The sequence below is a fragment of the Bufo gargarizans genome, chromosome 9 (genome assembly GCF_014858855.1).
Source record: "Bufo gargarizans isolate SCDJY-AF-19 chromosome 9, ASM1485885v1, whole genome shotgun sequence".
Classification (NCBI taxonomy): Eukaryota; Metazoa; Chordata; class Amphibia; order Anura; family Bufonidae; genus Bufo; species Bufo gargarizans.
Window position 1 is genome coordinate 185337229 of NC_058088.1, and position 71724 is coordinate 185408952.

A 71724-nucleotide genomic window follows, 5' to 3' on the forward strand; every position below is an offset into this window, starting at 1 on the left:
CAGGATGAGGGTCCTCTGCATCATAGATATCTGGCAGGATGTTGGTCCTCTGCATCATAGATATCTAGCAGGATGGCGGTCCTCTGCATCATAGATATCTAGCAGGATGGCGGTCCTCTGCATCATGGATATCTAGCAGGATGGCGGTCCTCTGCGTCATAGATATCTAGCAGGATGGCGGTCCTCTGCATCATAGATATCTGGCAGGATGGCGGTCCTCTGCATCATGGATATCTAGCAGGATGGTGGTCCTCTGCATCATAGATATCTAGCAGGATGGTGGTCCTCTGCATTATGGATATCAGGCAGGATGGTGGTCCTCTGAATCATGGATATCTGGCAGGATGGTGGTCCTCTGCATAATGGATGTCTGGCAGGATGGTGGTCCTCTGCATAATGGATGTCTGGCAGGGTGGTGGTCCTCTGCATCATGGATGTCTGGCAGGATGGTGGTCCTCTGCATCATGGATATCTGGCTGGATGGTGGTCCTCTGCATCATAGATATCTAGCAGGATGGCGGTCCTCTGCATCATGGATATCTAGCAGGATGGTGGTCGACTGCATCATAGATATCTAGCAGGATGGTGGTCCTCTGCGTCATGGATATCTAGCAGGATGGTGGTCGACTGCATCATAGATATCTAGCAGGATGGCGGTCCTCTGCATCATGGACATCTAGCAGGATGGTGGTCCTCGTCATCATAGATATCTAGCAGGATGGCGGTCCTCTGCATCATGGATGCAAAAATGTGAATTTACGCACTTTGACTTTCTGAGCACCTGTCATGTTTCCTGAGGTTCTACAATGCCCAGACAGTAGAAAAACACCACAAATGACCCCATTTCAGAAAGTAGACACCCTAAGGTATTCGCTGATGGGCATAGTGAGTTCATGGAAGTTTTTATTTTTTGTCACAAGTTAGCGGAAAATGATTTATTTATTTTTTTCTTACAAATTCTCATATTCCACTAACTTGTGACAAAAATAAAATTTTACATGAACTCACCATACCCCTCACGCATTACCTTGGGATGTCTTCTTTCCAAAATGGGGTCACTTGTGGGGTATTTATACTGCCCTGGCATTTTAGGGGCCCTAAAGCGTGAGAAGTAGTTTGGAATCCAAATGGGTAAAAATGACCTGTGAAATCCTAAAAGTACTCATTGGAATTTGGGCCCCTTTGCCCACCTAGGCTGCAAAAAAGTGTCACACATGTGGTATCGCCGTACTCAGGAGAAGTAGGGCAATGTGTTTTGGGGTGTATTTTTACATATACCCATGCTGGGTGAGAGAAAAGACAACTTTTCCCTTTTTTTTTTATACAAAGTTGTCATTTTACAGAGATATTTTTCTCACCCAGCATGGGTATATGTAAAATGACACCCCAAAACACACTGCCCTACTTCTTCTGAGTACGGCGATACCACATGTGTGACACTTTTTTGCAGCCTAGGTGCGTAAAGGGGCCCAAATTCCAATGAGTATCTTTAGGATTTCACTGGGCATTTTTCACATTAAATTCGGAAACTTGAACTGGTTTCCACCAGAAAGACTGGGCATAAAAGCTTCCAGGGTTAGCGGCTATAAATTGTGTGGCATACCGGTTTGTTTCTGCCACGACTAAGTCAAAGAGCTCCGCAGTCAAGAACAGCTAAAAAAAAAACAGGGCCGAACCGATCTGAGCTGTCTCAACCCGAACTCCAGACTGGGCAGTGAAAGGGGGAACTACTGGTGCGGCTGAAGTTGGGGACTGCCAATCAGGGTTTGCCAGCACCTCAGGGATTCTAGGGGCTCTACGGGCCTGTCTGTGCGGTGGCTGCGACGGGGTCACTACTGCACGTGCCACCGTACCAGCTTCAACTGCCCTTCTGGTGCTCGCTACTTCACCATGTTGTATGGCAGTGCTGGTACTAGGTCCAGGATGGGCTGCGCTGCTGGTGTATGCCTCACCACGTAATTCGACAGCGCCAGCCCCACTCTGCTGCCCTCGAAGCGGATCCGCGCAACCTGCGGTCTAGCGACACGGGGCCGAACTTTGGGTCAGAGAGCCACTGCTTTCTACAGGTTCATATTCTGACCCGCTAGATTCATCAGATGAGGGTTCCCATTCCTCATCCGACTGGGTCAGAAGCCTGTAGGCCTCTTCAGAAGAATACCCCCTGTTAGACATTTGGACTACTAAATTTAGGGGGTACTAAGAACTATCACGTGCACGTGCATTAGTTCCCCCGTCGCAGCCACCGCACAGACAGGCCCGTAGAGCCCCTAGAATCCCTGAGGTGCTGGCAGACCCTGACTGTTCTTCACTGCGGAGCTCTTTGACTTAGTCGTGGCAGAAACAAACCGGTATGCCACTCAATATATTCCCTGAGACTACCAAAGAAAAAAAGCAAGCCTGTCTGACAAATGGGAGGCTAGCGAAGTACTGGAAGCCGATGCGATTGATAAAAAATATCAAAACTGATTTTTTTATCGCCGCAGCGCTTGTAAAGTGATCCAAAAAAAAATAATTTTTTTGTCACTGCGGCGGGGCGGGCGTGGGTGAACGCACGTGTGGGCGACCGATCAGGCCTGATCGGGCAAACACTGCGTTTTGGGTGGAGGGCGAACTAAAGTGACACTAGTACAATTATAGATCTGACTGTGATCAGTTTTGATCACTTACAGATACTATAAAAGTACAAAAGCTAATCAGCGAATAAGTGACTGCGGTGCGGTGGGCTGGGCGCTAAACGATCGCTAAACTACCTAACCAAGGGTCCTAAACTATCCTAAAACCTAACAGTCAATACATACCAGTGAAAAAAAAATGTGACAGTTTACACTGATCACTTTTTTCCCTTTCACTAGTGATTGACAGGTGCAAGAAGGGGTGATCAAGGGGTTAATTGGGGTGATCTGGGGCTAAATGTGTAGTGTTTGGTGTGTACTCACTGTGAAGCCTGCTCCTCTGCTGGGACCAACCGACGAAAAGGACCAGCAGAGGAGCAGGGAAGCCATTTAACACATTACATTTATAAATATAAGGTGTTAAATGGCTTGTGATTCGACCAACGGTGATCATTGGCTGGCAGGCTGGTGACAAACTTCTGCTGCGACTTTTCCCGGCCCAGCTATGCGCGTAATCTCGCGTCTCCCGAGATGATGCGTATATGAGTCTACGAGGAATAAATCGACCGTCCGGGAGGCGGTTAATGACTTGGATTTTGACTGGCTCTTAATTGCCACCTGCTCTCTACGGACGACATCCGTCGCCGAGATGACTTTGCCGAACCCACCCTCTCCGAGTATGTGATGGTAGCAAAACTTATCCGCACTTAAAGAGGCGCAAACTCTCTGGCGGCCGGAGCAGGACTGGCTGAGAGCTAGCACAGGTTCCTCACTTACCCGGTCTGCATTCTCCGGCGTCAAGTTGCTCGCTTGATCTTTTCCTCTTTGGCGGTGATGGACTGGACGGCGTTTTTCCATCTGGTGCTTCTTTTTCGGTCCCGATCCTGGGTCTCTTATGTGGAACTCGTTCTGAATCTTTCTCCTCCTCATTTTCGGCCGCAGCCTCCTCTTTCTTCCTCCCTCTACGTCTTTTCCTGGAGCTCATTGTCAACGAGTCCAAAAGACGTTAAAAAATAAAGTAAATTTACATCCAAACTCGCAAATAACACAGAAGTGTCGCGCCAGTTTGAAGTGTCTGGAAAGACTGAGCTTCAGGAGTCTCGGAACTGTAAAAAGGAACTCTATGATGTCATTGGTGATTGTGATGTCATAGTCTCCAGGAGGTTGCCAAGTCCTGGTTTGTGATGTCATCTGATTTGCATATTCAGTGGATGAAGGAGGGCACTTGATTGTGATGTCATGGGATTTGCATATTCAGCGGACAGAGGTCAGCAGTGGATTGTGATGTCATGAACTCCATCTTGAAGGGAAATGTACAAAGTCTGTGCGGATGAGGCAAACCAAGGCCCATCACTAACATATCTGATCCTATTACACTGGTTTCCAATGGGGGCAACATATAGTAACCACATGCCGGCTCACAAGACCCCGACCCCCTGAACTGAACAAAGATCACCAGTAGGTTCTATGACCATCTAGGTTCAGTTCAGTAGAGCGGTGCGACCATAATGCGGATGTCTGAATCCAGTCTCACGTTACCCCTGCAGTCATATCACTACAGAGATCAGGCATTGTATGTAATCACGTATATGGGGAAGTTACATGACACTGTACCAGGCGGCCAGGATGTGGTCACCATGAGGTCTGCGGAAGATGTGAAGGTTTATGCAGAAATCCATGGCCGAAATATAAAAACCAGCAATTTCTACTAAATGTGTACGGTCATAAAGCTGGCTTTTGGGACTTGCTCTTACTTGCCACCTTCACGGACATTGCCAGGATATCTGCCTGTCTAGGATTCCCTGAGCACATCACATGGCGGCGCTGAATGGTTGCTTTGGGCAACTGCTCCACTTTACCTTATGTTCCTATACATACAAATGATTTGTGTGTCATGCATTTTCTTCCATGTAAAGGGTGGTCTGTAAGAGGTGCCAACCCCGAGGGGTCTCATCCTGCAAAACTGATGGCTGATTATAGGAGTTCACTGGCTCCACGGTACGCAGACATGGAAATGATCCAATCATGGACCTTATGGACATCCCAGAGGTACAGAACTCAGGGTGATTGGTTAGAACCCATGCACTTGGCAGACTTCACCTGTCTTAAAGAGAAAGTGCACTTTTAATAGGGCGATAGTCATCAATCACAAGACCAGGAGGTCTGCATCTATAATATATGGTTAGGGGCTTGCAGCATAGCTCTCAGGCACATGCTCAGTACAGCACGCAGACCCCTAGTAGGAGTAAGGGAGGGTCCCCCTACCAATACATACCAGAAGACAGAAAACAACACATATACCCATTAAAAGGGGTTGTCCAGATTTAGAAAATAAAACATTGCTGCTTTCTTCCAGAAACATCAACCTACCTGTCCACAGGTTGTGCCTGGTGCTGCAGCTCAGTCCTATTCACGTCAATGGAGCTGAGTTGCAATACCAGACCCAACCTAAGTCCAGGGGTGGCAGTGTTTCGACAAGAAAGTAGCTCCCCCCCCCTCCCGCAAATTCTGGACTACCTCTCTGATCTATCTCCTCTGCATGTGTCACCTTGTTTAATACATGTGAAGGTATTCAGGAACACAACTTTGTGTGGTGCCTCGCACCTCTTCTTCCTGGACCATACCCTTTAAAGGGGTTGTCTGGGCTACACCAGGATAGGTCCCCAGTATCAGACCGATGGCTGCCCGAAACAGATGATAAGGTGGCAGACCCCGTGTACTCTGATCCATACACGGTGTAGTGGCCGTGCTGGGGTGCAGTATGCCGGCGCGTGCTACCCGAGGATAGCGCATCAATACTTGTAGCCCAGACAAACCCCTTAGCCCTTCTTTCGTTTGCCTGCCCGCCATAATCAGTAAATCCCAGAGGCGAGGTACTAAACATGACTACACAGCTTTATTGTGAAATTCTGCTTGCTGAGAAAGGGTGGATTCAGTAAATCTTTATGAAAACGTATCAACATTAAAAGAGGAATAAAATTAGACATCTTTAAAACGCACAAAAACAAAAAAAAAAATAATAAGCGATGGCTAGGCCCAAACATCGGGGAGAGGCGATATGGCACAGAGACGCTGCGAGCTCCGCACTTCTGCAAAACCACTTCCTTTTTCTGTTTCTTAACCCAATCCTGACATCGGAAGCACAGGGGCTTGGCCGGCTGAACGGTGCCCTCTGTGAGGCAGTGAGGAGCTTCCCAGAGCTCTTGAGGTGTTGTGGAACTACAGATCCCAGCAGGGCTTGCAGTAGCACAAAAGCTGAAGAGCAAGTTGCCCGTCTCTGCTTTCGATGAGTCGGCCCGGCTCGCTCACGTACAAACATCTGAAACATATATATATTTGTATATATATAGAAAGGGAAGATCAGTTTTTTTTTTGTGAAGCAGAATAAAAATCCCCCAAAATTCTGCTACCGCGGACCCCGAAAACCAGCGGAGGGGGTCAAGGAAAAACATGGCACTGGCACGTCGCCCCAGAACTTGCAAAAGATGTCCCCAACTCCTTAAAAAAAAAAAAAAAGTCCTAAAAAGTATGGCACCTGAGCTCGACAACGTGGTCCCCGTAGGTGGAACCTGCAGAGCATGGCACCGACCACGTCTCATGGTGCGGGAAGGGGCGGCAGATGTTGGCGTCGCCTCCCCTCGCTGACCTCTTGGAGGGTCCTTTGCAGTAAGGCAAGTGTGGCTGACATAGAAGGAGTGGTACACCGCTTCATCACCGGCCCCCTCGTCAGCCCAAGGTACAGACCAGGGCTGGATGGGCAGAGAGCGGAGAGAGGGCGTGAGGAAGGGGGGCGATGGGGGGGAGGTGGTCTTTCTTTTGCAGTTTGGCCGCACTTTACAGGAGATTGCACGTGGTCTTCTTGCGACCTCTCTTGGCTTGTAAGGCAGCTCTTGTCGCCATCTCAAACACTTCTCGCACACCGTCCTTTGTTTTAGCAGAGCATTCCAGGTAGCCAAAGGCACTGATCCTATTCGCCATATCCCTGCCTTCTTCTGGCTTCACCGGCTCCTGTACAGAGAAACAAGGTCAGCAACGTGCATAGTTCTACAGGATCCACCCTTCTCCCATGTCCCAGCACCGACCATTCCCCAACAGCCCCCCTGAGGCTAGCATCGGAGCTAAAGCCCGCCCAGCAGTGCCGGTGACATCACCGGGCTTCCTGGCAGCCCCGTGGAGAGCCCGGTATGTCACTGTATTGCCCAAAAATGCCTTTGCCCTCCGATGCTCAAGTCAGGGGGGCTGCCGGGGTGAAAATGGAGGTATGTTCAGCTCTGAACCCGGACAACCCCTTTAAAGAGAACCTGTCACGCTGCCTGAACCATGGGCAGCATGAAATCCCGACAGCCTCCCTGGTTACAAGCAGCCATGTTGTACTGCGGCGTTTCGGGGAAAAGAGCTGGGAACAGGGAGACGAGTCAGGGGGGTGGCTCCCCACCCAGTATGGCGGACAGGTCTCACCCTAACATACGAAAAGACAGACCTGTCAATCTAACTGAGCTAGGCCCTGAAGTGGCCGCGTTAGTGATAGGGAGTCGGTGGTTCAGACAGCTTGAAGCTCCTGACTGCTTCCGTTTAAAGGGGAACTCAGCAGACCTTCAAATTCCCTACAGAATAAACTCTGCAACAGACCTCACCATCAGAAGTGACCATGCTGGACCCTTCTGCTGCAGGGCTCCTTATGTCCTACATGACAACCGAATACTCTGGACTCCAGTGCTACGTCTCTTAAAGGGCACCGTTTCCACTACTGACCACATCGACGTCAATCTTGGCCCCAGATCTCCCATAGCAAACTGGAAATGATGCAGATATTTCCACTGGCATCCAACCATGTAGTCAGTACTTTGTCTGCATAGGAGGGGACCCCAAACCGCTCACAGCAGGCATGCTCAACCTGCGGCCCTCCAGCTGTTGTAGTTTTACCAAAGCTGGAGGGCCGCAGGTTGAGCATCCCTAGCTTACAGCAGGGTGAGTAATGTGCTGGTCGTATGCACAGACACTGCATTAGTGCCCTAGTGTAGCCCCCTTAAAGGGGTTGTCTAGGCTAGGAGAAGGCAACCCCTATGACCCTAATATGTGTGGTCCATTTACAAAAAAATCCACTCACCCGTCTGCAGTCCCACGCTGGTGCGCCAAGGAAGTGGTTCAGTGACCGCTGCAGTCAATCACAGGCCTCAGCAGTCACTGCTACGTTACAGAGGTTCAAGCAGATGTGACCCCTGAACCAAGCCACTTCCTGTACCTGTGGGGACCAGATGCAGTGGCAATGGGGTTGGGGGGGGGGGGGGGATTTTGTATGGGCCACACGTTAGAACAATAGGGGTTATTGGCTCCTAGGCTGGACAACCCCTTTAACTAAGCACCCGACCTCCATAGGCTGCACTAGGTGAGAGGCAGACACTTCTGAGATCTCTGTGCTGTTCCTCTGTCATTCCTCCTGGAAATGTATAACTAAATTGACAACTGGGTGTATGTCCATATACGGTCTGACAAGGTATAGGGTAATCACCCAGTTGGAATAACAGAGGAATAACAGAGGAACGGCACAAGGCAGAAAAATAAATAAAGATGCTCCAGAAATGTCCTTACATGGGGGATGCAAGTAGTCACTAAAACAGACGTGTTAAGAGAGGGGACGAGTCCTCTTTAAAGGGCTTCTCCAGGTTTCCAGTGTCTAGAAGAGACTGAAAAGCCCTCCCCTGCAGATGCCCCCGGTGACTACCTCCCATTTATTTATCAGAGCACAGACATCCCCTTTAGTGTACTGAAAGGCTTTCCTTTAGACCCGACTACTCCCACTACGACCCCTCCGTGCCGCCGGCGCCGCTCCCACCTGCTTCATCTTGGCCAGCTCACGCCGGGTGTGCTCGTCATTCCTCAGATCCTTCTTGTTTCCTACCAATATTATGGGCACGTTGGGGCAGAAATGCTTCACCTCCGGAGTCCACTTCTCAGGGATGTTCTCTGGAAACAAAGTATCGTTATTTCTTTAGTACAGAAACTCAAGGTCCCAAATGACCTCTGTCTATAGGTGCGAATGGGGCACAACCAGACGTCGTACAAGATTCAGCATACGGGACACTGGCTGACCTGTTACATGTGCGCTCGGCAGCTGAAGGCATCCGTGTTGGTCCTGTGTTCATATGTGCCCGCAGTGCTGAGAAAGATTATGTTTTAATATATGCAAATGAGCCTCTAGGAGCAACGGGGGCGTTACCATTACACCTAGAGGCTCTGCTCTCTCTGCAACTGCCATGCCCTCTGCAGTTTAGAAGTCAGGGCCAGGCAGTGAAAATGTGATCACCATCAGCCATGTCAATAAAACTGTAGTCGCAGAGAGAGCGGAGCCTCTAGGTGTAACGGCAACGCCCCCATTGCTCCTAGAGGCTAATTTGCATTTAAAAAAATGCGGGCACATAGGAACATGGGACCAACACAGATGTCTTCAGCTGCCAAGTGCACATGTAACAGGTCAGCCAGTGTCACAGACCACAGCAGTAAAGCAGCACTCCGGCCCCTTCAATCTCAGAATCGGAAGAGGTCCGTCCCCACCGATGGCCTATCCTATTTATTTCCTATGATGGGACCACCCCTTTAATGTATGGCAAATTTACAGTCTGCAAAATACAGATACTGTGCGTGTTGCATCTGCACTTTTTGCGGATCCATTGATTTCAAAGGGTCCGTATTTTGCAGCCCGGCATAGGACATGTTCTATCTTTTTGCGGAAAAGACATATGGATGCGGAAAGCACAGAGGTGATCCGTATGCTTTCCGCCTCCGTACGTCCGTTCCGCAAAAAAAAAAAAAAACACAGAACATCTGCAAAAAATGCAGACCACGGATCCATTGAAATCAATTGGTCCGCAAAAAAAAAAATTTAAAATGGAGGCGGCACACGGACCGCAGAATGGATATGGTCGTGTGCATGAGGCCTTACTCACCCAAACTGTCAGGGCTGTCAATGGAGAAACACATGAGGATGACATCAGTATCCGGATAGGACAGGGGTCTGAGACGATCGTAGTCCTCCTGGCCGGCGGTATCCCACAGAGCCAGCTCCACCTGCAAAAAACCATCATATGACCACAGTTCTTAAAGACATATTGATAGCATATTGGTGGGGTCTCTACTCCCCACCATGCTGAATCTTCTAAAAGGTGCTATGTCCTGCAGGAGCGGATCCAGGTACTGAACTCGCAGAGTATAGGTGGGTCACCTATAAGCGGGCGGAGGTTCCTTTGCATCGCACCCCAGACCCCTCCTGTGATGAAGCCCCCTCTCTTATTCTCACCTGTTTGGAGTCGACCTCGATGTCAGCCACATAATTCTCAAAGACGGTGGGCACGTAGACCTCAGGGAACTGGTCCTTGCTGAATACGATGAGCAGACAGGTCTTACCGCAGGCGCCATCACCCACAATGACAAGCTTTTTACGTATGGCAGCCATATCTGAGGAGAGAAGGGTAGGGCATGTAACAAACAGCATAGACATCCTCCATGTGTCCATACTAATGCTGATCCAAATATACTCCAGAGCTGCACTCGCTATTCTGCTGCTGAAGTCACTGTGTACAACAGTACAGACCAAAAGTTTGGACGCACCTTCTCATTCAAAGAGTTTTCTTTATTTTCATGACTATGAAAATTGTAGATTCACACTGAAGGCATCAAAACTATGAATTAACACATGTGGAATTATATACATAACAAAAAAGTGTGAAACAACTGAAAATATGTCATATTCTAGGTTCTTCAAAGTAGCCACCTTTTGCTTTGATTGCTGCTTTGCACACTCTTGGCATTCTCTTGATGAGCTTCAAGAGGTAGTCACCTGAAATGGTCTTCACTTCACAGGTGTGCCCTGTCAGGTTTAATAAGTGGGATTTCTTGCCTTATAAATGGGGTTGGGACCATCAGTTGCGTTGTGGAGAAGTCAGGTGGATACACAGCTGATAGTCCTACTGAATAGACTGTTAGAATTTGTATTATGGCAAGAAAAAAGCAGCTAAGTAAAGATAAACGAGTGGCCATCATTACTTTAAGAAATGAAGGTCAGTCAGTCCGAAAAATTGGGAAAACTTTGAAAGTGTCCCCAAGTGCAGTCACAAAAACCATCAAGCGCTACAAAGAAACTGGCTCACATGCGGACCGCCCCAGGAAAGGAAGACCAAGAGTCACCTCTGCTGCGGAGGATAAGTTCATCCGAGTCACCAGCCTCAGAAATCGCAGGTTAACAGCAGCTCAGATTAGAGACCAGGTCAATGCCACACAGAGTTCTAGCAGCAGACACATCTCTAGAACAACTGTTAAGAGGAGACTGTGTGAATCAGGCCTTCATGGTAGAAGATCTGCTAGGAAACCACTGCTAAGGACAGGCAACAAGCAGAAGAGACTTGTTTGGGCTAAAGAACACAAGGAATGGACATTAGACCAGTGGAAATCTGTGCTTTGGTCTGATGAGTCCAAATTTGAGATCTTTGGTTCCAACCACCGTGTCTTTGTGCGACGCAGAAAAGGTGAACGGATGGACTCTACATGCCTGGTTCCCACCGTGAAGCATGGAGGAGGAGGTGTGATGGTGTGGGGGGGCTTTGCTGGTGACACTGTTGGGGATTTATTCCAAATTGAAGGCATACTGAACCAGCATGGCTACCACAGCATCTTGCAGCGGCATGCTATTCCATCCGGTTTGCGTTTAGTTGGACCATCATTTATTTTTCAACAGGACAATGACCCCAAACACACCTCCAGGCTGTGTAAGGGCTATTTGACCATGAAGGAGAGTGATGGGGTGCTGCGCCAGATGACCTGGCCTCCACAGTCACCGGACCTGAACCCAATCGAGATGGTTTGGGGTGAGCTGGACCGCAGAGTGAAGGCAAAAGGGCCAACAAGTGCTAAGCATCTCTGGGAACTCCTTCAAGACTGTTGGAAGACCATTTCAGGTGACTACCTCTTGAAGCTCATCAAGAGAATGCCAAGAGTGTGCAAAGCAGTAATCAAAGCAAAAGGTGGCTACTTTGAAGAACCTAGAATATGACATATTTTCAGTTGTTTCACACTTTTTTGTTATGTATATAATTCCACGTGTGTTAATTCATAGTTTTGATGCCTTCAGTGTGAATCTACAATATTCATAGTCATGAAAATAAAGAAAACTCTTTGAATGAGAAGGTGTGTCCAAACTTTTGGTCTGTACTGTATATACATTACTTATCCTGTACTGATCCTGAGTTACATCCTGTATTATACTCCAGAGCTGCACTCACTATTCTGCTGGCGGAGTCACTGTGTACATACATTACTTATCCTGTACTGATCCTGAGTTACATCCTGTATTATACTCCAGAGCTGCACTCACTATTCTGCTGGCGGAGTCACTGTGTACATACATTACTTATCCTGTACTGATCCTGAGTTACATCCTGTATTATACTCCAGAGCTGCACTCACTATTCTGCTGGCGGAGTCACTGTGTACATACATTACTTATCCTGTACTGATCCTGAGTTACATCCTGTATTATACTCCAGAGCTGCACTCACTATTCTGCTGGCGGAGTCACTGTGTACATACATTACTTATCCTGTACTGATCCTGAGTTACATCCTGTATTATACTCCAGAGCTGCACTCACTATTCTGCTGGTGCAGTCACTGTGTACATACATTACTTATCCTGTACTGATCCTGAGTTACATCCTGTATTATACTCCAGAGCTGCACTCACTATTCTGCTGGTGCAGTCACTGTGTACATACATTACTTATCCTGTACTGATCCTGAGTTACATCCTGTATTATACTCCAGAGCTGCACTCACTATTCTGCTGGTGCAGTCACTGTGTACATACATTACTTATCCTGTACTAATCCTGAGTTACATCCTGTATTATACTTCAGAGCTGCACTCACTATTCTGCTGGTGGAGTCACTGTGTACATACATTACTTATCCTGTACTGATCCTGAGTTACATCCTTTATTATACTCCAGAGCTGCACTCACTATTCTGCTGGTGCAGTCACTGTGTACATACATTACTTATCCTGTACTAATCCTGAGTTAGATCCTGTATTATACTCCAGAGCTGCACTCACTATTCTGCTGGTGCAGTCACTGTGTACATACATTACTTATCCTGTACTGATCCTGAGTTACATCCTGTATTATACTCCAGAGCTGCACTCACTATTCTGCTGGTGCAGTCACTGTGTACATACATTACTTATCTGTACTGATCCTGAGTTACATCCTATATTATACTCCAGAGCTGCACTCACTATTCTGCTGGTGCAGTCACTGTGTACATACATTACATTACTTATCCTGTACTGATCCTGAGTTACATCCTGTATTATACTCCAGAGCTGCACTCACTATTCTTCTGGTGCAGTCACTGTGTACATACATTACTTATCCTGTACTAATCCTGAGTTAGATCCTGTATTATACTCCAGAGCTGCACTCACTATTCTGCTGGTGCAGTCACTGTGTACATACATTACTTATCCTGAGTTACATCCTGTATTATACTCCAGAGCTGCACTCACTATTCTGCTGGTGCAGTCACTGTGTACATACATTACTTATCCTGTACTGATCCTGAGTTACATCCTGTATTATACTCCAGAGCTGCACTCACTATTCTGCTGATGACACAGCCTCCGTTCAGATGACATCATGCATAGGCATGGCTATACACAATGGAGGACAGCACCAGCACAGCAGACAAGTGTTCAGCCTGAGTTTGGGGATTGACTTGGTTTCTTAACTCCTCCTGCTGGGGTGGAGCTGGGAGTTAAAGGGCAGGTCAATGGTGGACAACCCCTTTAAGCCCAGGGTGATAGCAGCCTTCCAGCTCATAGGTGTCCTGGGCCTGACATCAGAATTGTGTATTTCCTACTCCCCTAGCCCCGCCCACACGTCATGACGTCATTCACACCTCACGACGTCAGCATTCCATTACTTCCTACTAAACAGTGCTCCCTTTCACAATCAGCCCCTGAAGCCGATACATGACTTCCCCCACACCCTCCCGTGACGTAATGCACCTTTCTGCCGACGTCATCTGACACACACACATATACAGGCGGGAAACACCCTAAAACCCGAATCCGCTTCGAAACAAAGAGCCTAATACTCCTCAGCGACTGCTTGGTGCCAAACTAGGGCCCCGGTTCAAACCCCGTCCCCGTTAAGAGCCCACTTACCTTCCGCTCTGTCCCGCTGCTTCCACCCGTCCGATCAGCTGTGACGTGTCAAGCATCCGTTCTCTCTGCCAATCAGAACGAGCACCGCCCAAGACTGACAGCTCGGGGAGCCAATAGAGAACAGGAGCGGAGGAACGCCCGAGTGACAGGAAGAGGATGTGATTGACGCCTAAAACCATCCAATCAGAAGCCTGACAGGCCCGCCAGTGCATGGTGACGTACAAGAAGTGCGCGGGTCACATGACCTAAGCGATGAAGTCGCCATTTTTATTTAGGCCAAAAGGAAAAGCAGGCTGTAGATATCCCTTACACTACCGTCACATCACTGCGGTTCTGGAACTGTAGACCGGCCATATTCACGGCGCATGCGTGAGCCGCTATATACATTGCGTTTTATGTAATATGCTCCCAACCATATGAATGGGTAACCTTTCACCTACTTTCTGGGCGGCATTCACACATCCTCATCACTGCCGTTCATTTGTCCCCATGTATCGATATTAACCTCACAGACGACTTCTAATCATTGCTGCAAAAGAAATCTGTTCTGTACTGTCTGTGGTGCTTCAACATGTCGAAGTGTAGCAACCAGCAGAACAGTGAGTGCAGCTCTGGAGTACAATACAGGATAAGTAATGTATGTACATGGTGACTGCACCAGCAGAACAGTGAGTGCAGCTCTGGAGTACAATACAGGATGTAACTCAGGATCAGTAATGTATGTACACAGTGACTGCACCAGCAGAATAGTGAGTGCAGCTCTGGAGTATAATACAGGATGTAACTGAGGATCAGTACAGGATAAGTAATTTATGTACACAGTGACTGCACCAGCAGAATAGTGAGTGCAGCTCTGGAGTATAATGCAGGGTGTAACTCAGGATCAGTACAGGATAAGTAATGTATGTACACAGTGACTGCACCAGCAGAATAGTGAGTGCAGCTCTGGAGTATAATACAGGATGTAACTGAGGATCAGTACAGGATAAGTAATGTATGTACACAGTGACTGCACCAGCAGAATAGTGAGTGCAGCTCTGGAGTACAATACAGGATAAGACTACTTTCACACTCGTTTGGTGCGGATCCTTCATGGATCTGCACAGACTGATCCGTTCAGATAATACAACCGTCTGCATCCGTTCAGAACGGATCAGTTTGTATTATCTGTAACATAGCCAAGACGGATCAGTCATGACCACCACTGAAAGTCAATGGAGGACGGATCAGTTTTCTATTGTGCCAGAGAAAACAGATCCGTTCCCACTGACTTATATGGTGTGCCAGGACTGATCCGTTTGGCTCCACTTTTTCAGACGGACTGCAAAAACGCTGCAAGAGCGGACTGAAGACTGAACGGAGGCAAACTGATACATTCTGAGTGGATCCTTTTCCATTCAGAACGCATTAGAGCAAAACTGATGCATTTTGGACTCTTGTGAGAGCCCTGAACCGATATCTCAAACGGAAACCAAAACGGTAACATAATGTATGTACACAGTGACTGCACCAGCAGAATAGCGAGTGCAGCTCTGGAGTATAATACAGGATGTAACTCAGGATCAGTACAGGATAAGTAATGTATGTACACAGTGACTGCACCAGCAGAATAGCGAGTGCAGCTCTGGAGTATAATACAGGATGTAACTCAGGATCAGTACAGGATAAGTAATGTATGTACACAGTGACTGCACCAGCAGAATAGTGAGTGCAGCTCTGGAGTATAATACAGAATGTAACTCAGGATCAGTACAGGATAAGTAATGTATGTACACAGTGACTGCACCAGCAGAATAGCGAGTGCAGCTCTGGAGTATAATACAGGATGTAACTCAGGATCAGTACAGGATAAGTAATGTATGTACACAGTGACTGCACCAGCAGAATAGCGAGTGCAGCTCTGGAGTATAATACAGGATGTAACTCCGGATCAGTACAGGATAAGTAATGTATGTACACAGTGACTGCACCAGCAGAATAGCGAGTGCAGCTCTGGAGTATAATACAGGATGTAACTCCGGATCAGTACAGGATAAGTAATGTATGTACACAGTGACTGCACCAGCAGAATAGTGAGTGCAGCTCTGGAGTATGATCTAGGACTGGTAGACGATGTAAGGCATTTATATATGGCGCTGATATATAAAGAAGAGATCGATGTGTCAGAAATTAATTCCTCTCTTTTTTTTATTATTTTTTTCAGATTTCAAACACAGTATAAAGAGACATTTCTACAAGAACAGCAGTACTGTATTTCTCATTACACTAAAGCTCTATCTCACTGCTCTTCAGCCCTCAGGTCACCGGCGTGGTCTGGATGGTGTGGGCAAGGCAAAAAGAAAAGAAAAATTTATGGTATGCTCCCCATGCAGCTGGTCTTACACGTGAGGGCACAGACGTCTCCAGCTTAATTCCCAACAACCAATAACCCTCCTTCCAGCAGATGGCGCCACATGCGGCAGGTGCACTAAACGACTAGCGGTACAAATACATGGAGCAGGAAATGTCATCGGCGGCTGGAGCCTCTCGGAAAGAATGGCTGAGGAGACTGGACAGGTTTGGGAGGGGGAGTTTGGGAGTAAGCACCTCTAAAGGGGTGTTGGAGTGCAGGCGAGAGGACAGGGTGCTGGTTAGTTGGATCTAAGTGTTAAAAATGGTCATGTACAGAAAATGATCACAAACATCACATGATACCAGACAGGTGATAGGATTACATTAAGATGAGTCGTGCACCCCCCCCCCCCCCCCCTTAGTCATGTTCCCTTCACCACACTGAAGGGTTAATAGCAGTAGAAGAGTCAAACTCCCAAAACTTTTTTTTTTTCCTTTTTTAATTCCTTAAAATTCACCCCCCGCCCCCCCAAAATCCTGTGCCCATTTCCGATCTGCTCCAGCTATCCCTTCCCCAACGTGCACTGCAGCTGGAGATCTGGTGGCCCTCAACGGATAGTGTAGCGGACATAGGGGACCTCCACATCCCCTCCGTCGTCGTCATTGCAGCAGAGCTCGAACACTAGAGCTTTCACGTGTCTCCCGATCTTCTTCCTGGAAACCTTTGTGACAATTTCGGTCATCCTGCAAGAGAAGAGATACCACAGAGTCACATACAAGTCAGGAAAGCCCTCACCCAGCAATCGGCCGATTCTCGGGACCCCGCCCCCAGCATTCGGCCGATTCTCGGGACCCCGCCCCCAGCATTCGGCCGATTCTCGGGACCCCGCCCCCAGCATTCGGCCGATTCTCGGGACCCCGCCCCCAGCATTCGGCCGATTCTCGGGACCCCGCCCCCAGCATTCGGCCGATTCTCGGGACCCCGCCCCCAGCATTCGGCCGATTCTCGGGACCCCGCCCCCAGCATTCGGCCGATTCTCGGGATCGACTTGTTGAAGCTACCAGCCACCCCCTCAAGCTGCTTTCAACATGAACTTGAGTTATACGGATGCACCAAGTCTAATAGGGAGGAATTCGAAGACGACCTTGTCGCCTCCGTTTAAGCAGGACCAGGCACATGTCTGTTTTATCAACTACTTGCATCCTCTATGTAACAATTCCGGAGCATTTATTCCTCTAGTCTGTGTTGTGCCATGCCTGCTAGAAGTAATGAATGAATTGCTAGCAGTAAGGTCCAAATAGGTGTTACCTGTTGGGGAAGGGGGGAGTCCCTGCACAGTCTGACAGACTGTGCAGGGACACATCCCCAACTGGTAACTCCCATCTAGACCAAAGTACTAGAAATGCACTCCTAACTTCTAGCAGAAAATGTATTCAAAGACCTGTGCCTCCTCTATATGGCGGCTTATGAAACCTCTTAAACCCCCCCCCCCCCAATCTCTGATTTACGTCAGAAAAGCTTTGCAAAGTAGATCATGGTTTGTCCGGTCCAAGGTCCCCGAGCGGTCAGCTGTACGGGAAGTTGTGTTCCCTTCCCCTGAAGCGCCACCACAGGGGAAATTAAACATTACATGGTGCCCAGTGTCACGCACTGACGCTGCGGCGTCCTCCAGAGAGACGGACGCTGTTCGTAGTTGCTCTAAGCTCTGGCCAACAGAGGAGAGCGTGTTGTATAAACTCCGACTGCTCTAGCTCAGGCCCCCCCCCACCAGCTAAAATCATGAAGAAGAAGAAATGGTGGAGGATACTAACGGGAGTTCGAGACGTTCCTTCAGCTTGGCGGCTTGCATGAAGAAGGAGTAGAGCATGGATACTCCCTGCGACAACATTGTGATCTCCAGTTTATGTTCATCCTGCAAACAATAAAACATACCAGGTTTATACATCACCAGCTAGTTAATCAGTGACAGCTAGTCACCCAAGCAGATGACATGGGCAAACCGATTCATGTCTCCCTCACCGCGGGTAACAAAATCGGGAGGCCAAACAAATGACCGCAGCGCTAGGGGACCTTCTGCGGCACCTCGAAATGTCACTTCTACTCCAGGGAGGCTTACCTTAAAGTAGTCCAAAAACTGTTTCAGCGTCATCTCCTCACCGTTGTCCTGGATGCCCTTGACTTCAAACCGGTCCCAGAGAGTCCATTCATGATCGTAGTACTGGAAAGAGATCACACCAGTGCTTAGTGAAGCTCAACGAGAAAGGAAAACGCAGAGTTAATGACGTTGGGCGGCAACTCACCTTGTGCTTCGGTGCTGCGATGGGCTCGGAGAAGCCAAAGAAGGGCAGGGCCAAGTTCATGAAGCCGTTCTTGAAGGACTCGATCTTCTTGTGTCCTTGAACAATCTTGTAGAGCTCCAAACACACGAGGCCGACCACTGCCGCTGTGGTGGTGGCGATTGCGGGAATGATCTTGCCTGCTATCAGCTTGCTCTGCAAAAGGCAGGAGAGGGCTGCAATCAAGGGCAGAACGTAACCCAACCCCGCAGCTCATGCTTTGCCGTTGCAGCTTCATCTTCAAACTGTCCTACTACTAGTCTACAAGCTATAAGGGCCCCAACAGTGTTACTAGACCAGATGCACCAGAAATCACCTTCATGTCGAATGTGACCACGCAGAGCACCTCTGATGGTGGATGTTTGGCGCACGCACTTGGAAAGCTCTTGGCATATCCTTCAAACGTATCCGGTTTACCTCCAGTCGATGCCATGCGAGTGCGCTCTCACTGATATTAGGAAAGGACACTAGACCCATGACAGAAGTGAAGCGCCTTCACACGAGAGCACCTACCTTGTGACGGTCCGCAGGTGGGATGTCATAATTTTCGGCTCGCAAGTTAGAAGCTGCCACAATGAAGTCCATATGAAAGTTTGTGTCATCATCCTATAAGACAGACATTAATTATGAAGGAGCCGGTACTAAGAGGGCGGAATGTGACAGCACCATAAGGCTTCACGCTCACGATGCATCCGTTTTTGTTGTCTGCAAATTACAGCTCCACAAAACACGAATATAGTCCATGTGCACTCTGCATTTATCCTCCTGCGTGTTCTGCCCCATGTTAGAAATGCCAATGTGCGCTTTTTTTTTGCGGGGCTGTGAAACAGGCATACACTGCACAAAAACGTAGACCGGATGCAGACCAAAAATATGGTCGTCTACATGAGGCCTAATCCTAATTATTTGTGGTGTAGGGGGATCGGCCCTTGCCCTTTACCTTGTCCAGAGATGTCATTTAAAGCAGTTTTCCTCATCTCAGACAATGAGGGCATATGGCTAGGATAAGCCCCCATTGTCTGAGAGGTGCGAGTCCCAGAGGTGAAGGAGGGTTTCGTAAATGCAGTCGGCAAAGTGAAGGAGGGTGCACCGCGTATGCGCAACTGCCCTACATTCATTTCTATGGTGGCTGCTCCCGAAAATAGCCGAGCACTGGCTTGGCTATTTCCGTTGGGCCCATAGAAGTGAATGGAAGCTGTGGTCGTGCATTTGGGGATTCTGAAAAATAGCCAAGCAGCACGCTTAGCTATTTTCGGCAGGCCAATAGGAATGCGTGGTGGTGGCCGGACACGGCACTGCCTGCCACCACTTTGCCGGCTGCGTTACAAGAAGTGGGACCCCCACCGATCAGCAATATGCCCCCAATGTGTGAGATGGGAATACCCCTTTAAAAAGGTAGAAAACAGCTTCAAAAGTTCTGTCTCCCTATGGAGGACCTCGGGAATCCATGCCTTCCAGACAGGCCATCAATTAGGTGGCTTGATTATACATGCAGGAGGGGGCCAGCGATTTGTAAAATCTCAGCGCCATGCTTGGGGTAAACTGTCAGATCGGCGGCATGCTCACTTGGCAGCAAGATCCCTACACCACACAGGTTTTGTGCTGGATTCATCCACAGGGGAAATACTCAGATGCATCTGGACAAACCCGAATGTCTTTTCCGCCTGTGGCTGCGAGAGCGCTCAGCACTTGCTAAGTGAGCGGGGTCCCAGTAGCGGGATAGCCCATCATCAGCTGATTGTTACGAGACCCTTCTAATAAAACAGGATTGTCCAAACTGAACAGCCCCTTTAAAGCCAACGTCTGGGATTACTTTACCTTTTCAAAATCGATGGGATACATTTTGAAACCAGAAGACACTCTGGCGTAGGGAGACTCTGCTTCAGCTCCTCTAGGCGGCTGTCGTCTACGAAACAAATCACCCAGTTAGGTCACCAGTTGCGTTGTTCATCTCTCTAAGGTTTCTCATAATGAAGCCATTAACCTCTTGATGGCATCTCTTTATAGACTGCACCTGCTCCGGTGCTGCACTCCCGGAGCCTGAACGGCTTCCCTGTGCCGAGATCAGGGAAGCCATTTGCTTGTGTTAATAGCAGGGGTCTATGAAGAGTTCTATGCTGTTACAGCTGTAGTTCTTATGGAGGCCTGCAGGTGGCAGGGCCATACACTACAATGCTAATTCACTGCAGTGCAAGGGAGAAGCGATCTGAAAATTGCATATTTAAGCCCCCCAGGGGGCTCAAAAAATATATATAATAATTCTAATAACCCACCTTTCCCCATATATATATATATAAAAAAAAAAATAAAAAAAATTGCAGCAATGCCCCAAAACGCATTAAAGGGGTTCTGCACTCATTTAACTGATGATCTATCCTCTGGATAGATCATCAGCTTCTGATCGGCGGGGGTCCGACACCCAGGACCCCCGCCGATCAGCTGTTTGAGAAGGCAGCAGCGCCGTGGCCTTCTCACTGTTTACCGCCGGCCCACTGCCGTCACGACTAGTATCAACTAGAGTGGGCGCGGCTAAGCTCCATTCAAGGGAACAGAGTTTAGCCGCGCCTACGCTAGTTGATACTAGTCGTGACGTCAGTGGGCCGGCGGTAAACAGTGAGAAGGCCGCGGCGCTGCTGGAGCGCCGCTGCCTTCTCAAACAGCTGATCGGCGGGGGTCCCGGGTGTCGGACCCCCGCCGATCATCAGTTAAATGAAAGTGCAGAACCCCTTTAACTATCACAATATAATCGTATTGAAATGAAAAACTATATAAAATGTGGTTATCGTAATTGTAAAAGCAAAACCCATAAAACTGTCACATTTGTTTCTTTCCTATTCCCCTCCATTTGGAATTATTTTCCAGCTTCCCACCATCCTGCATGCGATATTAAACGGTGCCACTAGAAAAGTACAAGTTGTCCCTCAAAAAAAACAAGCCCTCAAGTGGCTATGAGAACGAACACGGAATATCGGCATGTCCTCAAAGGGTTAATACACCCCCCCCTCCTTGCATAAAAATAAAACCTCATACCCAGGGAGGCGTGTGCATTCTGCATCTCTTGGTCAGATACGTGGATTTTTACTCCGGATTTGGGGGTGAACTCTATCACTTTGATAGATTTGAGGAGGTCCAAGACGGCAGCTCTGTCTGTGGATCCAGCAATACCATAGGATTGTGCAAAGAGGTTAGCAGCTGCGAGGACATAATCCAAGTGCAAGGGCTGTGAAGGTAACACGGAGAGCATAAGTCACCCTTATACACCCCACCGCAGAAACATCCAGACGGAAGACGGAAGCACTTACCACGTTCCCATCGTAGGTCAGGGGGTGAGGACATCTTTTGGGGCCAGACCAGAAGGGTGTACCAGTAGAGGTCAGCTAAAAAACAAAAACAAAACCCAGGTGTCGCTACCGATTTTCCAGCGTCCAGTATTTTGATAAGGAGCGCATGGTCAACGTCTGCTCACCTGTTCCGGAGGGAAGTTGTGCAGCAGCTGTCGGATGTTGTTGGAGTACTGGGTATGCCAGTGATTACAGGCCCAGGTCAAGCATTCTGTCCAGCTCTTGGGCCGGTCGGTTATTAGGCTTTTGTGCACCGCCTCAATCACCTCTAAGGGCTGAGAGCCGGGCAGCTTCAAAGTCCTCTCCATGAATTTTGGGTCCCTGAGGACCAATACGAACAGTCATTAAAAACAAGCAGTAAAATCAAAATGAAAAAATAAAATAAACAAAAAAACCCTAGTGCAGGGTCTGAAGGGGTGGAGCGCGACAACGATGCAATAAGCATTTGGGGTACCATTTCTCACTGTGGAGTTGGGGTATGGTGCCCACCAGACCCCCATCAATGGCCTCTCACCTACCAAACCCTGCTCCGTACTGACAAGGGGCAAAAAGCCTGCAGTTGGTTATCTTTTCCTTTTTGAGACGGCTCACGATTTTGCTAATTTCCTAAGACTACTTTCACACTCTCGTTTGGTGCGGATCCGTCATGGATCTGCACAGACGGATCCGTTCAGACAATACAACCGTCTGCATCCGTTCAGAACGGATCCGTTTGTATTATCTTTAACATAGCCAAGTCGGATCAGTCTTGAACACCATTGAAAGTCAGTGGAGGACGGATCCGTTTTCTATTGTGCCAGATTGTGTCATAGAAAATGGATCCGTCCCCATTGACTTAGTTGTGTTCAAAATAATAGCAGTGTGTTTAATAAAGCTCCAAATCCTTCTAATAGCTTCTATTTCCATCCACACAGATGCATTGGGAACACTACACATTCTGTTCCAAATCAAAACATGAAGAAAAATGTATCAAATTTGTGTTGTTCCTCTAAAAAAAAAAAAAAAAAAAAAAAAAAAAAATTAAGAAAAGTGAATATTAGGGTACTTTCACACTAGCGTTTTTCTTTTCCGGCATACAGTTCCGTCACAGGGGCTCTATACCGGAAAAGAACTGATCAGGCATATCCCCATGCATTCTGAATAGAGAGTAATCCGTTCAGGATGCATCAAGATGTCTTCAGTTCAGTCATTTTGACTGATCAGGCAAAAGAAAACCGTAGCATGCTACGGTTTTATCTCCGGCGAAAAAAAACTGAAGACTTGCCTGAATGCCGGATCCGGCATTTTTTTCCCATAGGAATGTATTAGTGCCGGATCCGGCATTCAAAATACCGGATTGCCGGATCCGTCCTTCCGGTCTGCGCATGCGCAGACCTTTAAAAGTGAGGGAAAAAAAAAAAAAAACGGATCCGTTTTGCCTGATGACACCGTAAAAACGGATCCGGTATTGCAATGCATTGCAATGCATTTTTCTGACTGATCAGGCATTTTTCAGACTGATCAGGATCCTGATCAGTCTGAAAAATGCCTGATCAGTCAGAAAAAATGACATCCGTTTGCATACAGTTTGCCTGATCAGGCAGTCAGTTCAGGCAACGGAACTGCCTGCCGGAATCAAACAACGCAAGTGTGAAAGTACCCTTAGACTGTTCAAAATAATAGCAGTGCTGGTCTTCTTTACAAACAGACATTCATTATATAAACGGAGAAATGTCTGAGGATTTCCTTTCCTCTGAATCCCGTCACTAATACTCAGTTGTATACCCGCCGTCTCTGAGACCTGCTGGACGTCTGTGCCGCTCGGAGTCACCACCTTCTGCCCCTGTGACCAGGTTCTCCAGCCCCGGAGGATCGGACTACTTTCCACAGTTCTTCTCCATTTCTTGGTTTTGCCTCAGAAACGTCATTTTTGATGTCGCCCCAGAAGTTTTCTATTGGATTAAGATCCGGGGATCGGGCCGGCCGCTCCATGACGTCAGTCTTGTTGGTCTGGAACCGAGATGTTGCCCGTTTACTGGTGTGTTGGGGTCGTTGTCTTGTTGGAACACCCATGTCAAGGGCATTTCCTCTTCAGCATAAGGCAGCAGGACCTCTTCCAGTATTCTGATGGATTCAGACTGATCCATGATCCCTGGTCTGCGATAAATAGGCCCAACACCGTAGTCTGAGACACATCCCCATATCATGATGCTGGTCCACCATGCTTTACTGTCTTCACCGTGTACTGGGGCTGAATTCAGTGTTTGGGGGTCGTCTGACAAACTGTCTCCGGCCACTAGACCCAAAAAGAACAATCTCACTTCCATCAGTCCACACAATGTCTCTTCAGGCCGTCAATGTGCTCTTTGGCAGATTGTAAGCTCTTCAGCACATGTCTTGTTTCCAGCAGTGGGACTTTGCGGGGGCTTCCTGCAGATCGCTCGGCCTCACATCGGCGTCTGCTCAGTGTAACAGGACTCACAGGGAACTTTACACCTTCTTTCATCTTCCTGGAGCCGATTGCTGGCCGAGTCCTTGCCATTTTGGCTATTCTTCTATCCATTCGAATGACAGTTTTTCCCTTTCTTCCACGTCTTTCAGGATTTGGTCGCCATTTTAGCTGAGCAGCCGATCATTTTCGGCACTTTATATGTTTTCCCCTCTCCAATCAACTTTTTAAAGGGTTTCTCCCACCAGAAATACAGTTATGTAGCTGACTGACATTAGCGATGCGCTCATGTCAGCACTACATAACTGTATGTTTCTGACATTCTTCCCTGCAGCTGTTTTTGTAAAATAAGCACTTTTATTATATGCTAATGAGCCTCTAGGTGCTATGTGGGCGTAAAATCAGCACCTAGAGGCTCCGTCCACTCACGCTTTATCCCGCCCAGGTCCCCTGTTCTGCCCGCCCCTCTTGATTGATGTCACTGTTCCCTGCATCGCAGACGAAATCCCGCGCCGTTTACTATTGTATTTGGCGCATGCGCAGTAAATGAATGATGCGCTCCTGGTGCCGGATTCCTCACTGCGCCTACTACGTCACAGTGAGAAAGTCAGCATCAGGAGAGTGGCCTTCACTCACTGCGCCTGCGCCGAATACAGAAGTGAACGGCACAGGCGCGGGATTTAGTCTGCGATGCAGGGAACAGTGACATCAATCAAGAGGAGCGGGGCGGGCAGAACAGGGGACCTGGGCGGGATAAAGCGTGAGTGGACGGAGCCTCTAGGTGCTGATTTTACGCCCACATAGCACCTAGAGGCTCATTAGCATATAATAAAAGTGCTTATTTTACAAAAAACTGCTGCAGGGAAGAATGTCAAAAACATACTGTAATGTAGTGCCGACATTAGCGCATCGCTAATGTCAGTCAGCTACATAACGGTATTTCTGGTGGGAGAAACCCTTTAATCAAGGGACGCTGTTCTTCTGAACAATGTCTGGAACGACCCATTCTCCTCAGAATTTCAGAGAGAAATGCACTGTAACCAGCATGTACAGCATGTGCTGCCTTCCTTCCTGAAATAAGGGCAATAATTGCCACCTGTTATTCAAAGAATAAATGACCTCACTCATTGAAGTCCACACTGCTATTATTTTGAACAAGTGATTAATTTACACAGAATCAGCAGCTTGCATGTCATGCCTTTCTATTACTCTACTACAACTGCTAGTAAATTATTTGCCATGTAGACAAAGCATTTCTACCAAAAACAGAGATTGATCAGGTTAGTGATGTCTGACTGCTATTATTTTCAACACAACTGTACATTATGTGTCAGAATGGATCCGTTTGGCTCAGTTTCGCCGGACGGACACCAAAACGCTGCAAGCGGAACGGAGCCAAACTGATGCATTCTGAGCGGATCCTTTTCCATTCAGAATGCATTAGGGCAAAACTGATCCGTTTTGGACCGCTTGTGAGAGCCCTGAACGGATCTCATAAACAGAAAGCCAAAATGCGAGTGTGAAAGTAGCCTAAGTCATGTTGCAGGGTCTTGGCCATTGGTTGGCTACTCCCACTAGGTGGCACTAGAGTTTTTTTCTTAGGCGAGAGCCTATATGAAAAGCAGTAGGCACAACACTACAGGTTAGTCATGCCTTTAGAACAAAAAAAAACCAAAAACCGTCAGGCAGAGAATAAATCTGGCTTCAGCAGGAAAATGGCAGTCACTCACCGCACCCTTACCAAGGAGAGAAGAAAAAAAAAAGAAGAAGATTGCAACTCACGTTAAATACTGATTGACATTTTCTGCTGGTTGCTTGAAGAGTCCCTCAAATTCATCCCGAGCCCACTGAAAACCAAACACAGAAGACATGGTCAATTCCAAGTACTAATCCACCTCCATTCACCTCACACAATCGCACCATGTGGTTGCACAGGCAGCTAATCAGGTAGACTGAGGAGGGGCAGGACGAGTCCTAATAGCTGCAAGTCTCTGAGGCAGTTTTTTGGGACAGACTGGGGTCCACTTCCCAGCAGCCCTGCCGATCAGCTGCAGGCTTCTTTGTGATGTCACGTTTAACCCTTCTCATGTCCCTCTTATGCAGCCCAGTCCCATTCAAGTGAAGGGAACTGACCCGCAATACCAAGTACAACCACCATATACTGCATGGCGCTGTGCTTGGTACTGATGCAGAGGCCGTAGGCTGATCGTCATGGGTGCTGGGAATCGTACCCCAAACAATGATGTATTTTCCCCAAGAGCAGACCAGGGCCATTACATATAAAACAGTTTCCCGCAGCCACGCCTCTATCGAATTACCTGTAAGGTATGTTCAATGGCATTGGGGAAGTTTTTCAGGGTACATATAGGTATGGACTTTTCTGGGGGTCCTGGCTTGAGCTGTAGGACTCTGTGAGGAAAGGTATCACAACTTGGACATTCCCTTTGGTTCCTAAAGTTCCAGATTCCAGAAGTGGCTTACGGTAGTACACACAACGGCGGTCCATGTACATCCCTACAGACACAAAATACAGAGAAGTTAGTCATGCCGTCGGTTTGAGGACTGAACTAAATGGTTTAACGCAACTTCTAGTCGCTCCAGCCCCAGAAATACTAGCCCCTATTCAGAGGTAATTCTTTACTAGGATACAGGCATTGCCAAAATAACCAATTAATTTTGCGCCAGAGCAGGCGGGTCTAACCGTGCACTGCCCCCGCCTCTTGTATGTAAAGTGACATTTAGTCATTAGTGGTCTAAACCAATATTCATGACACAGAGATCATTAAAGGGGTTTTTCTGAGACTTATATACTGATGATCTATACTCTGGATAGGTCATCAGTATCTGATCGGTGGGGGCCCGACACCTAGAACCCCCGCCGATCAGCTGTTCGAGAAGGTAGTGGCGCTCCTGTGAGTGCCGTTCATCGGTCACATGTATTAGGAGCCGCTCAGCCTCATAGAAGTGAATGGGGCTGAGCTACGATACCAAGCGTGGCCACTACACAATGTAGGACACTGTGCTTGGTGAGCACGGACAAGGCAGCAGCGTCGGTGCCTTCTCAAACGGCTGATCGGCAGAGATCCCGGGTGTCGGACCCCCACCGATCAGGTACTGATGACCTACCCAGAGGACAGGTTATAAGTTATACAATCCTGGAAAACGTATCGATCCAGAGAGGCAACAAAACTGCCGTATACTAGTAACTGTGTTGGCCCTGCAACTGTAAGGGTCATTCAAATAAAGGCAGAGATACAAGTCTGTCACAAAGAAAGATCCCTTTAAGTGACATCACCTCTCATGCACTACTGCCTACCATAGAAAGGCATCCTAATCTCAAGGTTGTCTATTCAAAACACATGCGTCCTAATTCAATACTGCAGCCTCTCTGCCTACCAGTTGCATCCACGACTCATCTAGAAAATAGGTGCGCTGCCTCTGTATTCCCTGCTGTCTACTTACTGGCATCCACGTTGTCAAGTGCATTGGTCACACCATCAAGCGCTTCAAAGAAATCGTCATCGTAAACCTTCTCGGTGTCTGTGCCCACACGATTCTGGTGTCCTATGACATTCAAGTTTGGGTTCATCTGTTTCACTGCTGCAGCTGCAGTTTCGGATTTCATTTTCTGCAACATGACAGGAAATAACAAGAAGTCAGCCGACTGGAAACCAAATGAGATTCTATGCACTCCACTAGCCCCCTCCCGTACACACGAATGCTCGCCTCAGCCAAGGGTGCATGTGTCTGCAGTGGGAAAAAGGGGGAGAAGCAGCAGGCAGACTCCTCTGGTGGTAGCCCGTCCCTATGAGGACAAGGGATTCGGCAAATTGAAACCCAACAAGCCCGACACTTCTGCCCCCTCAGACATCTGCCAAAATGGACAGGTTTTTTTTTTTTTTTTAAAGGAGGTTTTGCCCCTTTTGAGAGATATTGGTGGGATATCGTTAGGATATGCCACCAAAGTGTGCAGGATCTACCCCCATCACCAGAACAGGACCCCCAAAGTGAGTGGAGAGCAGCCGTGTATGTGCATCGCCCTAACATTAATTTCTATGACATGGCCACAAATAGCCGAGAGCTGGCTTGGCCATCTCCGGCAGTCCTATAGAAGTGAATGGAGTGGTGCCCCTCTCCATTCAGTTCCATGTGACTTCTGAAAATAGCTGAGCACGCTCCCGTTGAAATTAATTGAGAGCATGCCGCTCATGAATGGTACACGCTCCTTCAATTAGGCGGCACGTTCTGTGCGGTGCGGGTCCCAGAGGTAGGACCTGCATCTGACATTGGTGGCATATCCTAGCGACATAGGAATACCCCCTTTAACGCTCTGAAAAGCATCAGTAATGCAGCACTCACCGTAACATCCCAGGATCTGAAGAGGAACTGTCTGTTCAGATTGGATTTTTCTATGGTGTCCATGTCTGTCACAATGACCTCACCGCCTTGTCCAGCCCCCAGGCCTATCATGGCAAAGTTTTTCAGCAGCTCACAGCCAATGGCGCCAGCACCAACCTGCATAGGAAATACCGACCCCAAAATCACTTCCATTTCGCACCAAAAAATAATACACTAATCAGCCCAGCGGGCCATCTGTGTAGTACATGGACAAACTGTGTCCACCGTAACTGAGGGGAGAAAAAGAAGGCATGGCACCTACCAGAAAGTACTTCTGTTTGCCAATTTTCTCCTGAAAGTCGGATCCAAAAACAGCAATCTGCCCATCATACCGAGATTTTTTCTGTTGGGGGGAGTGAAATCAGAATATGTATTAGTAGACTAAAGGCATAAAAGGCGCTTTTTACACAAGCGGGCCCCGCGCATCGGACTCTCAGCACGTGCCAGGGAGAGCAGCTCTCCTGAACTCCAGAGCACTGCCGGGGTCGCATAGCATTATATTGATTTATGATGCTATGTAACCCTTACAGTTCTGGAATATATTGGATAACACTGACAGCATTATGTCAGTGTTATCTAATACATTCCAGAACTCTAAGGGTTACATACCATCCTAAATCAATAAAACGCTATGCAACCCTTGCAGTGCTGGAAGGGCAGGACGGGTGATGTTGCATACTCACAGCGGCGAGTCTGGAGCGTGACACTCGTCTTGAAGGGGCTTAATAAAAAGAGTTAAAAAAAAAAAAAAAAGGTAATGAGGAGAGCACTTACCGGACTGCAGATCTCCTCGTTCAGTAGCGAATCTTCATTTTCTTCAGGCAAGCATTCTAGGGCATCAAAGTACAACCACTGCATGACTGGCATGAACTTCCCTGACAAAGCCTGCAGAGAGAAAGACCATCAGTACAACCAACCAGAGCATAACGACCCGCAGGCAGCCTGCTGGATGCGTGCAGTACCTTCATGGCTTCCTGTGCCACCAAACCTCCAATGAAGGCATTCACAGGGGCAAGATTTCCGGTGGCCTGGAAAGACAGCTTCTTCAGAAGGCTTTCCTTCAGCTCCTCCTGCTTTGCAGATCCGGATGATTTCTCGTTGATCTCTTTGGTTAGGGTCAGAAACTCTTTAGCATCAGTCTGTCACCAATATAAAGATCATTAAAAAAATAAAATAAAAATGGGGTCATTACAAAACTCCCCAACCTTGAATGTAAAAGACCCTGACCTCACTGCGTGGCTTTGGAAGGCGACCATTCTTCTTCTGGAAGGCGTGCAGACCCTGGAAGCCCAGGTGCAACTGGGATGGATGATCAAACTTGGCGAAGTCTGTAATAAGAAATTCGGGTTCCTGGAGGGACTCCTTTAAGGGTTTCTAGACAAAAGACGACAATAAAAAACACGTAGGATATATTTACTGAAGCAGGAAGAGAATATGTCCGACTACAGGTCTGACACTTACAAAGCTGATTTTTTTCGGCATCTTTACTTGGCTGACAATGCCCCCACGGACGTAGTCTGTGAACTTGGTTGTGTCGCAGATGCTGAAGGTGTATGGTCCTGCAGGGAAAGAACAGGGATGATGCAACTCGCAGACACACAAGCATTTAGGGACACGTTACTGCGATACAGGAGACGTATGAAGGACGATCATACCTAGCACTTTGATTTCCACAGGATTATGGTTGTTGAGCTCCGTCATGCCTTGTAATTCAGTGAAAGTTACATGATCGCCGGTTTCAAAGCCGTGCCGAGCCTCATCCAGGCAGGTGACCACGCCGGGGTTATCCTAAGAAAACATACCCCATCGTATCAAACTTTAATGATCACTAAACACTAGGGGTGCACCGAAATTCCGGCGGCCGAAAATATTGGCCGAAAATGGGCCTAATCCATTTCGGCCGATATTGGTACATATCGGCCGAAAATAGCGGGGAGGGACTGGGAGGAGGAGCTGGGGGCCGATGCGTTCACTGTGCTCCGGCCCCCAGCTCCAGTAGTTATAAAATGTGTACAATTAATAAGGATTCTATTCATGAGGCCCCCTCTGCAGTAGAACATTCAATATAGCCACATCCTACTCACAGGGCTGTTATCCTAATGCTGGCCGGCCGGGCAGACGAGCGGCAGCGTCACGACTGACGTCATGTGCCCGGCCTACTTTCTGAATGAAGGAGGCGGCGCAGGCATGTGACGTCAGTCGTGACGCTGCCGCTCGTCTGCCCGGCCGGCCAGCATTAAGATAACAGCCCTGTGAGTAGGATGTGGCTATATTGAATGTTCTACTGCAGAGGGGGCCTCATGAATAGAATCCTTATTAATTGTACACATTTTATAACTAGTCTGTACTGGAGCGGCAATGAAGGGGGGGGGTCTGTGGATGGCACTGTTATGGGGTGGGGGGGGGTCTGTGGATGGCACTGTTATGGGGTGGGGGGGGGGGGTCTGTGGATGGCACTGTTATGGGGTGGGGGGGGGTCTGTGGATGGCACTGTTATGGGGTGGGTGGGGGGCTGTGGATGGCACTGTTATGGGGTGGGTGGGGGTCTGTGGATGGCACTGTTATGGGGTGGGTGGGGGGTCTGTGGATGGCACTGTTATGGTGTGGGGGGGGGGGGGGGGGTCTGTGGATGGCACTGTTATAAATATCATTAAAAAAAAAAGTATTTTAAAAGTATTTGGGCAAAAAGGCAGTTTCGGTTTCGGGTCAAGGGCATCCTGAATTTTCGGTTTCGGACCAGAATTTTCATTTCGGTGCACCCCTACTAAACACACATATAAATGTGGCTCTAATGGCCGCCTCCCTCCTGGGGGGGGGGATTCTTTGGCATATGCACCGGGATCTGTTCATGGCACATATGCCATGTGAATTCAGGCTGTTATTCTGTGCAGCACTGAGGACGGGTCTTTCGGTAGATTTGGGGGAATACAAATTCTAATTTACAACAACCAGGCCCCCCAGGTTTTCATACCTTTGTAATCATAGAAATCATGGCACTTAAGGGCTGCTCTCCATTGGGGTCCAGGACGACCATATCGTCACCAAAGTCACAGAACAGCTGCCTGCAATGGGGAAAACCCAGAAATATTCAGTACAGAAAATGACAGTAAACTCTGCAGAGTCCTGCTACAGTAAAACTCCTTTAGAGCAGGCCGCAGACATGCTATCCTCTGGATAGGTCATCAGTATCTGGGGTCCGAGAACCAGGCCTCCACCGATCAGATGGTTGAGAAGGCACTCTGGCGCTCGCAGCCTTCTCAGCTCACCAAGCACAGCACTGTCCATAGTATAGAGGCTGTGCTTGGTATCGCAGTTCAGCCCCGTTCACTTCTATGAGGCTGAGCTGCGCCAAGGCCATGTGACTAATGAACGTGATGTGCCTAGGGTGTAGGACCCCCCCACCGATCAGATAGTGATGGCCTATCCAGAGGGGAGGTTAGTTTAAAAATCCCCCCCCCCCCATAAAAAAAAACTTTAAAAGGGTATTTTCCAGCCAAAGGCTGGAATGTGTTTGGCTAGAATACGGAAAATACATTCACTGGCTACAGCATAAGCAATAAGCGCTCACCCGAACAAACCCCTGGTGTCGGCCACAATGAACTTAATGCTGTGTCCATGGCAGTAGTCGCCTACTCGTAGCTGCTCGTCTAGTGTGGAATCAGTGAGAATCACAAGCTGAAGGAAAGACAGAAAAATAATGAGGCAAAGCACAAAATGGGAAAAGCAGGTTACAGAGGAAATCCTGACTGGACGTTCCGGAGCAACGTCGTAGCAGGATCCTGCCTGTCAGATCCACAGGGACGTTACCATAAGCTCCAGCAGGTCCGAGTGGTTGGCACATGCCCCATGCCTGGGCACTGACAAGCTGTTTAGTGGGTGCAAATAAACCCCCAAAATCAGCATTGTTACTTCATGTGAAAGAAGCCCAAAATGTTAAGGCTATGGACACCCTTAGGGGTCCTTTTTTTTGGGCTAAAAACATATTTTTAAAACCGGTCTTTATTAAAAATGTTCAGCCGTTTGTGAGATACAAGGGTTAACAAAAATAAATAAATCTGTATTTGCAGACTGTTGCTCCTGGGTTCCATCAGCTGACAGCTCATGTGCAGCTCTTATCTCTGATCTTCTGAAAATAGCATCACACTTATTTAAGCCATATTCTTATCAGTTTGATAAGAGTTTAGCTATAATTAATGTTTATGAGGTCAGGAGTTCAGAGACAATAACTAAACATGAGCCGTCAGCTAACGGAACTCAGGACTGATTTTTTTTTTTTAACCCTTGTATCTAAAAAACGGCTAAAGATTTTTAATGAAGACAAACTGAAATTATTTTTAGCCCAAAATGAGTACAACGCAATCATGAAAAACTGCCCCAAATACGTCCATAGCCTTTAAAGGGTTGTCCAGAGGGGCAAAGTATTTTTTTTATTTTAAAGGGCTCAGAATGGTTAAAAAAAAGTTTGCAAGACTGTATGTTCTCGCTCACTGCTCCCATTCCAGTGCTTACTGGGTCATGACAATAAGGAAATGGCAGTAAAGGCCGCTCAGGCACTTACTGGCGGAGGTGGTCCAGTGACTGGATGAACCGGCCTTTCCTGCCTTAACATCAAACCGGGAAGGAGACACCAGCGGCGAACTGGTAAGCGGCAGGAGATTGGCGAGGGTTTCAATTATCTTAAATCACTGAGCACTCTGCCATGCTGGACAAGCCCTTTAAAAGGTCCCCGTCCCATTCCCTTTTAACACCAGATATAAAACCCTTGAAGACCCACGTCGGCCCCTGGGCTACTCTACCTGGAAGTTGGAGAGGAATTCTTCAGTCAGGGGGCTGGTAGAGGCATGTATAGGCACATAGGTGTTCAGCTCGGCCAGTCTGGGGTGGGCTACTTCGGCTCGATTTTTGCCAACGTCTTCCTCACGGAGGTAAAACTGTAACATGAGAACACGATCAGTGATTGTGCGCGAGGAGGCCAATGTCCAGGAGCCGGGGGCGTCCACAGCAGTCTGCTGACCTGAGAAGAGAGGTCTCCCCACTTTGTGTCTGCCTGGTCATGGATGGTGACGGATTTGACTCCTCCCAGGATAACGTTCTTTGCAATCTCCACGCCGAGACCACCCATCCCTGAGATGAGAACATTGGCGTTCTGCATCCGCTTCATTGCCTCGTGGCCCAAGACATAGCTGAAAGATGCAAAAGATGTCAAATGGGGGGGGGAGGGGCCACACACGAAAAGAACAATCATTTTTGCACTTACAGTTCTTACACCATAAGAACTCATCACTTATCTATAGGATAGGCAGGGGCGGACTTTACCACCATGCGAACCAAAGAAAAACGTTTGGGGGGCCCCAGAGGTGAAGAGGTTGGCTGATAAAACAGACTTAAAGGGGTTGTGTCATTTGGGACTTTGACGGCATATTGCTAGGACATTCCATCAAGGTCAGATAGGAGAGGGTCTCAGAGATGGGACCCGCACCTATCTCCAGAGGGGCCCCAAAAAGTGAAGGAAAGCACACTGGGGAGTTCTGAAAATAGCTGAGCAAACACTGTTTTCGGCAGTCCCACAGAAACGAATGGAGGGCGGCCGTGCATGAGCGGCTGCTAACTTCGGGGTCCTGTTCTGGAGGCAGCGATAGGTCACCAATGTCTCAGATGAAACAACCCCTTTAAGGGATGGAAGTACCGCCTGCCCATCTGATTCAGCGGCACAGGAGCCCAAGGGGGCCTTCATAGCTGTAGAGCAGTAGAAGAAGTGCCAAGGCTGCATTGCTGAGCTGAAAGTGAGGATCAGCGGTGCAATGGGGGGCTCCAAAAATGCCAAGTCGGCCCTTGAAAATAGGCGATTGGTATCTGACTGCTGGGACTCCCACCTCCACTGATCACAGTAATGGGGTCCAGGAGTGATCGCCATGAATGATGGGTGGCCCAGCAGTCAGACCCCCATCGACGGGATAGGTAATAAGTTCTAATGATGGGACAACCCCTTTAAGTTAACCCTGTTTGACGTCCCCCCTCATACACTTGTGCCCCCCAGAACTACGAGCCTATACTATGCCCCTGAGAAGATCGGCCTCCATGCCCACAGCTCTACAACCACCCTACATGTGACTGACCAGGCCCTGGTCGGCTCATACTCACAGCTGACGAGAGTAGAGGCCCTCATCGATCTCGGCTTCATTCCCGTTCCGAGCCATGCCCTGAAAGAAATGCATAAGGTTAGCGCCGGGGGGGAAAGACTCGCTCCTGACCTTTAACCCCATCCTCCGGATGCTTACGTTGGCTGGCGCCGTCTGCTCTGTGCTCACAGAATTGGAGGAGGCGCAGTTTGAACCCGTCTTTGTATCAGATATGGCCACGCGACGCTTCTTAGACACCGGCGAGCTGGACATCTGTACGGAAAGCAGAGGAATCTGATTACAGGACAGCCGGGCGGACAGCAAACAATAACCCCCTCCTCCTCCACGCAACAGCTGTGACCCCCCCCCCCCCCAAAAGATCAGTCATACGATAGTAACAGCGAAGGGGAAAGCGTCTGCCTCTTTTTCAGAAGAAGCTCAGACATCACAAGTACCCCCATCATCAACTGACCATCGGGGGGAAAACATAGCTAGCCGCACATCTCCCCCGCGGCTAGATACGGGTGAGAAGCCGGGCATCTCTCTGCCACAGCTGATAGAAGGGGCTCATTCACCCCCTACCCCATAGTGTACAGACGCGGTCACACAGACACAGTCACACCAGTGCTAACGACCATGCAGACCTGAGGATGATGGGAGTATTCACAGGTAAATGCCTGATCTTTACCTGTCCGCAGTAAATCTCTAAGTCACTGCGCCCTCCTGGGGTCTGTTCAGACTTAGTTTGGTAGAAGGTAAAAATCAAGCATCTGTGATGTCACACGAGACACTTCGGGGGAGATCTATCATTTATTTGCGCCAGAAAAGCGGCGTTAAAGGGAACCTGTCACCGGGATTTTGTGTATAGAGCTGAGGACATGGGTTCCTAGATGGCCGCTAGCACATCTGCAATACCCAGTCCCCATAGCTCTGTGTGCTTTTATTGTGGAAAAAAACCGATTTGATACATATGCAAATTAACCCGAGATGAGTCCTGTCCCTGACTCATCTCACGTACAGGACTCATCTCGGGTTAATTTGCATATGTATCAAATCGTTTTTTTTACACAATAAAAGCACACAGAGCTATGGGGACTGGGTATTGCGGATGTGCTAGCGGTGATCTAGCAACCCATGTCCTCAGCTCTATACACAAAATCCCGGTGACAGGTTCCCTTTAAGTCGCAAACTGTGCATTTGGACTTTTTAAATACTAATATAGATATATATATATATATATTTTCGTAAGAGACTTTTTTTATGCGCATGGACTGCCGGAGGACGTGCCTATTCATAAATTCAGCGCATCCTCAGACAGCAAGACCGGCGCAGAAAGCAGTGGTCTTGATAAATCTAGATTTACACGACCGTTAAAAGGGGTTCTCCAGGACTACAAAGAAATGGCTGCTTGCTTCCAAAAACAGCACCGCACCTGTCCACAGGTTGTGCCTGGCATTGCAGCTCAGTTACCAATCCTAAATGACCCAGGGCTAATTGTGTGGGGCTGTTCACACTAGTCACATTTGCCTCTACCTGTATCTAAAACTTCACTTATGTCGCTCCTAAAATCAATAGGGAGTAACTAAGGCCTCTTTCACACTTGCGTTGTCCGGATCCGGCGTGTACTCCACTTGCCGGAATTACACGCCGGATCCGGAAAAACGCAAGTGAACTGAAAGCATTTGAAGATGGATCAGTCTTCAAAATGCTTTCAGTGTTACTATGGCAGCCAGGACGGCTGCCATAGTAGTAGTGGGGAGCAGTATACTTAACGCCCGTGCGGATCCCGGGGCGCTCCAGAGTGACATCAGAGCGCCCCATGCGCATGGATGACGTGCCATGCCCTGACGTCACTCTGGAGTGCCCCGGGAGCCGCACGGATGGTAAGTATGCTGCTCCCCCACTCCCCGCTACACTTTACCATGGCTGCTAGGACTTTAGCATCCCGGCAGCCATGGTAACCACTCTAAAAAACCTAAACATCGGATCCGGCAATGCGCCGAAACGACGTTTAGCTTAAGGCCGGATCCGGATCAATGCCTTTCAATGGGCATTAATTCTGGACCTGGCCTTGCGGCAAGTCTTCAGTTTTTTGGGCCCGAGCAAAAAGCGCAGCATGCTGCGGTATTTTCTCCGGCCAAAAAACGTTCCGGTCCGGAACTGAAGACATCCTGAACGGATTTATCTCCATTCAGAATGCATTAGGATAAAACTGTTCAGGATTCTTCCGGCATAGAGCCCCGACGTCGGAACTGTATGCCGGAAGAAAAGAACGCAAGTGTGAAAGAGGCCTTATGTCGCTCCTGAAATCAATAGGGAGTAACTTAAAGGGGTTGTCCAGGTTCAGAGCTGAACCCGGACATACCCTTATTTTCACCCCGGCAGCCCTCCTGAGCCTGGCATCGGAGCATCTCATGCTCCGATGCGCTCCCGTGCCCTGCGCTAGATCGCGCAGGGCACAGGCTCTTGTGTTTACAATAACACACTGCCGGGCGGTAACTTCCGCCCAGCAGTGTGTTCGGTGACGTCACCGGCTCTGAGGGGCGGGCTTTAGCTCTGCCCTAGCCGTTTTACTGGCTAGGGCAGAGCCAAATCCCGCCCATCAGTGCCGGTGACGTCACCGGGGTTCCTGTCAGCCCCATAGAGAGCCCCGGTATGTCACCGGAACTCAGAAAAATGCCTTTGCCCTGCGCGATTTAGCGCAGGGCAAAGGAGAGCATCGGAGCATGAACTGCTCCGATGCTCATGTCAGGGGGGCTGCCGGGGTGAAAATGGAGGGATGTCCAGGTTCAGCTCTGAACCTGGACAACCCCTTTAATAGGGACCATTCATGTGCTTTGTTTCTTTTCAGTTCCCATACCGCAGAAACAATGTTGCAACTTGTTAAAGGGGTTTTCCAAGATATTAATACTGATGCCCGCTGCTCACAGGAGTGCTGGTGCGCGGATTGGCGGGGGTCCGACCCCCACTTGACCCATCTTGAGGATAGGCCATCAGCATAAAAATTTCGGAAAGCCCCCTTAAGTATTACAAGTAATTACAATAATACATTTCAGAAATAAGCCCCATAGCTCTCCGTGTTTGACGCAACTCAGATAAAAAGTGCGGTGGAAGACGAAATCCTTGAGCAGGAACAGAAGCCGAGACTAAAGCCTGTATTACACCTTGCGATTTTTTGGCGCATGAACGCTTATTAGCGATCATCTGGCAGTGTAAGGCCTCATGCACACGACCGTTGTTGTGTTCCGTTCCGCAAAATTGGGTCCCGTGATCCGTTTTTGTTTCCGTGTGTCTTCCTTTATTTTTGGAGTACCACCAGACAAAGAAAAAATAAAGACAGGTTTGCCATGCAAAGTGATAGGAAAAAAAACAGACGCGGACGACAATCTTGTGTGCCTCCGTGTTTTTTAGCGGTCCCATTGACTTTAATGGGTCCGCGAATCGTTCTCCGCAAAAATAATAGGACAGGTTATAATTTTTTCAGACTGGAAACACGGATCATGGACGTGGATGACAAACTGTGCATTAGCAGAGTTTTCAACGGACCCATTAAAAGTCAAATGGGTCCGCAGAAAATCACGAAAAACGGAACAACGGACACGGACTAAAACAACGGTTGTGTGCATGAGGCCTAATACTGATGCCAATTAAATCAATGAACGGGCAATCCAAATCAGATCACGGTGTCTAAACGATCTGCCTATAAAGCATGGGGGCGAGCGAGGGCATACTGAGGAGGAGATCGCTGCAAGCGATTGCCGGGAGGGAACGCTTCGCTCTCAATCGTCTGTCTAATACACCCTTAAGTCTGGATACAAGCGCAGGGCTGCAGGTGGCGAGGCGCGAATTCTACCTGGGGGAACAAGCGAAGGGAGACTCAGTCCCCAGACGAGCGCGCCATCACCGGGAGCCGCCCTGACGGGTGGTGATCAGGGCGGCTAGATTCACCACTGACGGCAGGTAGAAGTAAGCCGGGTAAGTGAGACTGAGGAAAGGAACTCTACTGTAGGTAGAGGACGGAGCACGGCCACAAAACAAAGGCAATAAGACGCAGAAATGGCTGCCCAGACCCCTGAAGACGCCAGGTTATTGAGCGGCATTGGTTTTAGTGTAGCTAGAGGCCAGGGGAGAGAGATCTGTAGAGGAGCTGGAGGCAGGTAACAAGTGGCCGCAGGCTAGATCGGGATGTTGGGGCCGGCGCATGCGCAATAAACGCTTGGATGCCGAATGCTGTGCGCGGCGATTCGGGTGCACGGCGCAGGATTTCACACTTGAGAGGAGGTAATCAGAAGAACCTAGGGCGGGCCAGAGTGGTGAAAGGGTAGGGGTTTCAGATGTACAGCGACGAGGGGACTGGGCACACGCCGCTTGAACGCCGTCCCTGGGCACCTTCAGACCTAATTTGCATATAGAATACAAGTGTTTTTTTTAAGAAAATAAGCGACAGACAGCTAAACAGTAAGTAGCACTCACATATGGGGACTATAATGCTGATAATGGTGTTCGTGTTCTATAGCGGTCAGTTTAGGGGAAAGACTCCCTTTAAGGCTACTTTCGCACTCGCGTTTGGTGCGGTTCAGTCACGGACGGATCCGTTCAGAAAATAAAAACGACTGCATCTATTCAGAACGGATCCGTTAGTATTATCTGTAACATAGCCAAGACGGATCCGTCATGAACACCACTGAAAGTCAATGGAGGACGGATCCGTTTTCTATTGCGCCAGTGAAAACGGATCCGTCCCCATTGACTTACATTGTGTGCCAGGACGGATCCGTTTGGCTCAGTTTCAATCAGGCGGACAGCAAAACGCTGCAGGCGGAATGGAGACGGATCGGAGGCAAACTGATGCATTCTGAGCGGATCCTTTTCCATTCAGAATGCATTAGGGCAAAACTGATCCGTTTTGGACGCTGGTGAGAGCCCTGAACGGATCTCACAAACGGAAAGCCAAAACGCCAGTGTGAAAGTAGCCTAAGACAGACGTCGATACATTGAAATGGCGATATCTAGTCAGAGACTACATGTAGGTGAACGGGGCCGAGACACACAACCTGCCTATAGGAGAGGTCCTGTAAGGTGCCAGGCGGCTCCATCGGACTGGGTGTGACCAGCTGCGGCCAACACAATCCAGCGCAGGGGTGAATTCACACGGTGCAGATTCACAGCAGACATTTGTGTCTACTTTAGTCGTTTTATTACTTTTTTGTGTCATTTGTATGTGACGAGCCGCTGTCCTCGCCCTACGAGGGGTGCAGATCCCTGGTAATAGGAGAGCGGCGACAAAGTGGAAATCCCCGACCATGACAGCTGTCCGGGCACACGGGGGTTAATCTATTCCAGGAAGAGGAAACTCTCGGCTTAGGGCGGCGTCAGGTTCAGTGTGAACGCTCCCCGGCCTGGAATCCATCAGAGAAAGTAAATCAATTATACCAGCGGCTCCTCCATCAGGCGTCACAATGAGATATATAATTATATACACCAGCCTCCTGTACAGATCTAGGAGGCATCGCAGAGACACGAGGTGTAGCCAACAAGACGAGGCACCGCAGACGTCACCAGTCCGAGACCCGGGCCACCGCAGACGTCACCAGTCCGAGACCCGGGCCACCGCAGATGTCACCAGTCCGAGACCCGGGCCACCGCAGATGTCACCAGTCCGAGACCCGGGCCACCATAGCTGCATTAGCCAGAGCCCAGGCTGTCATCACCACGCCAGCCAGAGGCCGGGCACCACATACACGCCAGTCTGAGACCCGGGCCTCCACAGATGTCACCAGTCCGAGACCCGGGCCACCATAGCTGCATTAGCCAGAGCCCAGGCTGTCATCACCACGACAGCCAGAGGCCGGGCACCACATACACGCCAGTCTGAGACCCGGGCCATCGCCTCCACATCAGCCAGAGCCCAGGCAGTCGTCGCCATACCACCTAATTCAAAACAGCCCTTCTGAAAATAAAAGCAACGACTTTCCACTTTCCTCTCGCCCCAGTTTTGACGAAGCACCCCCCCCCCGTATCTCGTTCTATCGGTCATAACGCGTCACACACAGAACACTGCACATTTGGGGGGTGCCCCTGGCCCCTCCACAAGCCGGCGGCCCAGTCAGTAACGCCCCGAGACATTTCATACCTGGGGCTGAGTTCAGACATTTTGTTAGGAAGAAATTAAACTCCCAGGGGCCACAAGTTGTCACAGCTCAAGCCAGGTGGCTGAAATGACACGAATCAACATGGCGGCAATCCAACGGTTAGCTGAAGAGGGGGTTGACAGCAACTGCCGCCAACCACTACGTAACCATGGCGATTCACGGAGGGGGGGCAACAGAAATCTAGAGTGACTATAATGGAAACATGGTGCAAATAATGTAAAAAAATTTAATAAAAAATATTAAAAAAATAAACCTATGCCCTATAGACTAAATATGATAAGTGAGGGGCACAGGGGGCACAGCTGGCAGGGCTGGGCACACTGGCTCTATACAGTCATTCTGGATGACTCAGTGACAGGACACTTCGGGCTGACGAGGCTAAAGTAGTCACCCGAGGAAGTCAAAGGGACTCTATCAGAATCACGGGGCATATGCTCATTACGTCCTAGGACGAGTCACTCACCAATCCCACCGGGGGGCGCCCCGCTCTTCTCCCCTAATTCCTCGCACAACCGGCTCCGGCCTAACACAAAAACAAGATGGCGGCTGCCCGGGACACGGCAGAAAAGAGCGCAGCGCGCCCGGCCTCTTTAATATACAGCATGGGCGGGGACCAACCTCCTCCAATCAATACCGGGCATGGGGCGACACCACGCCCACAGACCCTGCGTCGGCTCTGACAGCTTCCAAACCACGTGTCTGCGTGTCACAGGCTAGGGGGCGGGACCTGGGTGGAACGCGCCTCACCTTGTCACGTGAGCACCGCCGGCCAATAACCAAAGAGAAAGGGAGATAAAATGGCGTGGCGTTCCATAGTGGAACGCACTAAGCCATCCTTCACAAATATGGACGTCTTTTTTTTGGGGGGGCGAAGCACGTGACATAACGGTCACCGACATGCGTTAGCCTCCATAGAAAAAGAAAGGGTAGATATACATACTAGGCAGGGCTAAAAGTACAGAGCAGGAGTTGCTGGGACTTGTTGCACCCCCCAAGTCCATAACATGGCCTTCACAACATTACATACAAGCATTACCACAGAGCCATCCTGTCTGCAGGTGGTTGTCCCCCCCAAAACTAGGATAAGAAAACCTGCACCCCCTTTAAGAGACACCAACTAGAAAATCCCTTGAAGTTCCAGGCCAAAAGCCTGAGGCTGCACTACTGAAAGGTTCTAATGGTAACATGTAGTGTTCATACCATCAACTATATAGATGCCCCCACAAACACTGTCGGTCAGTGACCTCAGGAGGGCAGCCCCGGGCTTCTTGGACGCACCTCAGGAGGGCAGCCCCGGGCTTCTTGGACGCACCTCAGGAGGGCAGCCCCGGGCTTCTTGGACGCACCTCAGGAGGGCAGCCCCGGGCTTCTTGGACGCACCTCAGGAGGGCAGCCCCGGGCTTCTTGGACGCACCTCAGGAGGGCAGCCCCGGGCTTCTTGGACGCACCTCAGGAGGGCAGCCCCGGGCTTCTTGGACGCACCTCAGGAGGGCAGCCCCGGGCTTCTTGGACGCACCTCAGGAGGGCAGCCCCGGGCTTCTTGGACGCACCTCAGGAGGGCAGCCCCGGGCTTCTTGGACGCACCTCAGGAGGGCAGCCCCGGGCTTCTTGGACGCACCTCAGGAGGGCAGCCCCGGGCTTCTTGGACGCACCTCAGGAGGGCAGCCCCGGGCTTCTTGGACGCACCTCAGGAGGGCAGCCCCGGGCTTCTTGGACGCACCTCAGGAGGGCAGCCCCGGGCTTCTTGGACGCACCTCAGGAGGGCAGCCCCGGGCTTCTTGGACGCACCTCAGGAGGGCAGCCCCGGGCTTCTTGGACGCACCTCAGGAGGGCAGCCCCGGGCTCTTTGGACGCACCTCAGGAGGGCAGCCTCTGGCTTTTTTGCCCATACAGGAAGCTAAAAAGAAAATGCAAAACCAAGATGGCTGCCCAAGCCGTTCCTACGGGCGCAACTCACTAACCTGCCCCCGTTTTCTGTCAGCCATTTTTTCGGGGTGAGCACTGGCTTTGCCGACGACGGCATCCCGGAGCCCCAGTCGTGGGCGTGCCCTCATGACAAAATTTACAGAACGACATGCCTGACTGATGGGACCCCATCGATACTAAAAACCGAGGGGTGCCAACGAGAAAGCAGTGTCACCCCCGAAACCCAACTCTGGAGACAGACTGTAGATAGAAGCAGGCGCTACACCACCAAGTAGAGGGTACCGGACCCCACCCCCCAGTGATCGGGTCACCCCTTTAAATGGGATTTGCCTAAGAAGATCAACCCTTATCACCGTTCCCCATGACCGCCACGATATCAGTCAGTCCCACTCATCCTGCATCCAAAGCCAATGCCCCTTTCACAGCCAGTGAGGGTCCCCTTGGATAGGTGGCAATTAGTCTCGATCTTGAGACAACCCCTTAAATGGAGGCGAACACACACAATACGTGATACAACTGCCTAAATAACACACACATACACATATATATATATATATATATATATATATATATATATATATATATATATATATATATATATATATATATATATATATACATATATATATATATATATATATACATATATATATATATATATACATACACATTTTTCCTAGAAGCGCGCCCTCTGGTGGCACGAGTCCAGTAACACATCTACCACAGCACTGAAGCTCAATTCACTGGTGACTGGGCAATTACTAGTTAAGCAATTACCCCAAAAAATACTGGGTGATTACTAGTTAAGCCATTGCCCCTGAGATCTCACCACATATACCAGAGGTCCAGAGGCTTACTAGAAGCAGATACCTGGCTCTATCATGTTCTATAGAAACAGCCTGCAACCTGTGGCTCTCCAGCTGTTGGGAAACTACAGATCCCAGCATGCCATGGCCTGCTGGGACTTGTAGTTCGGACAGCCACGGGCACAGAGGGTCCCATAGGAAGCATCAGTAGAGGCAGCGCTATCACCGGTTCCACGTGTTTGGGCACAGAGCCTTTGTATGCCCCCCCTCCCCCATGATGAGCAATCCCCCCTCCAAACACGTGCGGCCAGAAGCCCCTCACCCTCCCGATATCACAGCCCCAGAGCCGGCTGAGGCTGCACCCGGTATCTTCCCCCCGGCACATTACCTGGGATCGGTTATCACACAATGAATTGTCACAGTCCCTCGCCGGCCGCTCCTCCATGTCTCCCGCTATGACGTCGCAGGAACGGCGCATGTAACTGACGTCAGTGAAGCTCGGGACTCTACTGGCATGACGTCACTGCAGGCGCGACTGGGAGAGACCTCTTTGGTGTATGGAAAAGGAGGGGGGGTGGAATGAACCATGTCATGTGGAGGAGGGGGGGTGCACTGTGTAGAAAATGACGTATAAACTGACACAAGTAAAAGCTGTTTTCTTTTAGACAGTGTTCATGACTCTGCCGCTTGGTGCACGGGCTGATTCAAAGCAGTTGCTTAGAGGGGTTGTTGTCTCACTTCAGCAAATGGCATTTATCATGTACAAGACCCTTCCTAATGTATTGTGATTGTCCATGTTGCCTCCTTTGCTGGCTGGATTCATTTTTTCCATCTTACGGTTACGGCCACCGCTGCAGTGCAGATACGAGGTAGCCGGGACTGGTGCCGCTGCGCACGCTCTGTCCTGCTATTCCGACTACCAGAGATGCCCGTCCTTTTTCTATAATGTGTAAGCCCGACCACCACTGCTGGATTACGGGGTGGTCGTAACCATGGAAACGAGCAGCGTAGAATGTGATGGAAAAATGAATCCAGCCAGCAAAGGAGGCAATATGGACAATTCACGTCTGGGTTTTCCTTTTTCGGTTTTTGAGATCCATCAGAGAATCTGAAAACCGGAGGAAAATGCTCCAGTTTTATCCCCATTCATTGTCAATGGGGACAAAACTGAACCGAATTCACCGCTCTAAGCAGCGTTTTTGTGTGCGGCATCAAAAACCATGTACGTCAAGGGTGCCGGACCTTTTTTTTGGACACGAGAAAACCAGATTCGGCACCCATTTGTTATATAATACAACTGGATCCGTTCTGAACGGGTGATTTTTCCTCTGCCGGATCTCAAAACCGGATGTGATGTGAAAGAAGCCATAGGAGGTGCCTTGTGTTAAAGGAGTACTCCCATCTTGTAAATAGGGGGCATATCGTTAGGATATGCCCACAATATTTGATAGGCGCGGCTCCCACTTCTGGGACCGTACCTATCCTTAGAACGGAGCCGGCAAAGTGCCGGTGTGGGCATGGCTCATGTGCGGCCGCCCTCCATTCATTTCTATGGAGCGATGGGCGCAGTTGTGAGGTGCGCTTCGCATTCGTTTCAAAGAGACTTCCGAAAATAGCCAAGTGCGCCGCTTGGCTATTTTTGGCACTCTCATAGAAATAAATGTAGGGGGGCCACTACTATTACTGGGGGGCACTAATGGGGGCATTATAAATTCTGTGGGGCACTAATGGGGGTATTACTAATACTTGGGGCACTATAACTTCTGGGGGGCACGAATGGAGGCATTAATACTTGGGGCACTAATGGAGGCATTAATACTTGGGGCACTAATGGAGACATTACTAATACTTGGGGCACTAATGGGGGCATTACTAATACTTGGGGCACTAATGGGGGCATTATAAATTCTGGGGGGCCCTAATGGGGGCATTACTAATACTTGGGGAACTAATGGAGACATTACTAATACTTGGGGCACTAATGGGGGCATTACTAATACTTGGGGCACTAATGGAGACATTACTAATACTTGGGGCACTAATGGAGACATTACTAATACTTGGGGCACTAATGGAGACATTACTAATACTTGGGGCACTAATGGAGACATTACTAATACTTGGGGCACTAATGGAGACATTACTAAAACTTGGGGCACTAATGGAGACATTACTAATACTTGGGGCACTAATGGGGGCATTATAAATTCTGGGGGGCCCTAATGGGGGCATTACTAATACTTGGGGAACTAATGGAGACATTACTAATACCTGGGGCACTAATGGGGGTATTACTAATACTTGGGGCACTAATGGAGACATTACTAATACTTGGGGCACAAATGGAGGCATTACTAATACTTGGGGCACAAATGGAGGCATTACTAATACTTGGGGCACTAATGGAGGCATTACTAATACTTGGGGCACTAATGGAGGCATTACTAATACTTGGGGCACTAATGGAGACATTACTAATACTTGGGGCACCAATGGAGACATTACTAATACTTGGGGCACTAATGGAGACATTACTAATACTTGGGGCACTAATGGGGGCATTACTAATACGTGGGGCACTATAAATTCTGGGGGGCCCTAATGGGGGCATTACTAATACTTGGGGAACTAATGGAGACATTACTAATACTTGGGAACTAATGGATACATTACTAATACTTGGGGCACTAATGGGGGCATTACTGATACTTGGGGAACTAATGGATACATTACTAATACTTGGGAACTAATGGATACATTACTAATACTTGGGGCACTAATGGGGGCATTACTAATACTTGGGGCACTAATGGGGGCATTACTAATACTTGGGGAACTAATGGAGACATTACTAATACTTGGGGCACTAATGGGGGCATTACTAATACTTGGGAACTAATGGATACATTACTAATACTTGGGGCACTAATGGGGGCATTACTAATACTTGGGGCACTAATGGGGGCATTACTAATACTTGGGGCACTAATGGAGACATTACTAATACTTGGGGCACTAATGGAGGCATTACTAATACTTGGGGCACTAATGGAGACATTACTAATACTTGGGGCACTAATGGGGGCATTATAAATTCTGGGGGGCACTAATGGGGGCATTACTAATACTGGGGGCACTCAAGGAGACATTACTAATACTTGTGGCACTAATAGAGACATTACTAATACTTGGGGCACTAATGGGGGCATTATAAATTCTGGGGGGCATTACTAATACTGGGGGCACTAATGGAGGCATTAATATTACTGGGGGGCACTAATGGGGACATTATGACACCCCTTTGGGGTGTGGCTTAACTTGGCCGGTATTTTTTGTTGGGAAAGGTGGCAACCCTAGCAACCGCGCATGAGTCCCTTTTGCCGGCTCCATTCGGAGGAAAGGTGCGGGTTCCAGAGGTGGGACCCGCACCTATCACACATTAAGGGCACATCCGGGCGATATGCCCCCAATGTCCATGACGGGACAACCCGCCTGTGTACATGATAAATGCCATTTGCTGAAGTGCGACAGCCCCCCTGAACGCCTCCTCTTTCAGATGTAAAAACACAGCATTTTCGTGTAGCCGCCACTAGGGGGAGCTCAGTGCAAACAGATGACTACAGCTTCTTTTTCAGTTAACGGTAACTGTATTTCTTCCTATGTAGAGATGAGTGAATCAGGGCTCATTCACACGACCGTGGTTTTGTTCCGCATCAGAGACGCATTTTTTGAGGCTTGGGTGCGGACCCATTCACTTCAACGGGGCCGCAAAAGATGCGGATACCACTCCGTGTGCTGTCCGCATCCGTTGCTCCGTTCCGTGGACAAAAATAGGCATTTCTTTAAAGGTCCGTCCGTTCCGCAAATTGCGGAAGGAACACGGACGGCATCCGTGTTTTTGCGGATCCGCAAAACACGGCACGGTCGTGTGAACAAGCCCGTAATCAATCTGTCTCATCATGCAAGCTGAGGACACGCCCCCTGCCTCTTGATTGACAGGACCGGTCTTGATAGTCTTGCACCTGCGCTGCTGATGCGAGTGCACCCATGCACAAGCAGTCGCTGCCCCAGAAGCGGAAGCAAGTGCAATATTATCAGGAGTTGTCAATGGACCCGCACGGGGAGCGTCCTCATCTTTGGCGCAGAACCCTGCTTGAGGAGACAAATCAATTGGCTCATGTCTATTCCTATGCACTGAGCTCCCCCTAGTGGTGGCTGCAGACAGACAGCTTTTTAATAGAAGGGACGCAGTGTACTGATGCCAGTGGTTTTGTATAAAATGCATCGGGAAATGCGCTGTTCAGAAGGAGCGCCACATTTATGAAGCACCCGTTCCACGTTTTATGGCCTATTGTCGTTAGGAGAGCCCGAGTCTGACCTTTTTTTTTTTTTTTTATTAAATTTCTTTAAAAAAAAAATCTTCAGAAATCTGGAGCGTTGTGCTTTGCCTTCTACATTGCCTGGGAGTGATTGACGCTCTCATACTGGGAAACTGGGTGGGGGCAGGGGGGCCCATACTGTCTTGTTATGGGGCCCAATAAGATCTGCGTACGCCCATTGATTTTTGATAGGAAATACCTGCCACGGGCCGTGCGTTTTGATGACGCGTATTCCACACTAAAGATGACGGAGGTGGAAAATACGCACCATAGGATCCGCAAGGAGGATTCTAAATCCACCAGTGGAATATTCGCCAGCGCGGAGTCACGTTTTTATCTATGGGCAGACAGGGCGTTTTGTTTTTGCTGAAGTTTCTGCCACAGAAAACACACTGAAGGCAATGAAGCGGAGAGCAGGGGTCACCATTACACTTTAAGGCCTCATTCACACCGCCGTGTCCGTGGCGCTGCCCCTGATCCATGAGTTTCAGTCCATGTTTCCAAAATGGTGCCGGAGTAAAGTGCAGACTCAGACGCCATCAGCGGTAGGAAATAAATCGGATGTGGACGTGTGCACGTCAGCCCCCCACCCTCCCTGCCATGTTCAGTGGTCACCCCATCTGTCCCACTCCAGGAAAGTGGGCGACTATAGAAAGGTATAAGACAGGATAAGTAATGAATGTACACAGTGACTGCACCAGCAGAATAGTGAGTGCAGCTCTGAAGTATAATACAGGATGTAACTCAGGATCAGTACAGGATAAGTAATGTATGTACACAGTGACTGCACCAGCAGAATAGTGAGTGCAGCTCTGGAGTATAATACAGGATGTAACTCAGGATCAGTACAGGATAAGTAATGTATGTACACAGTGACTGCACCAGCAGAATAGTGAGTGCAGCTCTGGAGTATAATACAGGATGTAACTCAGGATCAGTACAGGATAAGTAATGTATGTACACAGTGACTGCACCAGCAGAATAGTGAGTGCAGCTCTGGGGTATAATACAGGATGTAACTCAGGATCAGTACAGGATAAGTAATGTATGTACACAGTGACTGCACCAGCAGAATAGTGAGTGCAGCTCTGGAGTATAATACAGGATGTAACTCAGGATCAGTACAGGATAAGTAATGTATGTACACAGTGACTGCACCAGCAGAACAGTGAGTGCAGCTCTGGAGTATAATACAGGATGTAACTCAGGATCAGTACAGGATAAGTAATGTATGTACACAGTGACTGCACCAGCAGAATAGTGAGTGCTGCTCTGGAGTATAATACAGGATGTAACTCAGGATCAGTACAGGATAAGTAATGTATGTACACAGTGACTGCACCAGCAGAATAGTGAGTGCAGCTCTGGAGTATAATACAGGATGTAACTCAGGATCAGTACAGGATAAGTAATGTAATGTACACAGTGACTGCACCAGCAGAATAGTGAGTGCAGCTCTGGAGTATAATACAGAATGTAACTCAGGATCAGTACAGGATAAGTAATGTATGTACACAGTGACTGCACCAGCAGAATAGTGAGTGCAGCTCTGGAGTATAATACAGAATGTAACTCAGGATCAGTACAGGATAAGTAATGTATGTACACAGTGACTGCACCAGCAGTACTGGCATAGCTATAGGGGTCGCAACACTTACAGTTGTGACCAGGCCCCAAGCCAGGGGAGCCCAGAGGGCCCCTTTTGCCAGGGGTACTGTACTTTTCCCTTTATAAGATGCACTGCATCTTATAAAGGGTATATTAGTGAGCGCTTCCATTATGGGAGCACTCACTAGTATGCAGGGAGTGAAGCGCTGTACTTACCCCTCCTCCTGCTTGCTCTTCTCAGGTCCCGCGCTGCTGTCTCCTGTCTGCCTGCAGCGTCAGGACATACAGAGCGCACTGTGAAATGACGCTGCAGGCAATCAGGTGACTGTGCAGCGCGGGCCCCAAGAAAAGAAGAGAACAGGGGAGAATGCCGGACCAGGAGAGGGAAGTTAATTTATTCATTTTTGTGTGATCTGAGGTCTGATATAGGGGTCTGAGGGTCTGGTCTAATATGGGGGTCTGGAAGTCTGGTCTAGGGTCTGATATGGGGGTCTGGAGGTCCAGGATTAATAAACTAGGGGCTAATGCTATTTATGCAGTTGTCCACAATCTTCACAGCGGCTGCGAGCAGTGTCCGTACCGCCACATACCATGCCTCTTCACCACGGCCATACTAGTCACTGCTGTGGGATCTAAAAATCGAGCATGTATTTCATGGCTGGATGATGAGAGTATTGAATTCTGGACATCCCCTTTAAGACTGCTCCTGTGACCTGACATTTCTATAGGTGAAGATGACAAATTACATTTTTTTTTTTCCATTTCATCATTTATTGTTAAATCGTCCCAACCAATAACAAATTAAGGTCCCGCCCCCACGGACCCGACAAAATGTCCGCTTTGTACATATTGCACAGTGTTATCCAGTCACAACTCAGTGTTAGTAACAGTTAAAAGTAACCACAAGATATGACAACGTCCGGCCATTTATATATTTTTTCTTGCGATGATCCAAACTGATCGGAGGCAGCGAGTCCAGCTCGGCCCCCCGTCCACCCCGGGGCGAGACCTCCGCCCGCCCCGTCATCTCTCTCCAGTGTCTCTTCTTCTAAGATTCAGCGTGAAGACAGCAATAGCCAGATATACAGTAGGGAGGGTCTGGGAGCGCTGTGATAGCAAGTAGTCACCCGCTGAGCTCTGCTACATCCTTTTGAAGGTCATGGCTCCTAGCGAGATAAGCGGCGGCTTCATTAAAGTGTCCGTAGGGAAATCTTTCTTCACTGCGGGAGAGGGACGCCGGCGACTGTACAGAACACGTAATAGCCGAGCGAGACATAGAACCGTCCTATAGATAATACAACCCCCGCCAGGGAGGCACGTCATACTTGGCGAAAAAATACGGAACAGTCCCCCTGCAGCAAAACAAATCTCTCTCTCTGCGCAAATTCGAGGGGGTACTTATTGCACAAGAGGCAAGGACGGACATCGGAGCCTCTGGATCCGCCGCGGATCCTTCCGCGTCCTGCTCCACTCACGCTGGTTCATTGCTGCAGAACCGTCGGTGGAGGATTTTGGGGGTTCTCTCCCTTGGAAGATCGGTCTTCGTGCGGGTGCATCCCTTGCAGGATCGGGGTTCCAGTGTCAGACTAAAGTCCCGGGCGGCGTGCCCTCAGTCGACCGCTGTCCTTGCGTCCGGTTCAGCGCGGTCGACTGGTTGTACAATTCTTCGTCAACGTACTCTGTAAAGTGTCTGGTGAAGCAGCCAGTGATAGATGGGGTGGGGGAGGGGTGTCGTGTGTGTGGCGTGGCATCATTGGGGGTGCATTGCGTTGGAATGAGGAGCGTTTTGGCGGAAAAGCAAGAAGATAGAAGAAGGGGGGGGGGTTAAAGTTTGTGTGTGCCGTGGAATATGCGATGGGTGGAGGTGCGATATGGCGGAGGGGGGAGCAAGATGGAGGACAGGAAAGAAGGGGGGGGGGGGGGGGGGGGGAAGCAGAAACAAGGCATTAGAAAATTACAAAGCGGCTCAAATCTACTGAGAATGCAAAGTGTAGCCCCACGCTGGCCGTCTCCTACCGCTAGTGATGACCAATATGGCCGCCAGTACTGCTGCCACAGGCTTAGCGACCAACCGGAGCATAGTCTTGGATAGTAAATCGCATACCAGGACATAGAGCGGTAGGATAAGGTATATAGGAGCCTTGGAAAGCTGGGTGACTACAGCATGGGAGCAGAGACGGACCTGGGCGCAAACGGTATACAGTAGGTTATAATGGCGGCCATCTTGGTTGTCGCCCAGCTTTCCCACAGACAGAGCGCTCACTTGGCGGTTCATGGTTATGAAGCACAGGGGATAATAAGGTCTGTATCCTGGGAAGGTCCCTGGACGCGGCGGGGCCACACTTTGCAAGGTACAAAAACACAAAGCAATTCTAGCACAAAAAGAGAGGTTTCAGATATAATGTCAGGGTGAGGAGCGTCCCCCCTGTGCCGTCAGTACAGGGGGGGGGGGGGGGGGGCAGGGTCCAATAGCAACCAGTGTGCCGCTATCATTTTCCAGTCTGCCTTAAAGTGGCGACAGATGCAGTCACAGCGCCATAGGGCACGATGACCGGGTCCTAGCACTAAAATCTCAACAAACAACAACAATAAAAAGTCCCAATTGATCCACATGTCCATCTTCACACACCATTGTACACAGTGACTGCACCAGCAGAATAGTGAGTGCAGCTCTGGAGTATAATACAGGATGTAACTCAGGATCAGTACAGGATAAGTAATGTATGTACACAGTGACTGCACCAGCAGAATAGTGAGTGCAGCTCTGGAGTATAATACAGAATGTAACTCAGGAGCAGTGCAGGATAAGTAATGTATGTACACAGTGACTGCACCAGCAGAATAGTGAGTGCAGCTCTGGAGTATAATACAGGATGTAACTCAGGATCAATAAGTAAAATAAATATACAATGGTGTTCAAAGATGGAGATACAATGTAGATGTTGCGATTGGATGCTATGGGCAACACTGCTTAATCCTCAATATCCTCCAGTATTACAGCTTAAAGGGTTTGTCCCACGAAAGATATTCTGCAGTTTCAAACCAGCACCTGGATCTCAGTACTTTTGTAATTGCATGCAATTAAAAATTTTGTATAGCCAGTGAGCTATGCAATAAAATCTATCTGTATAGCGCCACCTGCTGTTTTTTTTAGTTTTTATTTCTTTGTCCTGCTCACTCAGAAGGCTGCACATGCTCAGTTCCATCCTTCAACTGCCTCCTGAGCTGTGAGAAGGAGAGAGAGCTGCAGCAGAAAGGACACGTCCCTGAGCTGTCAGCTTGATACAAGTACCTCCAAAGAGAATAGAGAGCTGACGCCCTACCAGACAGAAATATTAGCTTACTGCAGACGCGAGGCCGGAAGCTGTAATACTGGAGAGCCCCTTTAATATAAAGACCTCTGCATAACATTATATGTGAAACGCGTTTGGCCTGGACAGAAAAAAGTGAAGGTTATAATATCACAGAAGCTGTAGTGTAATAAAACTAACGCCTGAGCGGAGCTCGAAGGACCAGAGAGGATCTGAATTCGGCGGTGGCTTCTAGTAGAGAATTTCATACCTGCCATGCATTGGGGCCCCAGTGAAACTGATGGAGTGTGGAAGGGGGGATCCAGCCTGATAGTGTCCATCGTTGTACCCGGGGCGATAGTATCGCTGATATTGCATGTGAGGAGGGATAGGGCCCCTTTGCACGCCAGCAGGGGCTGCTGAATTGCGAAGATACCAGTCCCGTAGTCCCTCCAGAGCCAAAGCTTTATGCACATGCCTCTCCATCGTCTCGGGTGGCGGAGCCCGTGGTTGGCTCCGAGAACGTGGGCCCGGATGGGAAACCTGAGGAGTAGGGCGTGGTTGGAAGCAGTCGGTGTGCCAAGGTTGCTGGAAATGGGAAGTATCAGTCAAATGGGGGCCACACGACTTGTTGCGGGAAACATTCCTGCGCTGCTGCGTTTCAGCACGGCTCCGTAATGCTGGACTTCCTGGATACCCATCATAATAGCCATCCCGTCGCGAGTAATGGCTGCTGCTGCCGTCAGGATCTGCCCACCACGGAGCCTCAGGTTCCACCCACCAGTGACCATCAGGTTCCACCCACCCTCGCTGCTGCTGCTGCTGCCGTTCCATGTAATAATCCAGCAGGATGTCTTCGTAAGGAAGCCGAGGATTGGAGTTAGGTGTCCGGGGGTCTGGAGATCTCGCCCCTCGTTGCTGGTGGTGAGAGGGCACTGTGCCAGGCTGTGGGCGCTCGCTGAGGGCTTCAGAACTTTTGAAGGAAGGTTTTCCCTGGGTCTCTGTAGGAGGGGGTCTCTCGATTAAAGCTTCTGAGCTGTTGCTGCGCCGACTCCGTGCCGAATGGACGTTGGGGCGATCGCTGGGGAAGCCCACCTGAGAGTCCTGACTACCAGTCCATTGTCTCTGAGATAATCCGGAGCCGTCTGACCTGGAAGGTGAAGGATCGGCAATTAGTATGACAGCAAGAGGTGGGCAATGTGAGACTTAACCTGGCCATAGTTGCCAGCGGAGCCCTTCCCCGTACACATGCATGCACGGTTTGGGCAATAAGACACTGCCAGACTTGTCTGACAGCAGCTTATCTTATTTGAGAACAAAGGATCGGGCATGTTGAAATTCACCATTGGCGCCATGGTGAGTCAGTCCTGACAAAAAAAATCGGCAGTTTCGGCCAATAGCAGGATGCCAGGCCGGGATACCACGGACCGCTCACGTTTGTGTTCCACGGCCGTGTGTATTCCACCTAATTCTTAAACCTACCTTATAGCAGAACTGCTGCAGGCGTTCCGACTCAGTATGGGGGTAGCGGGGACACTCCGGCCCTCTAGACTGGACAGACTCCGAGGAAACGACCGACTGGGACTGTGGGTGGGAAAAATAAAAAGCCATCAATGAAACAAAACCACTGCTGTATATAAAGCAGGATTTGCGATCACTGACTGGGCAGGATTATACAGTATATGAGCTCATTCACATAACTGCGCCGTGTTTTGCGGTCGACAAAACGCGGATGCTGCCGTGTGCGTTCCACAATTTGCAGATCTGAACGGGTAGCCCGTTATAGAAATGCCTTTTCTATCTTCTTTGTGGGGCCACGAAATGGAGCAACAAATTTGTCCGCATCTTTCGCGGCCCCATTGAAATGAATGGGGCCGCACTCGTTCTGCAAAATTACGGACCCATTCATATGGTCGTGTGCATCAGCCCTAAATGGAAGAGAGTATAGGCTACAGCCAAGCATCTGCACCATCCACCTCCATTCTACTCCTCTGGTCCTGCCATCATTTAAAGGAGTTATCCAGCAAATGGCAATGAAGACCTATCCTCAGAGAAGGTCATTATCATCATATCAGCGGGGGCCTGAGTTCTGGCACCCCTGCTGGGAGCCAAGGTTCTCGCCAGAGCTCTGGTGAACGCTTAGGGCTCCCAGAAGCTTACCAAGCACAGCACCCTCCATCGTATAGTGGCCGTGTGTGGTACTGCAGCTCACACCCATTCACTTCAATGGGGCCGAGCTGCTCCTAGGCCACGTGACCGATGTACGTTAACAGAACATGGCCTAGGAAGAGGTGATCTTCTAACAGCTGATCAGCAGGGATCCCAGGTGTCGGACCACCGCCAATATGATATTAATGACCTTTCCTGAGGAGAGGTCATCAATATTATTTCCTGGATAACCCCTTTAACGTGGATTTTCAATGTCTGATTGTGGAGGGCCCGACCCCTGGTATCTCCAACCGTGAACCCTTTTACTGCCGTAACCAACACAGCACTGCGCTCATCCAATAGCTAAAATAGGGTTGAGCTGCAGTACCAAAAACAACCACATGGACATGTGTAGTGACGTGACTGGTTTGTTTTGCCAATTGACAGGCGTGAGATAACGGCTGACTGACGGCCTATCTTGACCATATGCTGGATCCTCTGATTAAAGCCTCGGAGCAGCCCCCCTGGCCTTCTCACCCGATTGCACCTCAGGCCGACCGTCCTAGCCCAACGCTCTCACCTTGCTGCACTGGCCATGGAGTTACGCCGGTTGTGGACCTCACAGTACAGCTCTACAGGCGACGCCTTCCATCCAACCCTTCTCTCTGGACTACTGGAGACAGCCCGGGAATGTTCAGACAGTCGCGGGGGAGACGGACGCATTCCGGACGACAGAACGTCATCTGCAGGAGAAGAGCGCAGGAGTTACTTACACCTTCTCCACAACGTCCCGTAACGTCCTCAACAAGTCAGTAATGGTCTCACCGTGGCTGGCGCTCTCCGACAACGAGCTGCATTCTGATTGGTACGCCTCATCTGCAACAGAAAGAGAACAAACCATCATAGGACGTGACCTTAGTAGTGCGAGACCACCAGAGATAAGTGCGGCGCCCACTTACCCAGCAGACTGTGTGGCACTCTGTGCGTGGGTCTCAAGCCCAGCTTCCTGCGCAGGTTGTTACTCTGCTCCTCTAATTCCTGCAGTCTACGCAGTGCATCCAGATACACAAGCCGCCGCTTCCTGCGCTGCTCCAATGTCAGCTCCGCACTCTGCTCAGCTGCCAAACTCAGCTTCCGGGCCGCCTCTGCCATCTGCAGCTGCAGAGAGAAGTCCCTCTCCAACCGCTCCAGCTGTACCTCCTGCAAAAAAATATAAAAACAATATAATATAATAAATATATATATCCCCATTTGTACTGCGAGGATGCAGTGCAGACCAAGGCGGCTGTCAGAGCATACTAGGAGTTGTAGTTTCACAACAGGAACATGCTGGAGACCACACCCAGGGCTTGTTGTAACCTATATACTGTCACAGCTGCAATTCCACAATCAGCCAGTAGGTGGCAGTCATGAATCTCAATCCTTCATTATCTATTATACAGACGTGGACAAAATTGTTGGTACCCTTTGGTCAATGAAAGAAAAAGTCACAATGGTCACAGAAATAACTTTAATCTGACAAAAGTAATAATAAATTAAAATTCTATAAATGTTAACCAATGAAAGTCAGACATTGTTTTTCAACCATGCTTCAACAGAATTATGTAAAAAAATAAACTCATGAAACAGGCATGGACAAAAATGATGGTACCCCTAACTTAATATTTTGTTGCGCAACCTTTTGAGGCAATCACTGCAATCAAACGCTTCCTGTAACTGTCAATGAGACATCTGCACCTCTCAGCAGGTATTTTGGCCCACTCCTCATGAGCAAACTGCTCCAGTTGTGTCCGGTTTGAAGGGTGCCTTTTCCAGACTGCATGTTTCAGCTCCTTCCAAAGATGCTCAATAGGATTGAGGTCAGGGCTCATAGAAGGCCACTTTAGAATAGTCCAATTTTTTCCTCTTAGCCATTCTTGGGTGTTTTTAGCGGTGTGTTTTGGGTCATTGTCCTGTTGCAAGACCCATGACCTGCGACTGAGACCAAGCTTTCTGACACTGGCTAGTACATTTCTCTCTAGAATTCCTTGATAGTCTTGAGATTTCATTGTACCCTGCACAGATTCAAGACACCCTGTGCCAGACGCAGCAAAGCAGCCCCAGAACATAACAGAGCCTCCTCCATGTTTCACAGTAGGGACAGTGTTCTTTTCTTGATATGCTTCATTTTTTCGTCTGTGAACATACAGCTGATGTGCCTTGGCAAAAACTTCGATTTTTGTCTCATCTGTCCACAGGACATTCTCCCAGAAGCTTTGTGGCTTGTCAACATGTAGTTTGGCATATTCCAGTCTTGCTTTTTTATGATTCGTTTTCAACAATGGTGTCCTCCTTGGTCGTCTCCCATGTAGTCCACTTTGGCTCAAACAACGACGGATGGTGCGATCTGACACTGATGTTCCTTGAGCATGAAGTTCACCTTGAATCTCTTTAGAAGTCTTTCTAGGCTCTTTTGTTACCATTCGGATTATCCGTCTCTTAGATTTGTCATCAATTTTCCTCCTGCGGCCACGTCCAGGGAGGTTGGCTACAGTCCCATGGATCTTAAACTTATGAATAATATGTGCAACTGTACTCACAGGAACATCTAGTTGCTTGGAGATGGTCTTATAGCCTTTACCTTTAACATGCTTGTCTATAATTTTCTTTCTGATCTCTTGAGACAGCTCTTTCCTTTGCTTCCTCTGGTCCATGTCGAGTGTGGTACACACCATATCACCAAACAACACAGTGATTACCTGGAGCCATATATATAGGCCCAATGGCTGATTACAAGGTTGTAGACACCTGTGATGCTAATTAGTGGACACACCTTGAATTAACATGTCCCTTTGGTCACATTATGTTCTGTGTTTTCTAGGGGTACCATCATTTTTGTCCATGCCTGTTTCATGAGTTTATTTTTTTACATAATTCTGTTGAAGCATGGTTGAAAAACAATGTCTGACTTTCATTGGTTAACATTTATAGAATTTTAATTTATTATTACTTTTGTCAGATTAAAGTTATTTCTGTGACCATTGTGACTTTTTCTTTCATTGACCAAAGGGTACCAACAATTTTGTCCACGTCTGTAATTTATAAAAAAAAATAAAAAATTGTAATATCGGCCAACTGGTCTATAATACTCCAGATCCGAGGAGGACGAACAACAACGCGATTAGGAGTGAGCCTCAAGGTCATCCACAGAGTTTTCTACCAAGGACGGGCTGCGGGACCCTAAACGAGCACCTGACGTGATTGGAAGCAAGCCATGTTCATTCAGATGCAGCAAGAGTTTCACTGTCAGTCTGAGATCTCTGCTCTTCCTGCTGGAAGCAACAGCTGGATTTGGCTCTCTGGTGGAGAGAAAAAACACACACACACACACAATCCTAGGCGTGAGGAATCACCGTAGCGGTATTAAGGGGGTTTTATAGGTGTCAAATATTGATAATTTATCCTCCTGATAAGTCATCAATATCAGAGCGGCAGGGGGTCCGACACCAGAGACCCCCGCTGCTCTGCTGTTTGAGGATGCACAGCGCCGTCCATCGTTTAGTGGCTGTGCTTGGTATTGCACCCCATGAGCATTCACTTGAACGGGACTGAGCTGCGCAAAGGCCACGTGTCCTATGACATCACTGGACTAGGAAGGGACCGCAGCTTTCAATGGTGCGTCGCAACCTCTTCAAACAGCTGATCGGAGGGAGTGGCGGCTGTCGGACCCCCACCAAGGGGTCCTGAGGACAGGCCGTCAATATCAGGACCTTGGAAAACCCCTTTAATGTACCAGTAGCTGGAGCGCAGTTAGTTGCTCGGTTTTCAATGGTGCTATGGGCTTTGTATAGAGCAGCAGGGGCATCTAGTCAGAGGATCGTGGTCTCCTGTTCTGGTGGGGGGGGCGGCTATCGGTTAGACCCCCACTGATCAAGCCTCTCTCACCTGACGTCTTGTAGACCCTGCATCTACTCACCTCTGCTCTGGTTACAGTGGATGCGCTCACTCGAAATGCCCTCTGTCTCTTTGTCACGATTGGGGGTCTCTCGCCATACTCCAAGGGGTACTCCGGGGGGACCTGCCCCGTCAGTTCCTAAAGAGGAGAATAATGGGGCACAGGTCAGTACTGGATTAGGAGAGCCATAGGGGACTGTGCACACAGGCAGCCCTATGTCACGGCAGCGGGGGCAGGGATCATGGCTGGGTGCACACAGGGATAAGCCGCCATGCTGTGTCAGTGCGTCACTGCTACCTGACAACCTGCTCTGCGGCTGCTGATGTCAGCCTCACCTGCCGGCCATCTATGTGTATGGGGTCTCCCGGCTTTTCCCTGACAGAGTCGGAGGAAGGATTCTGCTGCTGGATTTTAACAATTTGTTCTCCTGGAAGATAAGCCACAGCCAGAGGTGTCTGACAGCAGTTTTCTCCCCTCTCCTTATTGGCAACACATGCATGCTCAGCCCAGCCCAGTATGCATGTGTATTGGGGAGTCAGGATAGAGAGCTGTTGACCTTAAGAAGACAATACCCTTTAGACAGCATTTGGCCCATGCCTATCCCTCCCGGCCTCTTTGTACACATGCATGCACAGGTCGGCCATGCATGCGTGTGTTCTGCAGGGGAGAGGGGAGAAAGTAGCAGTCAGACACCTCTGCCGATGGCTTATCTGCCCTGAGAACCAATGGATTGGGCATGTTGAAATCCAACAGCCTCATTCCCCCCACCCCTAACACTGGAGAAGACCCCCCATACACATTAGATGGTCAGCCGGTCCCACTGAGACCTTTAAAAGGGACAGTAAGCCCGTTATCTTATCTCCAGTGAATGTTCTCTATTGCTCCCTGTTATCAGCCATTTTCTGCCAGACAGGAAGTCCGGACAAATCCCTGCCCCCGGGACCCCCATATGTGCATGTAACAGCTGCAGGGCTCCGAAAGTGACGGCCGGCCGCTGCTGGGAGTGACAAATACCCCCAGGACGATCGTCACCTCCCTCCCCCCCAGTAGGCAGCGTGTGAACTGGAAGTTTGGAGGCTTTTGTGACAGGTATCATCTTTTGCGTTTCCTGTGTGCACAGGAGCACGCCCCCCCCCCCCCCTCCACACCAGTAAGTGACCCATTACTTACAGAGGGGCCTGGTACTGACCGCCCCCCACACCAGTAAGTGACCCTTTACTTACAGAGGGGCCTGGTACTCACCGCCCCCCACACCAGTAAGTGACCCATTACTTACAGAGGGGCCCTGGTACTCACCGCCTCCTACACCTGTATGTGACCTATTACTTACAGAGGGGCCTGGTACTGACCGCCCCCCCACACCAGTAAGTGACCCATTACTTACAGAGGGGCTCTGGTACTCACCGCCTCCTACACCTGTATGTGACCTATTACTTACAGAGGGCCCCAGTACTCACCGCCCCCCACACCATTAAGTGACCCATTACTTAGAGGGGCCCCAGTACTCACCGCCTCCTGCAGGCACAGCCGCCGCAGCTCATTGACTTTCTGTCTCAGCGACTCCTGGAGGTCTCGCTGCTTCTCTGACAGGTCGGAGATCAGGTGGGCTCTCTGCTTAGAGGAGGCGTCCAGCAGGGCACCACCTGCGGAGATATATGGTCATATAGATCACACGAGGAGTCACAATCACCCTGGTTATAGACATCTCACAGGATCCCGCCATCACAGTGAATATAAGGAAAACTGGCAATGGTAGTGCCTGTGCCCCCACCATATAAGACATTAATAATACTGCCATATACTGTCTAAGTAACAGTACCATACAGTGCCCAGACACCACCATACAGGGCACTAATAATACTGCCATATACTGCCTAAGTAACAGTACCATACAGTGCCCAGACACCACCATACAAGGACATTAATAATACTGCCAAATACTTCCTTAAGTAACTACCATATAGTGCCCAAATACTACCATAGAATGAACTAATAATATTACCATATAGCCTCAAGATAACAGAACTTTACAGTTCCCAAATAGAAGGCAATAATAATACTGCCATATAGCCCCCTAAACATAATGGGGACGGCTATAAATATTGCCGAGTGGGCGGCACTACTCCTAGACGGTGCACCCCTCCTAATACGAGGCACCTACTCACCCACCCTAATACGCCCTCCAAGCTAAACCGGCATGTAGTGAGCGGTGCTCACACTTGCGGTGACTTGTTCCCGTCCTCACTCACAACCCCCAGATGCCGATAACAATCTGAGAGCAGCACAACAGCTGGCAGCATGGAATTCCTGCACTCCCCGTGTGTGGAGCAGCAGGGGTGCGGTATACAGGCGGGTATATAGCTCCATACAGAGGAAAAGCAGAAATCTGGGGTGTGACAACTTTGGGGGAGCCGTTAATCGGGTCCAGCTGCACCCACAGATGTAGTATATCCCTGGAGGGGGGGGGGGGGGGGGCATTATCTCAGCTTCGAGGCCTGGGGCTATGGATTGTATATAGAAAGGCAGTATGTGCACTGAGGGGCGGTTTTTCGAGATTCCCTCCATACTCGGCCTTAGCACACAGAGAGCCCGATCAGCTGCGTTTGGCGGCCATACTGGACTCAAACATGGCTGATACAGGACAGTGGATACCAGACGGGGGGGGGGGGGGGGGTCGTCAACCACAGAGCAGATCAATGGCGGGTGTAAATGGACATATAGTTTATACCCCCATATAGTGCACTTTACCTGACGTGGCGATGCTGCAGGGACCTTTCACCTCCATATTTGTTCTGGAGCTCCTACCAGCGCTGAGGGAAGCCTGGAGAGATAAGAGAGCGGTCAGAGGAAGGGGAACTACAGCGCCGCATATAGTACACACATATACATAATCTATATACAACCGTACTATAGACCACCCTCAACCCCCGCACCGTGCTCTCCCCTGCAGAGCTGGCTTCTGCCAGGTCAATAGAAATGAGGAATGAAAGGAGATTGATGGGGGAGGGGGGAGGAAAAGTTCCAGCACCAATAAACTTCTGAAAGGACCCCCCCCCCCCCCCCCCAGACACCAAATGCCTGATGTCAAAGGAACGAAAACACCAACTCCAAGGACATCTGCTTCACAGATAAGAGCGGCGTCCGGACCATGCAAATCCAACCTTAAATTTCGATGTGCCATACAGTGTACTAGTAATACTGTCATATAGTGCCCAAGTAACAGTGCCATACAGTGCCCAAATACCACCATACAAAGCACTAGTAATACTGCCATATAATGCCTCAGTAACAGTGCCATACAGTGTACAAATACCACCAGTAATACTGCCATATAATGCCTCAGTAACAGGGCCATACAGTGTACAAATACCACCAGTAATACTGCCATATAATGCCTCAGTAACAGGGCCATACAGTGTACAAATACCACCAGTAATACTGCCATATAATGCCTCAGTAACAGTGCCATACAGTGTACAAATACCACCAGTAATACTGCCATATAATGCCTCAGTAACAGGGCCATACAGTGTACAAATACCACCATACAAAGCACTAGTAATACTGCCATATAATGCCTCAGTAACAGGGCCATACAGTGTACAAATACCACCATACAGGGCACTAGTAATACTGCCATAGTGTGCAAAGGTAACAGGGCCATACAATGTACAAATACCACCATACAAGTCACTAGTAATACTGCCATATAGAGCCTAGGTAACAGTGCCATACAATGTACAAATACCACCATACAAGGCACTAGGATACTGCCATAGTGTGCATAGGTAACAGGGCCATACATTGTACATATACCACCATACAAGGCATTAATAAAACTGCCATATAGTGACTAATAAGACTGCCTAGGTAGACCAGGAGTCTACAACTACAACTCCCAGCATGCACATTCTCCACTGAAGTGAAAAGAGCCTGCTGGGAGAGGAAGGCTGCCTTTGTTGCCCCTAGCAACCAATCACAGAGCAGCTTTCATTTCAGATCTGGCTGTGGTAAAATGAAAGCTGTGCTGTGATTGGTTGCTATGGGCAACAAAGGTAGATTTCCTTTCTCTGACTGAGGTCGATGGGCATCCTCTGTGCCAGGGGCCGTGCAGCTTCCTCTCCCCCGGTGTTACCATGCCAAAGGTCACAGCTGAATCACCGAGCGGTCGGCATCCCTGTCACTGCAAACAAACACGTAATCCTGTGTAACAAGCCGGGGATTGTGTACGTCGCCGGCGTCACCCGGGATCTGCGGGTCCTGAGCCTCTGATCTCATACAGGAGGTTTGACAACATGCCTGTCACTCATTAACACAATACAGACCATTGTCCGCGCCGCTACCTGCAGAATGCGCTCTCCTCAAATTGCACTACAAATAAATTTAAAGGGGTGGTCACAGGTAAGAAAAACATGGCTGCTTTCCGCTAAAAACATCGCCACCCCTGTGCACAGGTTGTGTCTGGTGTTGCCGCTCAGCTCCAACCTGCAATTGTGCACACAACCTGTAACCATGGGTGGCGCTGTTTCTGAAAGAAAACAGCCGTGTTGTATCTAATCCTGGACAACCCCTTTAATTTAAAGGGGTTGTTGAGCATTAGAAAAACATGGCTACTTTCTTACTAAATGAGTGCCACCCCTGTCCACAGGTTGTGTGCAGTATTGCAGGTCGGTCTGACTCCAATGGAGCTGAGCGGCGATAGACACAACCTGTGCACAGGGGTGGCGCTGTTTTGTGTAAAATAAAATAAAATAAAAAAGCAGTCCTAGACAACCCCTTTAAAAGATGGCGTATAAAATTAGGATACGGCATTGCTTTATAGTTGTAGGGGCCCGAACTCTGGGACCCCCAGCGATCCTGTGAATGGAGGGGGACACAGCTCTGGTGTACAGCTCCTGCGCCTTCAGAGCAGCGCTCACGGCCACTTGGCTGTGCAGGGCATTGCAAGCTCCACACTCCCTTTAAGGCCTCTTGCACACAAATGTGTGCGCCTCGTGGCCGTGCTGCGGGCCGCAATGCACAAACACCGACCGTGGGGCAGCCGCAGCGGATCGCGGACCCATTCACTTTAATGGGTCCGCGATCCGCCCGTTCCGCAAAAAGATAGAACATGTCCTATCTTTTTGCGGAATGGAAGTAAGGGATGAAACCCCACAGAAGCACTCCGTAGTGCTTCCGTTCCGCATCTCCGGACCCATTCAAGTGAATGGGTCCGCCACCGTGATGCTGAATGCACACGGAACGGCGCCCCGTATATTGCGGGTCTGCAATATGGCCACGGAGCGTGCACACGTTCGCGTGAAAGAGGCCTGAGTGATGCCTGTACGGTAGGCGGTTGGGCCGCCGTTGTGCAGTGAAGGGGGATGCTGTGGTCTCTTAAAGGGGTTGTTCCATTACGGTCACATGTCATTTAGCCTTGTCCCTTTAAATCAGGCCCAGGCAGCCCTAATGGCTGGCACCCAGCTTTCCCAGAAACGGACCTCCGATTTTAGCGGCAGTGTGAATGGGCACCTACCCAGCTGCCGGATCACCGTTTATCCCCCCCCCCCCCTTGGGCGGCCATATTCCCTTTTCTTACCGTTTGGGGCCCAGCAGACAGCCATTCACCTCGCAACGCCGCCCCAAATCTGAAATCAAGACAGAGAAGACCCATCAATAAGAGGTGGCACTTTAAAAAAATTTAAATAGATGGCCGTAACGCAGTAATACTGTGGGTGACCAAGCAGAGCCGAGTCAGTCAGCACTGCAGAGCCGAGCAGGTGACACAGCAGTGCAATATCAGAAGGTGTCTATAACTGGCATCAAATTAAGCGCAATGACAAACTCAGCTCTGCTACATCTTTATTTACTATTCTATTGGATATGACCACCCTTATGGCTCCCGTAAGGGTTGTCCTAGGGGCAAGGTGAACAGGTGGCGGCACAATCTCAACAGATGCCCTTGGTTGCAGTCGTCACTGCGCCAGTTCACATGTACGTGCGGTGCCCGGCGCCTTACGTAACATACAGTAAAGTTATCTGAAGGACGGGTTGTACGGAGTCGCCCGGTGATTCACCAGGGCAGGTCACCGCAGCGGAGGAGGGGGGCAAATAGTTTTCAGAGTATAAATAACAGGCTGTGGCCACTGCGATGATGTCATCAGAGCGGCAATTATACGCTTATAATAATCACACTCCCCGCCTGGTGATCGAGCGGACACACCTAGGGCAGCCGCACAGCGCCGGGCCCCTGACAACCCCGCTGACAGCCGTAGAGGGACTAGACTTTATTGACATTACTATAGCGGTAGATCTGCGGTTTTCCTGGTAGGATCAGATCCGGACTGACGGGTACGGTATTATTTAAAGACACAAGACTGACAGCTCACAGGCCAGCCCGCTCCCGGTTGTAGAACCATTTTCTAACTGACGACCCTGGAGCCCTTTAAATGTAAATTGCACCTGTGTCTCTATGGACAGACATCCCTGGGCGGGTGCCAGGAGCCCGGGCAATCTCTAGGCGGGCGCCAGGAGTCGGGCGCTGGGCCTGTAGATTTCACAGCGATACCAGTCTAGGCGATAGATACGTAACCCTCTGGCTCACAGTCGTGTCATTCTCCGCCGCTATCTGATGTCATCACTGCTACATCCCGGGTAGTACAGGTAATGATGACATCATCAGGTGTGACAGGGTCGCCCAGAAATGCACCACTTCCTGTGACCTGAGGCCATTGCACTGCACCATTCTAGTGCTGTGTGGTTCTGAAGCTGTATCACACATGACAGACTTAGATACATCATATCAACAGACAGTATCACAGGATAGGCTTAGATACACCAACTTCTATGACAGTATCCATATGATAGGCTTAGATACATGGGATCAGCAGATAGTATCACATATGACAGGCTACGTTACACCAGCTCTGCAGTCATTTTATACCGTCACACACCATAGGCTTAGATACACTGGCTTTGAAGTCAGTATCACACATAACAGGCTTTGATACACACGCTCATCAGACAGTATCACTCATAAGCTTAGATACACCAACACATCAGACAGTATAACGCATCGACTTAGAAGCTCCAGGTCACCAAACACTACCACACATGATAGTCTTAGATACAGAGACAGTATCAAACGTAATAGGTTCAGATACACCCGCTCAGCAGGCAGTATCACGCATCACAGGCTTAGATACGTGAGCTCATCAGACAGTACCACAGATGACAGGATTAGATACACTAGCATCACACAAGGCAGGTTCACAATCACAGTATCACACATGACAAGCTTAGATACACCCGCTCAGCATGCAGTATCACACATAACAGGCTTAGATACGCAAGCTCAGCGTGCAATATCACACATAACAGGCTTAGATACGCGAGCTCAGCATGCAGTATCACACACGACCTATGTAGATACACCAGCTCAGACAGTACCACAGATGACAGGATTAGATACACTAGCATCACAATCGCCGTATCACACATGACAAGCTTAGATACACCAGCTGTGCAGCCGGTTCTCCTGGTTAATATCCGGCCCATAAGGAAGTGTCTATAAATCCGCCCGGCTATTGCTCAATACAAGTGAGGGCAGAAGGCAGCAGTGCACCCGGCAGGTGAGGGCACACTCCCAGCACTGACTCACCCGCAGACGCTCCAGCTCCCATGCTACATACATGACCGCTTCCTGTCCTCACTGAATCCTAATGTTCTGACCCCCAGGAGGGCGGGGACACAGGACAGCAATAACCCCTGTGTGGCCCAGTGCCGGCCCATGACGTGGAGAAAAGCAGCGTCAGTATTAACCAATCACAGCACAGCTATCATTCTGCACCCTGCTCATGAAACATGCAAGCAGCGCTGTGATTGGTCACTAAGGGCAACACAGACAGCTTCCTGCCCCAAGTGGCGCTGTGATTAGTTGCCATGGGCAACGGTCACTTCCTACATTGGCCACTGCCTTCTCCTTGTTTTTCGCCCAGTAGCGGCCGGCTACGTCTGACTGGGAAAGACCCACTAGACATTCTCAAAATGGCCGCCCCCACTTTCTATAGCTGACAATTCAATGGCTGGTATCTATAGCTTGCGCATGTCAATAGGGGCCTGTTCACAAAATTGAAGTGAATGGAAACCCTTAAAGGGCCACAGCCGGTGGCGTTATTCACACCTGGGTATGGAAATGTTACTAGGGAGTCCTCAGCAGGGGGCAGGGATTTCGGGACCTCCTGTCACTGCACCCTGCCCCCTCCTGTGGCCGATAACCAGCTTTTTCTAACATGGCCGCCATTTCAGCTCCCGCAGGGGTTGTCACCCGTCTTTCCTAGAGTCCAGAAGTGCAAATCCGCCCGGAAATGACAGAGGCAAATCGTTGTATCGCCAGGCAGATTTCCGACCCCGGGAAAGCTGGGTGACAACCTGGAAATCTCCATGATAGGTCCAGTCTTGCCGCCTCCTGAGAGTCTGGGAAGGAGCGGCAGCCAAGGATGTGGCAATCGTTTCGGTTCCTGACAGACGGAGCATTGTTCTCTCAGTCGGGGTGGGGGGGGAATGCGTGTCTGAACCGCCATCTTTACACACAGGTAGGTCAGACTTTTCCAGGATAATTTTTTTTTTAAAGGGGAAGTCCACTTTTACCACTTCAGACCATTACTGTATTCCTATTGGCCCCTTTAAAAGAAGGGGGGAGGAGCATGACAAAGACTGTCTCTTGTGTTATGCTCTGCCCCCACCATCCTAGCGACCTCATAGATGTGTTTTAAAGGTGTAGATACCCCATTAAGCGCCCATCGTCATGGCAGCCCCGTCATAACTTGCTCCTCACACGTTAGTCTTTCACGCGTGACCGCACCGCTCTGGCGTGTTACACCACATGCTGCAATCTGTGACATAATCCCTCAGCGTTAATCTCCGACCCCAAGACGCCGCCATTTCCCACGGTGGACATCTGCGCGGTGCTGACCCGAACACCCCACGAGGGTAATGCAATGGTGGAAATACTCCTTAAAGGGATGCTCTGTCTTAAGGCCAGCGCAGGATCTGAAGGGGCGGGGCATGACAAGGATTCTCTCTTTGGTATAGTTTACAGGATTGCATCGTGCCCCGCCCCCTTAGGCCCATGCAAGACATGGGCAGAGTGCTCCTTTAATTAAAGGAACGGTACATCAGAAAGTGTATACAGCCACCCTGAAATGCACTTTCAGTACCTACTATTTTAGCTCCTGCAATGCTGCTTTTTAAAGGCCCGTCACCCTCGTCCGCACTTTTCTTAGGTTTATCGGTTTCTGGGAAAGCTGGGTGGCAGTTTATACAGCAAGCCTTGTCACCCAGCTTTCAGGAAAACAAGGGTGACAACCTCTGGTACCCGTCACAGCGACCATATCGGGATTGGCTGACCATGGAATTCACAGGAGGGCCAAAATGATCGCCCCAAATAGGGTGTATGGCGGGGCCTGCACAACCCGTCCGCCTGCGCCCCCCCATGTTCTCTCGTCACCTGCACCTCACCCAAATTCCTGAAAATTATATTCAGCCCCGGAGGCGGTGACATCAATTATTTTTATTATTTCCTGTATGTTAAATACTGACAACCAATATGGCCGCCAGGACACAGGCTGCCCTTTCTGACAGTAAAAAGTATATATTGGCCCTTCAAGGCCCTGGAAAAGCTGGGTCGGCCGCCCGCCAAGGCGGTATTAGTGTTGGGGGGCATGGCGGACTGCGGTATACGGGGGTGCTGTCTGACCCGCAGGGATCGTCACAAGTACATGACAGACGCCCCATATGCTGGGAGCGCTGGAAACAAGCGTAAACAGTCTGGCGGCAGGCAGATGGCGAGGTGGCAGCTTACCAATGGCGGAGGTGCCGTCTAGCCGTGCTGCGGGGCAGGCGGTGGGTGTACCCGGGTCACTGACAACCCCAATATCTGCGCAGTACACGTATATGGCGCCATGCACCCCAAAGGAACTGCCCAAACTGTGCGGCCGGTCATACCAGCACATACATGTAACAGACATAGTACACATGTATCCACAGTATATAGGGTCACAAAACATGGGAAGCAAGCATGTACATAGGATATCAGCGCACACATACGTGTTATAGCACAGTGTATAGAAAACATGACACATACAGAACATTACATATATACAACATACACAGCATTACATACATAGAACATAAACCACACACATAATACACAGCATTACACACATAGAACACACACCACTACATACACATCAGAAGCCCGATACACAGCACATACATGACACACCGGGCACATCACATACAAGACGCCAGACGGTTACATATAACATACATGACACATTGTAAACATCCGCCCGGTCCCACGTCACAGACACGGTGTCAGGCAGCCGGGGGGGCGCACAGGACCGGGCACACGGCGGTCACATGACCGGGCACAAGACGCACTCACCTCTCCGGCCGCAGGTACCAACCTGCACTCTCCGCTCACCCAGGAGCTTCCAGAGGAACACACCAACTGCACGTCCAACCCGGGGGAGCCCTGGCGTCAAGATCAAACCATTCACCACAGAGGTTGTCCTCGATCCTCCCTCCCCCAGCAGACCTGTCTGTCATTTGGTACAGTCCGACCTCAAGGTTCTGGATTCCAAAAATTCCAGGAATGAAGGATTAACCTCTTAGTCACCGCAGACGGTTCGCCTGTGTGCGCAGCCAGGTACTGGGCGTCTTTACTGCCACAGCCTGTGGGCACAGGTGCTTAACCCATTCAGTACCACAGCTTGTGGACACAGGTGCTTAACCCCTTCAGTGCCACAACCTATGGGCACAGGTGGTTAACCCCTTTAGTACCACAGGTCGTTAACTCCTTCAGTACCACGGCCTATGATCAGAGGTGGTTAGCCCATTCATTACCACCGCCTATGGGCACAGGTGCTTAACCCATTCAGTACCACAGCAAATGGGTACCGATGCTTAACTCATTCAGTACCACAGCAAATGGGTACCGATGCTTAACCCATTCAGTACCACAGCGTATGGGCACAGGTGCTTAACCCCTTTAGTACCACAGCCTATGAGCAGAGGTGGTTAACCCCTTCAATACCACAGGTGGTTAACCTATTCAGTACCACTGCCTATGGGCACAGGTGCTTAACCCATTCAGTATGAAGGCCTATGGGCACAGGTGGTTAACCCATTCAGTACCACAGCAAATGGGTACCAATGCTTGACCCATTCAGTACCACGGTGTATGGGCACAGGTGCTTAACCCATTCAGTATCACAGCGTATGGGCACAGGTGGTTAACCCATTCAGTATCACAGCGTATGGGCACAGGTGGTTCACCCATTCAGTACCATATTCAGCACTGCAGCTATACCATATATGGGCAGTACCAACAGCAGTGCACCCTGTGCTTCCTAGCTCCTGAATATAATGCCAGAACTGCAGTGTAGACTGACACACTGATGGCTTCCACAGTGCTGCCCTGTCTACATAGTCATGGAGTCCCACATTCGGGATTCTCTACAGACTCATAACTAGGCAAAATGTCCCATCAAGAGCCTGGAAAAGCTGGGTGGCATATGCAGGAGCGGATATGGCGGCCATATTGGTTGTCACTCAGCTTTCCCAGCATCAGATAAGGGAGGGAGAATTCACACGCAGCAGATTTGTCTCTGAAATCCGTGTCCTTGTCGCCAAATCAACCGAAGTCAGATGGAAGAAACTGAACTTGAGTCGCAGAATTTCAGCAACAAATCTGCCGGGTGTGAATATGTCCTAATGCGATAAATTACCCACGGCTCAATGGGTGGGCTATGTGCGGGGCGCTGGCAGTGCAGGGGTTAAGAGACACGGATTTATTTGGCTGAAGATCGAACCCAGAGGCTCATATCCTGTCCCTGTGACAGAACAGTCCGGCAGTGTCCTGAGGACAAGGGGACAGGAAGAGCCTGGGGGGGGCCTCAGTCAGGGAGGGGTTAACCCAGGTAATCTGTATTCTGCCCACGTCCAGACCACTGCCACAGGAAACCGCATCATAACTGACTGACATGCCTTAATCTATCTATCTATTATATCTATCTCACTATCTATCTATCTCCTATCTATCTATTATATCTCTCTATCCATCCACCCCAGACAGTGATGTACGGCTTCCAGCGCCTATTCCTGACTGTTATTCGTAAATTATTAAGTTTTATTAACTCTTTCTGGAGGGATGGGAAAAAAACATCAATCCCGCCATTCACTTTTTACGTGATGCATTTTGCGTTGTTCCTTTTAAAGCACAGGTCACAGGATACGGTTATTCTCTGGGTCAGCGCCTTTACAGCGATTCCAAACATGGAGGATTTTTTGAAAATGTTTTTGCCTCGCCGCCTGCCATGACCCGTCACTTTTCTTTGTTTACACTGCAGGCCGGCCTGGACCTTTATTAGGCCCTAGGCCGCCATGCCAAGACATCGAAACCCAGCAGTTTAATTTGTGGAGCGCTGATGGGAGGCAGCTCCCTCTGTAGCCACTTAGATGCAGCAGTTGCTATTGACCGTGACATCTAAGGCCTCTGTCACATGTGCAGGAAAATGTGCGATTTTTCCCTGCGAGTACAAAGCGTTTTAATGCGTTTTGCACGCGTGTGAGAAATATCGGCATGTTTGGTACCCAGACCCGAGCCCGGACTTCTTCACAGAAGTTCGGGTTTGAGATCGGTGTTGTGTAAATGTTATT

At 49.4% G+C, this 71724-nt stretch overlaps 3 protein-coding genes across 5 annotated transcripts; all 3 read right to left on the reverse strand.

The window, feature by feature from the left end:
• Positions 1-5486: 5486 nt before the first annotated feature.
• LOC122946509 (transforming protein RhoA-like) lies at positions 5487-13915 on the reverse strand. Its single transcript, XM_044306196.1, has 5 exons — positions 13826-13915; positions 9907-10064; positions 9557-9677; positions 8446-8576; positions 5487-6620 (listed from the first exon to the last, which is right to left on the reverse strand). The coding sequence occupies exons 2-5, from the start codon at positions 10060-10062 to the stop codon at positions 6447-6449; spliced, it is 582 nt and encodes a 193-aa protein (XP_044162131.1). The 5' UTR covers positions 10063-10064; positions 13826-13915; the 3' UTR covers positions 5487-6446.
• Positions 13916-15994: 2079 nt separating this feature from the next.
• LOC122946641 (ubiquitin-like modifier-activating enzyme 1) lies at positions 15995-44172 on the reverse strand. The gene is given in 28 exon segments (XM_044306390.1): positions 15995-16900; positions 17969-18069; positions 18274-18375; positions 18458-18649; positions 19007-19099; positions 20312-20346; positions 20349-20399; positions 21524-21713; positions 21796-21870; positions 21960-22155; positions 26045-26109; positions 26581-26651; positions 26654-26776; positions 27725-27890; positions 28622-28777; positions 28923-29003; positions 29435-29545; positions 29623-29799; positions 29888-30034; positions 30122-30219; positions 30316-30448; positions 31632-31722; positions 32229-32335; positions 33457-33591; positions 33675-33843; positions 34802-34860; positions 34939-35052; positions 44052-44172. Coding segments are annotated over 28 exon segments (3264 nt in total). The 5' UTR covers positions 44142-44172; the 3' UTR covers positions 15995-16764.
• A 6239-nt stretch (positions 44173-50411) lies between these two features.
• LOC122919505 (coiled-coil domain-containing protein 120-like) lies at positions 50412-69517 on the reverse strand. Of its 3 annotated transcripts, none has more exons than XM_044268572.1 (11): positions 69449-69517; positions 64601-64649; positions 61771-61843; positions 60532-60665; positions 59044-59160; positions 56048-56288; positions 55914-55964; positions 55669-55831; positions 54423-54524; positions 53212-54090; positions 50412-51340 (listed from the first exon to the last, which is right to left on the reverse strand). In XM_044268572.1, exons 3-11 carry the CDS (start codon positions 61805-61807, stop codon positions 51232-51234), a joined length of 1833 nt encoding a protein of 610 aa, XP_044124507.1. In that variant the 5' UTR covers positions 61808-61843; positions 64601-64649; positions 69449-69517; the 3' UTR covers positions 50412-51231. The 3 variants fall into 3 exon arrangements, with proteins under 3 accessions (XP_044124507.1, XP_044124508.1, XP_044124509.1); XM_044268573.1 differs by having other exon boundaries at positions 69471-69496; XM_044268574.1 differs by lacking the exon at positions 64601-64649 and having other exon boundaries at positions 69449-69505.
• Between the last annotated feature and the right edge of the window lie 2207 nt (positions 69518-71724).

Coding starts and splice junctions, on each gene's coding strand:
- LOC122946509 (XM_044306196.1), bottom strand. CDS start 10,062: ATGGCTGCCATACGTAAAAAGCTTGTCATTGTGGGTGATGGCGCCTGC. Junction 9,678..9,906: donor TCGAGGTCGACTCCAAACAG/GTGAGAATAAGA, acceptor GGTTTTTTGCAG/GTGGAGCTGGCTCTGTGGGA. Junction 6,621..8,445: donor AGCTGGCCAAGATGAAGCAG/GTGGGAGCGGCG, acceptor TTCTCTGTACAG/GAGCCGGTGAAGCCAGAAGA.
- LOC122919505 (XM_044268572.1), bottom strand. CDS start 61,807: ATGGAGGTGAAAGGTCCCTGCAGCATCGCCACGTCAG. Junction 60,666..61,770: donor CTGCAGCATCGCCACGTCAG/GTAAAGTGCACT, acceptor ATATCTCCGCAG/GTGGTGCCCTGCTGGACGCC. Junction 54,091..54,422: donor TGCAGCAGTTCTGCTATAAG/GTAGGTTTAAGA, acceptor TTCACCTTCCAG/GTCAGACGGCTCCGGATTAT.